At 38.0% G+C, this 72089-nt stretch overlaps 1 pseudogene; it reads right to left on the bottom strand.

Annotated features, from left to right (window-relative positions):
- Positions 1-29414: 29414 nt before the first annotated feature.
- Positions 29415-41644, bottom strand: LOC123330517 (annotated as a pseudogene).
- Positions 41645-72089: the final 30445 nt, after the last annotated feature.

The raw sequence follows: 72089 nt of genomic DNA, 5'->3' as shown, positions 1-72089 counted from the left end.
GTAGTATGTATATATGTAACACATATATGTTTTATAATTTATATAATATTATAAATTCATAATTTATATGATAATTATATGATGTTATAGATAGTGTAGAAAACAATAAGTTACAGGAAAAGATTGGGGAGTGATGAAACTTGGAATTATATGGAAAAAATTCAAAATTTTCCCTTTAGTTTTAAATAGCAAAAATTTTTTAAATTTGCAAAAGAAAGAGAGAGCAAAGCTAAGAGAAAAAAAGAGAAGAGGAAGAATGTTTCCCAAACTTATTGATTTGAATGTATTTATTGCTAGCATGGAGCTTATGGCTCATCTTCAAAAAGACGATACTTTTATCCTGATTTTTGGAGGGTTGTATTATTGATGAAACATGGCTTCAACTGGCTTAGTATTTAGATAAACTAGTTACGTAATGGAGCAACTTTTCTTTGAGTAAGTGAATATATATCTACAGTTGGCAATTAGATTAAGTCATAATTGAATATTCTGGATGAATCCAAATTCCTTCTCCTGCCATAGGTTATTATAGTTCAGTTCAGTTCAGTTGCTCAGTCGTGTCTGACTCTTTGAGATCCCATGAATGGCAGCACGGCAGGCCTCCCTGTCTGTCACCAACTCCTGGAGTTCTCTCAAACTTACATCCATCGAGTCAGTGATGCCATCTAGCCATCTCATCCTCTGTCATCCCCTTAGGTTATTATAAGATCACTGCAAATTTTAGCATCACATCAGTGGGCTCAGCAAAAAGTTCAAATGATTTTGCTTTTGATACATAGGCTGTGAGAGACAAAAGAAAAGTGAAGCTCGTTCAGTCAGATTTCTCAATTTACAGATGAAAAGCTGAGGCCAACCATGATTCGGAAATTTTCTAAGTGAGACATATTTTATTATAATAGCTAAGAATAGAACATACAGTTCCTGAATTCTCATCAAGTGTTTACCTCTTTTCCTATGTTTCCTATCTAAATACAATTAGAATTTCTAACAAAAAAACAAATTTTAAGATCTAGCAATGTCTAAACTTAGTTCTCTGGAAATATTTAATTCAGTTCTACTTTATTTAAATGACTATGTAAGCAACCATGAAAGAAAGACTAGAGCTCTCTTCAAGAAAATTGGAGATACCAAGGGAAAATTTCATGCAAAGATGGGCACAATAAAGGACAGAAAAGGTATGGACCTAACAGAAGCACAAGAGATTAAGAAGAGAGAAGGCAATGGCACCACACTCCCGAACTCTTGCCTGGAAAATCCCATGGACAGAGGAGCCTGGTAGGCTGCAGTCCATGGGGTCGCTAAGAGTCGGGCATGACTGAGCGACTTCACTTTCACTTTTCACTTTCATGCATTGGAGAAAGAAAAGGCAACCCACTCCAGTATTCTTGCCTGGAGAATCCCAGGGACAGAGGAGCCTAGTGGGCTGCTGTCTATGGGGTCGCACAGAGTCGGACATGACTGAAGCGACTTAGCAGCAGTAGCAGCAGCAGCAAGAATACACAGAAGAATTATACAAAAAAGATCTTAATGACCCAGATAACCAAGATGGTACTGTCATTCACCTCATTCCAGACATCCTGGAGTGTGAAGTGGGCTTTAGGAAGCATTACTACAAACAAAGCTAGTGGAGGTGATGGAATTTCAGCTGAGCTATTTTAAATCCTAAAAAAATGATTCTGTGAAAGTGCTGTGCTCAATATGTCAGCAAATTTGGAAAACTCGGCAATGGCCATAGCATTGGAAAACATCAGTTTTCATTCCAATCCCAGAAAAAGGCATTGTCAAAGAATGTTCAAACTACTGCACAACTGTACTCATTTCACATGCTAGCAAGGTAATGCTCAAAATCCTATAAGTTAGGCTTCAACAGCATGTGAACCAAGAACTTTCAGATGTACAAGCTGGATTTAGAAAAGGCAGAGGAACCAGAGATCAAATTGCCAACATCTGGTGGATCATAGAAAAAACAAGGGAATTATAAAAAAAACAAAAACAAAAACAAAAAAAAACCATCTAGTTCTGCTTCATTTACTATGCTAAAGCCTTTGACTGTGTGAATCACAACAAACTGGAAAATTCTTTAAGTAATGGGAATACCAGATCATCTTACCTGTCTCCAGAGAAACAGATCAAGAAGCAACAGTTAGAACCAGACATGGAACAACAGACTGGTTCAAAACTAGGAAAGGAGTATATCAAAACTGTATATTGTCACCCTGCTTATTTAACTTTCAGGAGTTGGTGATGGACAGGGAGGCCTGGCGTGCTGTGATTCATGGGGTTTCAAAGAGTCAGACACAACTGAGCAACTGAACTGAACTGAACTGGGAGATCGTGAAAGACAAGGAAGCCTGGTGTGCTGTAGTCCATGGGGTCTCAAAGAGTCAGATGGGACTCAACAACTGAACAACAACAACAAGCAACCATGAAAAAGTTAACTTTTCCTCTTCAAAAATAACTTATTTTGATACAGAAAAAATAATGTTAAGTGATGATCTAAGATTTACCATATTTCAAGTCCCAAATGAATCTCCATATAAAAATCTTTACATGTGGTTATATTTTAGAAAGTTAACATATTTTTAGAAGGGGATATATTTTAAAACAGGATATGAATTATTCCCGAATTCAAATTGCTTCTTAAAAAAGTTACTATAATTAAATTTATTGCAAAGATGTTTTTATACTGAGAAGAAACTGTTGCAAGGCAAAATGGAACCAGAGTTTATTTGTATTCAATTACAGGGCTTTAGTGAGAATATATAGACTTGGGATTGGGCCAGGGAAAAGTGCATAAAAGTTCAAGATAATAACTATCATGGACAAAAACAGGTTAATATTTGCAATATATTTTGAAAATACAGTTTGGTATAATACTATCTGGTTTAAGGGATGATATTCAACTCAGGTATATAACACAACTGTTTTATTATTTTCAAGAGGGCTTTCTATGTACTGAATTAACATTATTCCAAAAGGAAGGCGGGGCATACACACTGAGGAAACCAGAAGGGAAAGAGACACGTGTACCCCAATGTTCATCTCAGCACTGTTTATAATAGCCAGGACATGGAAGCAACCTAGATGTCCATCAGCAGATGAATGGATAAGAAAGCAGTGGTACATATACACAATGGAGTATTACTCAGCCATTAAAAAGAATACATTTGAATCAGTTCTAATGAGGTGGATGAACCTGGAGCCTATTATACAGAGTGAAGTAAGCCAGAAAGAAAAACACCAATACAGTATACTAACACATATATATGGAATTTAGAAAGATGGTAACAATAACCCTGTGTACGAGACAGCAAAAGAGACAGTGATGTGTAGAACAGTCTTATGGACTCTGTGGGAGAGGGAGAGGGTGGGAAGATTTGGGAGAATGGCATTGAAACATGTATAATATCATGTATGAAACGAGTCACCAGTCCAGGTTCGATGCATGATACTGGATGCTTGGGGCTGGTGCACTGGGACGACCCAGAGGGATGGTATGGGGAGGGAGGACAGAGGAGGGTTCAGGATGGGGAACACATGTATACCTGTGGCAGATTCATTTTGATATTTGGCAAAACTAATACAATATTGTAAAGTTTAAAAATAAAATAAAAAAAAAAGGCATGGAGGAAAACAACAGAATAATTATTTTCCACCATAACATTTACATGTTTCCACTTGGGCCTGGGCAATATGTGATGATCTCAATCATGTTAACTATACAGCTACAGTTATTTCCTATATCCTCCATGATATGTTGATATAAATCTTTATTTCTGTTTGTCCCCAATTTTAATCTAGCACAACCCAGTTTGTGTTGAATGGCCTCCTAATTTGTCTCCCTGCTGCTCTCCTACTCATACAATCCATTGTTCACAGTGAACCAGAATAATCTTTTAAAAACAACAACAACAACAAAATTGAATACATATTTGTGTATACTCCACTACAAGGCAACCTCTATTCTAAATGTTCTCCAAATATGAAACTGACTTGATTCTCACAAAAAACCCTATGAGGTTGACGCCAATGTCATCTATATTTTATAGTGAGGAAACTGAGACACAGAGACGTGAAATAACTTACCCATCACACACAGCGGGGAAGTAGCAGCATTGGGATCTGCTCCCCGGCAGGCTGGCTCCAGAGCCCATGCCTTTTATACCAGCTCTATGCTACCACATTCCTAGTGAAAGTCTTCAACTGTTTCCTGTCAGGCTCAGAATGATTTCCTTACTGTGACCCTACATAGTCAGACCCCCACTGATCTTTTCAAGCTCCTTTATTCTGCATCCCCCTTGCCTACCGTGTTGTAATCACATAGGTCTTTCTTTTTCTCTGATAAGCCAAGTATCCAATATCAGGGTCTTTGCATGACTGTTTCCTCTATCATAATATCCATTCTCTTGATCATCACGTGGCTGGCTTCTCCTTGGTCTTCAGACCCCATTTTCAATGTAACCTCCTAACAGAGATCTTTATGACCACAAATTGAAAGAAGCCACCCCATTTTATAAAATTTTCCTCACTGTGAAATGTAGATGTCAGTAGCATCAACCTCATCAGGTTGTTGTGAGAATCAAATGAGTCAGTATTTGTAGAGCATTAAGAACAGAGGTTGGCTTGTATGGGGTTACATACAAGTATGTATTCAATTCTTGTTGTTCAGTCAGTAAGTTGTGACTGGGTCTGTATGGAGTGCAGCACGCCAGGCCTCTCTATCCTTCACTATTACTGGAATTTGCTCAAATTCACGTCCATTGAGTCCATGATGCTATCTAATCATCTTATCCTCTGTCACCCCATTCTCTTCCTGCCTCCATTCAGTCTTTCTCAGCATCAGAGTCTTTTCCAACGAGTTGTCTCTTCAAATCAGGTAGCCAAAGTACTGGAGTTTCAGCATCAGTCCTTCCAATGAATATTCAGGGTTGATTTTCTGTAGGATTGATTGGTTTGATCTGCTTGCAATCCAAAGACTCTCAAGAGTTTTCTCCAGCACAATTCAAAAGCATCAATTCTTCAGTGCTCAATCTTCTTTATGGTCCAAATCTCATATCCTTACATGACTACTGGAAAAATAATAGCTTTGACTACACACACTTTTGTCAGCAAAGTGATGTCTCTACTTTTTAATACACTGTCTAGGTTGTCAAGGATGTATTCGATTAGGGAAATAAAAAGCCTTATTTTTGTTTTTAAGCCTATTTTATGTTTCTCTGTTTTGAGTACAACACTGATATTTTTCTTACTTAGAAAAATAGTCATTTGCTATTATTTTATTTTCTTCCCATAAGAATGAGAACTTCATGAGAATGGTGCTTTTCATTCTCATTCACTGCAATCATTCTCAAAACACTGCTTTTCAGCCTTTTGACATTATAGGACAGATAGAAATGACAAAATTTGCTTGCTACATTTGAGTAAATTAGAGGTGATTTGGTATATCTCCATGACGCCAAATGAAAAAATATATTTTTGTATAATTATGATAAGACCCACAGAATACAAATCCTAGGAATCACGTTAAATATTAAACATGTATAAAGTTTTCAAATAAAACCTTTATAAAAATTTTATATGGAATATGAGCTGGCTTTCATTAATATACTATCATATAGTAGGCTTTGTAACAGCAAAACTGATGACTTTTAGAGACTATAGTATCTTCAAATTCTTGACAGTATCAATGAAAAAATTTTTTCACAAAAGTAGGTAAAATATTTTTATTTTAAAAGATAAAAATTTGCAACAGAAGAAATATATTTATAACAACTAGCATATCTTTATCATTTTCAATAAGAGACAGACATGGTTTTTGAATCTTATTATAATGCAAATATTCAAACTTTTTCATATCCAGTATTTCATAATAACAAAGAAGCTCTGACGTGCAGAATGTATATTCTTCATCAGAAGAGGCAGCCTTCAACTAGCAGGCTGCTATTGCAAGGACATATCTGCCACAAGTAGGTGTAAGTGTCTGCCATATGTGAGGACAATATTCAACAATGCCACTTGGTGTTCTATGCATCTGGAAGCGTCACCTGGTTTATTTCCCTTTAGGTGATGGGATGCAGGCTGAGCTGCATATTTAATTGATCAGTATCAGGAATACATATTCTTCCTCAGCTCGACGGGTCCCATGTTCATGATAAGTAGAGAAGAGCTCTTAGCTAATTGTCCACATAGTAGACATTCTCTTTGGCCAGACTTAGTCAGTTGGTACAAATTTGTGTGCACTGGAAGTTTCTTATGCAAACTGCATGAAAGGACCACAGAGTGCTCCTCTGAGGAGCTCTTGATGAGGGCACTCAGGTAGTAAGTATTGGAGCCAGTGAGCTCTGACCTCTCAGAGGGCAAAGACAAGTAACACTTTGAGGCACAGCATTGTCGACTTACTTAGACACTTGCTTCTCAAAACATGGCTTATACCAGCTTCATTGACATCACTTTGGAATTTGTTAGAAATGCAGAATCTTAGTCCCTGCTCCATTGTATACTGAGTTCAGTTTAGTCACTCAGTCATGTCCAACTCTTTGCTAGCCCATGAACCACAGCATGCCAGGCCTCCCTGTCAATTACCAACTCCCAGAGTCCACCCAAACCCATGTCCATTGAGTTGGTGATGCCATCCAACCATCTCATCCTCTGTCGTCCCCTTCTCCTCCTGCCCTCAATCTTTCCCAGCATTAGGGTCTTTTCAAATGAGTCAGCTCTTTGCATCAGGTGGCCAAAGTATTGGAGTTTCAGCTTCAACATTAGTCCTTCCAATGAACACCCAGGACTAATCTCCTTTAGGATGGACTGGTTGGATCTCCTTGCAGTCTAAGGGACTCTCAAGAGTCTTCTCCAACCCCACAGTTCAAAAGCATCAATTCTTTGGCACTCAGCTTTCTTTATAGTCCAACTCTCACATCCATACATGACTACTGGAAAAACCATAGCTTTGACTAGATGGACCTTTGTTGACAAAGTAATGTCTCTGCTTTTTAATATGCTGTCTAGGTTGGTCATAACTTTCCTTCCAAGGAGTAAATGTCACCACCTCTTAATCCACCCTCCCACCTCCCTCTCCATCCCACCCCTCTAGTTTGTCACAGAGTACCAGTTTTGGATTCCCTACATCATAGAGCAAATTCCCACTATCTGCTTTACATATGGTAATGTATATGTTTCAATACAACTCTCAAGTCATCCCACCCTCTTACTCCCACACTGTGACCATAAGTTCATTCTTTATGTCTGCATCTCCTCTGCTGCTCTCCAAATAGGATTTATCAGTACGATCTTCTAGATTCCATGTGTGCTAAGTCGCTTTAGTCATGTCCAACTCTTTGAGACCCTATGAAGTGTAGCCCACCAGTCTCCTCTGTCCATGGGATTCTCCAGGCAAGAATACTGGAATGGGTTGCCATTTCCTTCTCCATCTAGATTCCACATATATGCATTAATATAAGGTATTTGTCTTTCTCTTTCTGACTTACTTCACTCTGTAAAATAGTCTCTAGTTTCATCCATCTCATTAGAACTGACTCAAATGTGATCCTTTTTATAGCTGGGTAATATTTGATCATATATATATATATATACTACCATTTTCATCCATTCATCTGTCAGTGGACATCTAGGTTGCTTTCATGTCCTAGCAATTATAAATAGTGTTGCAGTGAGCATTGGGGTACATATGTCTTTTTCAATTATGGTTTCCTGAGGGTAAATTCCAAGTAGGGGATTGTGGGTCATATGATAGTTTTATTCCTAGTTTTTTAAGGAATCTTCATACTGTTCTCCATAGTACCTATATCAACTTGCATTCCCACCAACAGTACAAGAGGGTTCCCTTTTCTCCACACCCTCTCCAGCACTTAATTGTTTATAGACTTGGTGATAATGGCCCTTCTGACCAGTGTGAGATGTTACCTCTTTGTAGTTTTGATTTGCATTTCTCTACTAATAAGAGATGTTGAGCATCTTTTTATCTGTTGATTAGCCATTTTTATGTCTTCTTTGGAGAAATGTCTGTTTACTTCTGCTTACTTTTTGATTGGGCTGTTTGTTTTTCTGATATTGAGCTGCATGATGCTTTTGTATTTTGGAGATTAATCTTTTGTCAGTTGTTTCATTTGCTATTTTTTTCTCCCATTCTGAGGGTTGTCTTTTCACCTGGCTTATAGTTTTGATCATTGTGAAAAGTCTTTTAAGTTGAATTAGGTCCCTTTTGTTTATTTTTGGTTTTATTTCCATTAATCTAGGAGGTTGGTTCACAGAGAATTTTGCTGTGATTTATATCAAAGAGTGTTCTGCCTATGTTTTCCTCCAAGAATTTTATAGTTTCTGGTCTTAAATTTAGGTCTTTAATCCATTTTGAGTTTATTTTTTTGTATGGAGCTAGGAAATATTATAATTTCATTCCTTTATATGTAGCTACCCAATTTTCCCACACTACTTATTGAAGAGATGGTCATTACTTTTTCTCCAGTCATCTTTCTGAAAGCACTTATTTTCATAAAAGACATCATCCTGCCTCCTTCATTTTTTTGGTTGTGTTTCTATATATTATATATATATATATTTTTTAATATATATATATGTGTGTGTGTGTGTGTGTGTGAAATGAATAAATACATATAAATATAATGTATTGGGTTGGCCAAAAAGTTCATTGTGGCTTTTCATAAGATGTTATGGAATTTTTTTGCCAACCCAGTATAAGCACATTTCAGACTGTCTCAAAGTATGATCTATCATTTTTTTCAAATCATAATTTAACTTGTTCAGTCACACAGCTTACTCTCTAAAACATCCAGCTTTCCAGTTTTTCCTTTCTTACCTCCTCCCTATTTCCTAACTGTCCTTTGAAATGAATATTCCAGGAATTGAGACACCAAGTATTTGCAACTCCAGGCTGTTCCAAACTCTTTCCGTATTTCTAAGGTCAATCAGAGTTAAGGACATTATTAAGCTTTATCTTGCATGTCAGCACAAAAATTATCTTTGTTTTTTCTGTTTTTACTTTCTCATTGATATTCCTGATTATACTTGCTAGTTATAACTGGGCCTTTTCCAAAATGAATTATAAGTTGTAATTTACAGTTAATTTTTAAAATTCTTCACTCTAAATATTTACTGAGTGTTCACTATAGGTATGACACTTATCTTGGTTGTTTAGTTAGATAGACTATCATAGGTTATGCTGCAGAAACCAAAAATGCCCAAATCTTAGAAGCATATCAAAGGAACTATTTATTTCTCACTCAAGAGTACATATCCATCACAGTTCAAAAGTAAGCTTTAAGTAAGCTTACTTAGAGTAAAGCTTACTTAGAGTAAGCTCACTGTAGTCATTCAAGGATCCAAGCTAATGAATATTCTGTCTTCACATCTGTTTCCATGGTATCATGGCAGGGAATGGGAATGAGGTAAACCACACACTGGCTCTTAAAGTGTATGCCTAAGGTGACATATCACTTATCTCACATTTCATTGCCAAAGCAAATCATAATGCTATACTTAACTTTAAAGGGATTGAAGAACTACAATCTGACCATGTGTGCAAAAGGAGAGGAACCATGGGTGAATAGTCCTAACACCACACACCTATCTTAGGGAAAACCAATAATACATAAGCACCAGCCTATTTTCAAAGACCCAAGAAACTAGTTGTATTGACAGGATAAGATACATATAGATTATGTAAACAGAGTTAAGTATCAGGCACAAGTATCAGGTTATCTCACTATAAGACAGAGTGCAGAGCTGAAAAAAACAAAAAAGTGTTGAAGAATTTCAAAGCTAGAAGAAATAAATGTGGATGAGTGAGTCAGGAAGTATATAGACAAGGTAAGACCATGGACAAACTGTTGGATTCCCAGTGTGAATAGAAACAGCAAAGATATTCATGGCTGTAACCATATTGAATTAAGTGAAGGGGGGGCGGGGGGAGCAGTCTACTGGAAAGTGGATATGAATTAACCTTAAAATGCATTTAAAATATGTTTCAATAGAGGCAGAAAGTTTCTTATATCTGATATAAGGTAAACTGGATAGGCCAAGTAGAAAAAAAGAGTTATTAAGAGCTTTGAATGCCAAAAGATTTGATGTTTGCACATCACTTTTTATGGTCTCCTTTGGAGTTGCTCACCTTTGTTCCTCTTTAGCACGTGAAGAAGGTCCACCACACTACAATGTACTGATGATGGACTACCACATTACAGACTGATTGAGAAAATAAAGAGCAGGGAAACATGTGGAACATTATTAGAGAAGAGGCTTACATCGACATTTGTGTCACTCTTCATGGAATGTAGGTACATTAAGAGAGAAATAGCCATGAAACCAATCTGACCCTGAGTACTTCCAGGTCATCAGAAACAATGCAAAGGCCAAGAAAGCAAACGCTCTAGTTTCAAAGCAACATAGCTGGTAATGTTTCATCAGAGCTGCAAGAAACAGCTTCTTGCATCAAATAAAGGGCAAGAACAGGAGGGAAGTAGGAAAAGCAGAGGTCTGGGCTCCAAGGGTCCTATAGCCTATAGCCCTCTTACTAGCAGTAGAATTTTGGATCTGTCATGTTTCTGGATATGTTTCCCCATTTGTGAAAAGAATGGTATTGAATTTATAATTCTCAAGGCTACAAGTTTAAATATTTTCCTTCTTGGTTCATCAATAAGTAAATACTAAGGACAAAACATAAGGCATTGAATCAACAGAGATACTGTAAAAGATTGACATATTTTTGACTGGGAAACATTTAGCAGATGAGAAAATATGTAAAATGATAACAATTTATGAAGCATAGTTAACAATGTCAAACTCTTACCAGTCAATTTTCAAAACAGTATTAATGATAGTTTAGTGGGTAGAACCTTATTGTGGGACTTAGAATAATCTGTTTCCATTAGCACCAGAAACTTGCTTTATGACTTATGCAAGTTGCCACAGGCAAACCATGGATCCCATATTAAACTGTATGGGAGTTAGCTTTTAATCAGCTGTCCAATAGAAAGATAACTTAAGTGCACACTTAAAGGAAATTTGAATTTTCTCTTCTGCTATGTTATCTTTGCCAACTTCACTTTGCTGCTGCTGCTAAGTCGCTTCAGTCGTGTCCAACTCTGTGCGACCCCATAGACGGCAGCCTACCAGGCTCCTCTGTCTTTGGGTTTCTCCAGGCAAGAATGCTGGAGTGGGTTGCCATTGCCTTCTCCAATGCATGAAAGTGAAAAGTGAAAGTGAAGTCGTTCAGTCGTGTCTGACTCTTCATGACCCCATGGACTGCAGCCTACCAGGCTCCTCTGTCCATGGGAGTTTCCAGGCAAGAGTATTGGAGTGGGTTGCCATTACTTTAGCATCACATATATCCTATGACTTTATATTAAGCTTCTTGTTAGATTTTTGTATAACTTGTACACTTCTGGGGCTTCCCCAGTGGCTCAGTGGTAAAGAATCTGTCTGCAATGCTGGAGAAAAGGGTTCGATCCCTGGGTTGGGAAGAAATCTTGGAGGAGGGCATGGCAGCCCATTCCAGTATTCTTGCCTGGAGATTCCCATGGACAGAGGAGCCTGGTGGGCTACAGTCCTCAGGGTCATGAAGAGTGGGACATGAATGAACTGACTGAGCATGCTCACACTTCTGATAAATTCTGACTAGAGCATAGTGTTTTGTAAATTTTGGTGGAGAACAGGATCAGTTCAGTTCAGTTCAGTCACTCAGTCATATCTGACTCTTTGAGACCCCGTGAACTGCAGCATGCCAGGCTTCCCTGTCCATCACCAACTCCCGGAGTTCACTCAGACTCACGTCCATTGACTCAGTGATGCCATCCAGCCATCTCATCCTCTGTCGTCCCCTTCTCCTCCTGCCCCCAATCTTTCCCAGCATCAGAGTCTTTTCCAATGAGTCAACCCTTCGCATGAGGTGGCCAAAGTACTGGAGTTTCAGCTTCAGCATCATCCCTTCCAAAGAAATCCCAGGGCTGATCTCCTTCAGAATGGACTGGTTGGATCTCCTTGCAGTCCAAGGGACTCTCAAGAGTCTTCTCCAACACCACAGTTCAAAAGCATCAATTCTTTGGTGCTCAGCTTTGTTCACAGTCCAACTCTCACATCCATACATGACCACTGGAAAAACCATAGCCTTGACTAGACGGACCTTTGTTGGCAAAGTAATGTCTCTGCTTTTGAATATGCTATCTAGGTTGGTCATAACTTTCCTTCCAAGGAGTAAGCGTCTTTTAATTTCATGGCTATAGTCACCATCTGCAGTGATTTTGGAGCCCAAAAAAGTAAAGTCTGACACTGTTTCCACTGTTTCCCCATCTATTTGCCATGAAGTGATGGGACCAGATGCCATGATCTTGGTTTTCTGAATATTGAGTTTTAAGCCAACTTTTTTACTCTCCTCTTTCACCTTCATCAAGAGGCTTTTGAGTTCCTCTTCACTTTCTGCCATAAGGATGGTGTCATCTGCATATCTGAGGTTATTGATATTTCTCCCGACAATCTTGATTCCAGCTTGTGCTTCTTCCAGCCCAGCGTTTCTCATGATGTACTCTGCATAGAAGTTAAATAAACAGGGTGACAATATACAGCCTTGACGTACTCCTTTTCCTATTTGGAACCAGTCTGTTGTTCCATGTCCAGTTCTAACTGTTGCTTCCTCACCTGCATACAAATTTCTCAAGAGTCAGGTCAGATGGCCTGGTATTCCCTTCTCTTTCAGAATTTTCCACAGTTCATTGTGATCCACACAGTCAAAGGCTTTGGCATAGTCAATAAAGCAGAAATAGATGTTTTTCTGGAACTCTCTTGCTTTTTCCAAGATCCAGTGGATGTTGGCAATTTGATCTCTGGTTCCTCTGCCTTTTCTAAAACCAGCTTGAACAGGATACTAATGTCCATTTTGGAGACAAAAGCAGATTCAACAAGATAAAAAATATGGGAGGCTTCCTCTGTCATTTAAAAATAAATTCAGTGATCTTTCATTTGTCCCACTGCTTTGATAAATAAAGAGGAAGAATATTATCAAGTGATGGATTAAAATCTGCCCAGAATAGACCAAAAAAATTCCCTAGCAAGATGCACTGATTATAGATCGTCTGTCAGTTGTTGCTGATTCAAACTTTGACCCTTTATTATCTCATGGAAAACTGAAGTTTCCTTTGTGAAGGTCCTTATGTTATGTTATTCTTTATACCTGGAGTTCTAGGTAAGCCCAGATAGAAAAGTTTTGCTAAGGATTTGGTCAATGTATTTTTTGGCACTAGAAATTCTGATCTTCAAAGTAAGGAAAGATGTTCTGCCACTTGACTTTTCATAATTAGCCAAAGATGATTTTTAAAGTAATTTAGTTATATCCTTTATTTAGCTTTGCTATCATCATATGATTCATCTTCCTGGGACTTTTATAAAGAGATACAAAATTGGATCAGTTTACAGAACTGAATTAGTTTAATTCATCTTAATTAGGACTCTATATGGTGGCCCACTCCAGTGTTCTTGCCTGGAGAATCCCAGGGATTGGGGAGCCTGGTGGGCTTCCGCCTATGGGGTCGCACAGAGTCAGACACGACTGAAGTGACTTAGCAGCAGTAACAGCAGCAAGGAACCAGAAGACATGACAAAGCTCAACATTCTTGGAGCCATCGTTGGAAGTCATGATGCATAAATCAGATGGATTTTGGAATCATGTTCTGTATGGCACTCTGAGAGAGACCTTGTTTCTCTCTAGTCTGCTTGTCAACTTCCCCACTCCATGCCCCAGTCCCAAGGACTTCCCAACAGAAAAGTCCTTTCCATTTTCTTTACTCACTCAGTCCCTATTCAGTTCTCTCCTTCATTATTATAGGAACATCCTAACTGTTCTCTCTCTCCCCCAATTTGCTTTTCTCCCCACTCATACACCTTCCACCACCATCCCTCCCAGCTTGCTTGAGGTTATTCTCACTTCCTCTAAAATGTCTTTGCTGGTTCCTCTGGTCTGAATTTTGTGTGAGCTCCTGGGTATAATCCCTGCTCACCCTTTTCACATGGTTCTAGCTCTTTTCACATGGTACAGTTACTGTGAATGTCTCTGCTCTCCATCAGACTAGAAGCTCTTAGGTCTCAAGGATGTTATCTTCCTTGAAGGCCTAGCACAATATTGGTACAAAACAGTCCCTAAATAGATATGTTGGGTGCCTATGTGACTAAACTAGTTACTGATAAGTTAATCATTAAACAAGTAAGAGAAATAGAAATACAAGAAATTAGTTATACAAGTTCCAAATCAATGAACTTTGATTTTTGTCTACAGTTTACCAAGGTTCCCAATAATTTAAGATGCAACTCAAAGTCATGGATGAATAACAGTAAATATACGATTATGAAGCATGCTAAGCAATTAATCTCATTTTATTTTGTACAATAGTTGTCAACAGTACATTAATCAATACAAAAACTTTGCAATAGGCATTGCTTGGAATTTGTTTCAACTGTGCAGAAGTTGGGAAATGGGAGCCATAAAGCTCCTGTACTCTATTATCAAACTATAAATCACTTCTGAGAATAGAAAAAAATCATATAAATTTCTTTCTTTTCTGCACCAAAATAGCAAGTTTCTCACTGTTTGTTCTTTTACTTAACCATGAAATTTTGATTGATCTGATAATGCTGAAATAGATTACCCAGGAATTTGATACAACTTTCCCATGATACCAGTCAGGTGAAATTTTTCTTCAGTTTTTCTCTTGGAAACAAAAGAAAAAATTTTTCTTCTTAAGTTGCAAATGCCTGATTCCAGCTTCGCCATTAGCAGATCTGTTTAATACACATACATATTGACAGGGCATAAAATAACAGTCATGTTTGTTACCCTCAAGTTTGGTACCTCACGGGTACCATAATAATTATGTGTATGACCTTGCATGTGAAAAAGGATGACATCGTTTACTGATATCATCATTCCAATATGTAAAACACCTTTATGTTTTCCTTATTTACGCTTGAATAGTACTCAGAATATATCTTAGCCCATTCCAGCTGCCATAACAGATCACCCCAGACTGGGAGACTTATAAATAACATAAATTTATTTCTTGCAGTTGTGGAGTCTGGAAGTCCAAAATCAAGATGTTTGCAGATACCACATTTGGTGAGAAACCATTTCTGGTTCATAGATGGCTATCTTCTATTTGGGTCTTCACATGGAAGAAGGGGCAAAATTGCTTTCTGGGGTCTGTTTCACAAGGGCACTAATCACATTCATAAGCGCTCTGCCCTTATGATCAAATTACCTCCCCAAAGCCCCACCTCCCCAAACCATCATATTGCAGGTTAAGAGGATTTCAACATACAAATTTTAGGTTGATGTGTTCAATCCATAATATACTACTTCAAGAAAAAGGGTTTAAACATAATATGATTTATGTACAAGATGATTCCTTTCTCATCTGTTTGGAGGGGTTTTGTTTGATGGGTTTTTGTTTTATTTTCTAATGTGTTAGATATTGGTGTAATGTAATGTTCAGCTCCATTTAAGACATTCTCATCATCCCCCTGAGAGTTTGTATATTGAAGATGGATTAGCTTAATGACCAAATCAGGTTCTCCTTATTCATACCTAGAATATGTGCATCTACATTGAGTAACTCAATTGTAATCCTTAAAGGCCACATCAAAATTACAGTGAAAACATCAGAATCTATCAAAAGATGCACACACCTCTACTATATTAAATGAATATTTGAGTGCTAGTGTATCTTTCTTGAAACTATTATTCCTGAACATAATGGCTGATTCAAATGATACTTCCTATGAATAACAAACAAGGATTTTTGCAAAAGAACATTATGATCAGTTAATTTTGAACAAATGAGCAGCAGGCAGTCTTCCCATGTGTTTGTATGGGTTCAAGTTCTCTTTCGTATTAAGGAGAACCACCTGGGTCCTTAGTGATAAGTACTGTAAATGTATAAATTCAGACAGTCAGTTACTCTGTGATGCCAAGGGAAACAAGATATCAACTCTCCAGTGTGATATTCCTACTCTGCTATTTGAACATTAGGCTTGGACTGGATCACTTCCATGTGACAGTTCAGAAAATACACCAGTAAAATGGTTTTTAAACAAATTGAGTTATACTAAGTGATGGATTCAGTTCAGTTCTTTGCGACCCCATGGACTGTAGCACACCAGCCTTCCCTGTCCATCACCAGCTCCCAGAGCTTGCTCAAATTTATGTCCATTGAGTCGGTGATGCCATCCAGCCCTCTCATCCTCTGTCATCCCCTTGTCCTCCCACCTTCAATCTTTCCCAGCATCAAGGTCTTTTTCAAGGAGTCAGTTCTTCGCATGAGGTGGCCAAAGTATTGGAGTTTCAGCTTCAGCATCAGTCCTTCCAATGAATATTCAGGACTCATTTCCTTTAGGATGGACTGGGTGGATCTCCTTGAAGTCAAAGGGACTCTCAAGAGTCTTCTTCCAAACCATAGTTCAAAAACATCAATTTTTCAGTGCTCAGCTTTCTTTATAGTCCAACTCTCACATCCATATATGACTACTGGAAAAACCATAGCTTTGACGAGATGGGCCTTTGTTGGCAATGTCTCTGCTTTTTAATATACTGTCTAGATTGGTCATAACTTTTCTTCCAAGGAGCAAGCGTCTTTTGATTTCATGGCTGCAATCACCATCTGCAGTGATTTTGGAGCTCCCAAAATAAAGTCTCTCACTGTTTCCCCATCTATTTGCCATGAAGTGATGGGACCAGATGTCATGATCTTAGTTTTCTGAATGTTGAGCTTTAAGCCAACTTTTTCACTCCCCTCTTTCACTTTTATCAAGAGGCTCTTTAGTTCTTCTTCACTTTCTGCTATTAGGGTGGTGTCATCTGCATGTCTGTGGTAATTGATATTTCTCCTGGCAATCTTGATCCCAGATTGAGCTTCATCCAGCCTGGTATTTCTCATGATGTACTCTGCATATAAGTTAAATAAGCAGGGTGACAATATACAGCCTTGAAGTACTTCTTTTCCAATTTGGAACCAGTCTGTTTTTCCATGTCAAGTTCTAACTGTTGCTTCTTGATCTACTTATAGATTTCTCAGGAGGCAAGTAAGGTGGTCTGGTATTCCCATCTCTTGAATAATTTTCCACAGTTTGTTGTGATCCACGCAGTCAAAAGCTTTGGCATAGTCAATAAAGCAGAAGTAGATATTTTACTGGAATTCTCTTGCTTTTTTGATGATCCAACGGATTTGGCAATTCAATCTCTAGTTCTTCTGCCTTTTCTAAATCCAGAGTGAACATCTGGAAGTTCATGGTTCACATACTGGTGAAGGCTGGCTTGGAGGATTTTGAGCATTACTTTGCTAGCCTGTGAGATAAGTGCAATTGTGCAGTAGTCTGAACATTCTTTGGCATTGCCTTTCTTGGGATTGGAATGAAAACTGACCTTTTCCAGTACTGGGACCACTGCTGAGTTTTCCAAATTTGCTGGCATATTGAGTGTAGCACTTTCACAGCATTGTCTTTTAAGATTTGAAATAGCTGAACTGGAATTCCAATACCTCCACTAGCTTTGTTCGTGGTAATGCTTCTTAAGGCCCACTTGACTTCACATTCCAGGATATCTGGCTCTAGGTGAGCGATGACACCATTGTGGTTATCTGAGTCATGAAGATCTTTTCTGTATAGTTCTTCTGTGTATTCTTGCCACCTCTTCTAAATATCTTCTGCTTCTGTTAAGTCCATACCAGCTCTGTCCTTTATTGTGCCCATCTTTGTATGAAATGTTCCCTTGGTATCTCCAATTTTCTTGAAGAGATCTCTAGTCTTTCCCATTCTGTTGTTTTCCTCTATTTCTTTGCATTGAACACTGAGAAAGGCTTTCGTATCTCTCCTTGCTATTCTTTGGAACTGCATTCAAAAGGGTATATCTTTCCTTTTCTCCTTTGAAACCAAGAACATATTGATTCTATTTCAACATGTAATCACTCACTGCAACAGCTGCTTCATTACCACATACTTCTCACATATGAGGACCCTAAGCCAACGGAGAATGAGTCTGCCAGTAATTTCCAGTTCACCACTTACACATATACTTCACTGTACAGAGCAGAGTGTCATCTGAAAGCTGTGTTCTGGGAAATGTTAACAGATGTAACTCACCCAAAAAAGAAAAACTGTATGTTTGTTGGATTAAATAAAGTTAAATGTGAAGAAGATCTTTAATACTTTTTTGAATATTAAAATGAACATATATAGAATATGTATTGTGACTCACACTTACTTGCTCACAGATCATTGTCTTTGAGGAAAACTTAAATACATTTCAGATAACACTGGAATGGGAATGGAATTAGAAAACACAGAAACACATGGAGCCATGAATCAAGAATAAGGATCCATGTTTTTCTTCCTGCCTCTGAAACCAATTTATCAAGTTGTCATAAGCTGGGTTCTGATTTCTCTTCATATTAACTTGAGATCTTAAAATGTTCTCACTTTTTTTCCAGAAGGAGAAAGAAAAACCTGAGTAAAGCAATCTAGGTATAATAATTAACATGGGCAATATAATCATGCTGCTGCTGCTAAGTCGCTTCAGTCGTGTCCGACTCTGTGTGACCCCATAGATGGCAGCCCACCAGGCTCCCCCGTGCCTGGGATTCTCCAGGCAAGAACACTGGAGTGGGTTGCCATTTCCTTCTCCAAAGCATGAAAGTGAAAAGTGAAAGTGAAGTCGCTCAGTCATGTCCGACTCTAGCAACCCCATGGACTGCAGCCTACCGGGCTCCCCCATCCATGGGATTTTCTAGGCATATAATCGTAGTTTTTTGTTTTTTTTTGTTTTGTTTTGTTTTTTTGTTTTAAGACAATTCTTCTCTTTAAGAGAGTATCATGTTAAATCTATATGTCTTTTCCAATTTTAGATTGCTGAAGACCTTTTGCTGGCGTGTTCCTCAGTTTCCCTCATAATTTGAAGTGGGTTATGAAAAATCGCTTTGTCTGGGAAACATGGCACACACACGATTGTTAGTACCACTAACCTCCACAGTATTAGTCTGTTTTTCTGCTAAGAATAGTTCGTTGACCTGTTACAGTGAAGACAGTAAGTTGACTCAATAAATTAAAGCTAATGTTTCCCAACTCCCTCTTTTATTTTAAATACTATCAATAGACAAATTTCTTTGAATTAAAACTAATGTAGGGCTAAGAAGTGAAAAGAACATTTATCTAAGTCTTTGACAACTGCTACATTAATCTACATCATGCTTTGAAACTTGGTACATTGTGCTGTTATTGACCAATAGATTAATCAGTAGGATGTGGGTGAAACTTAAACACAATGACTGCACCTGCTTAAGCTCCCAGGAATGGTTATATTTTAACAGGCAAGGAGTTAAATTTGTTTTATTTAAAATTAGTTTGGTAACCACAGAGCCCTGCTCCTCAAATATCTATAAAAGTAAACTACTGAATATATTATAAATTATAAGAGAGATGACCACTAGTCAGCAGTATATTTTGACAAAATACATCCCAAATTTGTAGGAAGTTGTTTCTGTTTGTATTAGCCTTTCACAGCATACTACAACTGAGAATTACAAGGTCACCTACTTTGAAAGAACACTAAGATTTTCATGTTGATGGATTAGATATACTTGGCACATACTTCATATTTTATCATGTAACAATATACAAATTGAACACACAAACTATAACCAGTAAACATAACTTGAATAAAAAGTAAATGATGTAGAACTGATTAAAATGCTGGCAGATTTTATTAATATAATCAGTTTTAGGTAAAGAAATAACCAAAGAGATTATTAATGACACTATTTTTACTTCTCTGACCATCCAACAGAGATGAAATAATTTAGAAGGGCTTCAGAGACAGTTATGACTCATTGGTTGCCAAATTTTCTAGTTACTGTTCCATGTATGTAAGCAATATAAGCAGTCAATCTCAGGAATTAAGGCTCCAAATCGATTTGTGGGCTCAAGTTGAGAGATTTTAAATGCCTTACAAAAGGTCCTGTGGCAGAGACATTTATGTACTCTTCAACAGATATCTATGTGCTTTCCAACACTCCTATCCTTGATTGGTTAGGGAGCATGTGTGACAAGCTCTGGTTTACAGATTACAAGAAAAGTGTCATGGGTGATGTCATACTAAAACATTCAAGAGGGACATTCGGTTCAACCTCGATGATTTAGGTTGATATGTCAGGGCATCTGTCATCTTGGATTTTGAGTGATGGCATTGGCAAAGAGATTAACCAACCTACATTATCTATGTAATATGAGTAGAAAAAAAATCTTTTACTGTAATAGACCATTGAGACTGGAAGTTACATAGTTACTTCAGCCTACCTAGACCAGTATTCCTTTGTTGTACATTCTCTAAGCATATAAGGATACAAGGCAAGATGACCCCATTAACTTTTTTTAAAAATTTCAAAAATATATATCAAAAAAATATATCAAAAACTTGATATATTGAACTAGTAGTTGTCAGGCTGTATGCTAGATGCTACTGATGTAAACATTTAATAAACAATCCCTGTCCCAGGGACAGGGGAGCCTGGTGGGCTGCCATCTTTGGGGTCGCACAGAGTTGGACATGACTGAAGCGATTTAGCAGAAGCAGAATGCCTGGAAGATCATCAGTTCAGTTCAGTTCAGTCACTCAGTCATGTCCGACTCTTTGCGACCCCATGAACCGCAGCACGCCAGGCCTCCCTGTCCATCACCAACTCCCGGAGTTTACTCAGACTCACATCCATCGAGTCAGTGATGCCATCCAGCCACCTCATCCTCTGTCGTCCCCTTCTCCACCTGCCCCCAATCCCTCCCAGCATCAGAGTCTTTTCCAATAAGTCAACTTTGGCATGAGGTGGCCAAAGTACTGGAGTTTAGAGACTAAAACAGATCCCATATTTTAAGATCAGTAGAAGTACACAATGGATGCAAGTGAAGGAAAGGTATCTAACCCAGACTAGAGAAAATCAGTAAAGACACCAGGGAGGGGTACCACTTGATTTGAGCCTTGAAGAAAGAGAAGGTGCTGGTCAAGTTAAGCGTATGTGAAATGAATAAGAAGCATGGTCTGAGATGAATGGATAAAGAGGATGCACTGGATATATATACAACAGAATGTTATTCAGCCATAAAAAAAGAATGAAATAATTTCATTTGCAGCAACATGGATGGACCTAGAGATTATCATAGTAAGTGCAGTAAGAAAGCAAAAGACAAATACCATATGATATTACATATATGTGGAATCTAAAATATGATACAAATGAACCTATCTACAAAATAGAAACAAACTCATAAAAAGTAGACTTGTGGCTTGCCAATGGGGAGGGAAGTGTAAAAGGAAAGGGAGTTTGAGATTAGAAGATGAAAAATATTATATATAGAATGGATAAACAATAATGTCTTATTCTGTGGTATAGCACAGGGAACTATACTCAATATGCTGTGAAAAACCATTCTGGAAAAGAATATTTATGTGTATATAACTGAATCACTTTGCTGTACAGCAAAAACTAACACAATATTGCAAATCAACTATACTTCAATAAAACAAAACAACAAAAAAGAAGTGTGGTCTGTATTGGGAAACCAGGGTGAATTACGGGCAAGGGTTGAAGCACAGACAGATTTGAATCCCACTGTGAGAAGATAGTTTTTATTCTGAATGCAATGAATTAAGTAAAAAGCATCAAACAAGTGATCTAGAAATAAAGTTCTAGTTATTCTAGACAAGGAATTTTTCAGTTTTTCACAAAGAATGGGTCAAAATTAACTGGGAAGCTTCTTAAAAGATGAGCATGACAACAGATTTCCAAATCACATTCGAAATAAACTGAATCACAGCCTAACTGGTACGCGAAACATAGAAATCCATGTTTTTATTTTTTATTTTCTTTTTTTAGGAGCTCTCTTTGAAAGGATAAATAAAATTGACAAACCATTAGCCAGACTCATCAAGAAACAAAGGGAAATTCATGTTTTTAAAAAGCATACCATGTGTTATTTGTACATAGTAAAGTGTGAAAACTATTAGAACAGAAGGTAATTGAGACTAGAATCCTCGAGTTCAACCAAGTATTAAGAGAAATGAGGGCCTACATGAAAGGAAGGTCAGCACAAATGAGAGGAAGGCATTGTGTTCTGGGGGGTTAGGAGAGAATGTTTAGATGGATAAACAGGGAATGTGAGCTGAGTTTTCTGATATGAAACCAGATTTCTGGATGCTACGCTGGTATGTTGTAGAACAGTGAGTAGGAATGTTTTGAAGGAGGAAGTTGAGAATGATTTGACTATTTTAGGTTTGAGCAAAGGTCATTTATCAATGTTAGTCTTATTTCTAGAAAACATATCCTACAATATAATAAAAAGTCTAAAATGTACTCCTTTCACATCAAACATGGTTCACCTAAAATGATATATTTAGCTTCTGGCTCTCAGATTAATTGAATATAATGGTATAAATTGTTTTTATATTGAAGTTCCTTTTTTGTACCTTGGTGACATTCTTTTTTTGTTTTTTTTTTTTTTTCAATTTCACACCTTCCCAAGATTCAGGAAGAGCTCTAAATTTCTAGCCTTATTCCTAATGGATAAAAGTGTATATTATACATTCAAGTGAAAATGTGTAGGTGAATGGAACAAATAGTGCAGAAAAAGGATGGCAGGCAGGCTAGATATCCAAAGTTGACAGTTCTCAGTATGCAGAACTTTCTCTTTCACTTTCTCAGTGAAAGGAGTCAGGAGAAGTTGAACTTGCCCCAAATGCGAGTGCTCTCATTTTTGTTGCTATCAAGTCTCTTTGCACAATAAAAAGTGCCCTAAATTTATGTAACACTAGATCTTTCTTTTTAATTGGTCGATAGTCTTATATAAATTTATCTACATTATTCTCACACTAGAATAAAGCTAGTGTTTTTATATGGGAGTAACTCATAAACAGACTAAAAACTCAGTATCTCATTACATTGATGTTTCTAATTCTGCAGAAAAATGGTTAACCACAATGTAACTGTAGCTTTCCCTAATCATTCATACTTCTGTCTACCACTTATATATTCCTTGTAGGTACATTTTAATTCATGTCTATGCACAATTAATATCAGTAGTCATTTCTAATGGCTAATTAAGGCTTTATATATATAAAGTAATAAAATGAAGGGAGCTTAAGTAAGTGACTTGCAAAAATTAACCAAGCACTTTTCAAACCCTCAACCAAATTTGGAATAAATTAGATAATTCTTTATATTATTTCTCTGCATTTTTCATAATAGCAAAGCTTAAATTGCTAATTCTGGGAGTATAATTTAATGAAGACTTTCTGTCCTCTAATTTAAATTTTAGCCTTGGAGAGAGATCCTATGAACTCATATAACCACTATCAAGATAGCAAAATGTTTTTCATGATGTTTCTAATTTGATTCTAACAACCAATTAGACAGCCTAGAACCTGAGAGCAAAACAAGAGGTGGGAAAATGTCAAATGACAATTTACAACTCCTGCTTAACTGAGCCATTTTTAGCTCAGAGAAGGCAATGGTACCCCACTCCAGTACTCTTGTCTGGTAGGCTCCTCCATCCATGGGATCACTAAGAGTGGCACACGACTGAGCAACTTCACTTTGACTTTTCATTTTCATGCATTGGAGAAGAAAATGGCAACCCACTCCAGTGTTCTTGCCTGGAGAATCCCAGGGACAAAGGAGCCTAGTGGGCTGCCGTCTATGGGGTCGCACAGAGTCGTACACGACTGAAGTGACTTAGCAGCAGCAGCATATATATATATACACATAAAGTTGAGAAAGACGTTATCATTAGATGAGTTAAAAATTAGTGGTTAAAATATTCAGTTGATTAGAAAAATTGTATTGAATATGATACAATAGAAAGATACAAAGAATCTGTAAAAGAATTTTCTATACCCAATCATACACAAAAATAAAAGCCTAACCCTGTACTACTATTTTAAAAAGCATTTAAATACAAGTGGAAAATATGGTACAGAAAATAGACAGTGGGATTCAGCCCTATCTGGGTATGGCATTAAAAAGAAAATAACAGATGAATTAAACTATGTGTATGTGAATTAAATGAAACAAGAGTATCTCTAATGTAGAGAGAATAGGCTAAAAAGAAAGAGGGTTCAATGAGAAAACAAAATGATTCTTTTCCAATACAAAAAAATAAATAAAGATTGAATGACTTTTCACAATTGGTTTTTTCATTTTCTCAGGAAAAAAAAAATGATACACAGTTATTTTGGCTTATATGCAATTGGCTTTTAGCCTACTTAGATTTCTGCCAGATTTATTCATTTAATCAATGCAATAATAAGTAATCACTAATTTTAGTAACAAACAGCATGTTTTATTTAAAAAAACAAAGCCAGATAGCTAAAAAGAGGGGAAAACCTGTGTTGGTTTTTTCCATGGAAAAGAAATGATTTGTACTTATTTTGATCCAAAGAGAGAGGGAGTACAATTCCTTCAGATTGCCAAGATAATTTCTTCTGAATTTAAAGGAAAATCAAAATCAGAAAAGGGTGTGGAAGGAGTGTTTTGTTTTCGTGACATGCCAGGATTTTTTAAAATGCTGGCACATTCAGATTATATGATAAAAAGTTCACCTGTGGAGATCCCTTTGTCTAGGTTATAGTTAAGAATTTAGAAGTCCATTGGCCACAAAAGGTAAACTGCAATTCAAAAAGAGTGCTATTGCCTTGGAAAGTAAAATGGGTCTCTATACTCCATTCCTATCTTCAAGAAAACATATGCAACAAGATATGCATTCTGAGTACAGTAATCATTGGGAAGGCCGTGTACACTCTGCTATATTTAAAATGGATAACCAACAAAACCCTATTGTGTACCACAAGGAACTCTGCTCAATGTTGTGTGCCAGCCTGGATGGGAGGGGGTGTTGGGGGACAGAATGGATACATGTATATGTATGGCTGAGTTCCTTCACTGTTCACCTGAAACTATCAAGACACTGTTAATTAGCTATACCTCAATACAAAATGTTTTGGGTGTTAAAAAATATAAATAAATAAAATTTTAAAAAAAATTAAAGTATAGGGTCTGATTTGAGAGACCATTTCCCTCCTTCAGTTTTGATGAATGAATAAATGAAAGTTGCTCAGTCATGTCTGACTCTTTGCAATCCCATGGTGTGCCCATGTAAATCTCTAGGCGAGTATACTGGAATGGGTCGCCATTCCCTTCTCTAGGGGATCTCCCCAACCGAGGGATTAAACCTGGGTCTCCTGCACTGGAGGCAGATTTTTTACCATCTGAACTACAGGGGATTTTGATGAGTTCTGATATTTCGACCTAAATTTTCTGATGATTTTACATATCTACTTTCTTCTATATTTTGATAACATTTCTTCTATCTTTTGATAAATCCAGAATATTTCAAACATACAGACAGGCAAGTCAGTTGATGCCAAATATTTCAGTTCTCTGGCTTTGGCCGCATTCTTTTCATGCTCATTCGGTTACATCATATTATGTTTCTTGCTTCAGAAAGAATGCATGACCATAAAAGAAGTAACTTATCTAGAATATTCCCCTCCAGGTAATTCCTTCTAATACAGCAGATACTTTTGTTCCTAACCTTAAAATATTAACACTCAATGTGACTACCAGAATTTCTTCATTCTTTCACTGCTGACATACTCTCTGGGATCCTTAGATTCCTTATTAATTTGTCCCAAATTCCATGTCCTGCCCTCAAAATAAAAAGATAAATATTTTCTATCCTCTTTCTCTTCCTGTTTCAGGTACTTCCTGTATTTCCCAAACAGGTACTGAATCTTTTCATAAAACAATACTGCTTATGTTTCCCTTAAAGTGTGTGCTACTTGATTTGTCTTTTCTTCTTCTCATACTTTCCAAGTTCTGTATGTTTTTAAAGACCAAGTTCAAATATAATCATCTCTCTGCAACCTTCCTTGGTTATCCCCAGCAAGAATTAACTCACACTGGTAGCACAGAACTAAGAGTCTTGTGGGTAGGAGACGGGGAGAATGGAAGACATGCAGTATTTTACTTTTTATGCTATTTAGCTCATGTCCAAAAATTTTAACTGTGATATCACAGTTTACTATGCTCAGAAACTAAAGTGATAGATCTTTCTCGTTGGCTTTTTAGTTTGGGTTTGCTCAAGTTTATAGGAACAATGTAACCATTATGGAAGATTTTAATGATCTCAGTGGCTGGTCCTCATTGATTTAAAGTATACAATGAGGTTCGTCTTATTTAACTGTACTTCTACTTCCTGACATTTCTTGCCACTGATCCGGGTCATGCTATTTTTTTATCCATTGCTCCTCACTTCATGTCACTATTTTTACAGTTCTGACTTTTAGGGCTTAAGTGTTTCCGAATACAATGTTTGGGAATTCAGAATCTTCTGTGTTCAGAAATCCCTCATCTTTAAAGATTCTCATGAACTTGGATAGAATTCCAGAACATCTTTACTAATACATCTCTTTGGAGATATGTTGTCACGCATGCTATTTTTAGATGATTCTGTGAAAAGAGTAGACAAGTAGGTTCCAGCTTCAGTAACTCCCATGCTTTTTATGCTTTCCCAAAACTTGCCCACAAATAGCACTTTGTCGTGATTTCCCCTATTCTCACTTACCCTGCAGAAATAGAAAGATATGTGAACATTTTTAAGGTTGGAAAACAGTAGCAGAAATTAAAATCACACTCTAGGATTAGTTTTAGAACTTGCCTCTGCCTTTGTGTGTAAGACCCTTACTACATACAGTAGGAAGGGGTTTGATGCCTACAAACTTAAGGGGAATTAGATTTTAAAAATAATCTAAAGTAGAGAGCCCTAGAATAGATTATACAAAAATAGGGACAATCATTTATTAATTTCATTCTTGATTGTCAATGTCTCCTAAAGGAGGTAATGTACACATCATTGATTCTTGTCTTGAAATAATGAATTTTATAGTCAAATTTTGAAATCTATTTTTCAATGCCCAATTCATTATAATGATCAGACTTTAGTTTACAAAATAATATTATTAAGCCTAGAGATGTAGCTTAGGAAGAGTTCAAAAGCCTTCTAATCATTTTAATCATCATTATGTTCAAAACCTCTGTTTATATGCCAGCAAATTTGGAAAACTCAGCAGTGGCCACAGGACTGGAAAAGGTCAGTTTTCATTCCAATCCCAAAGAAAGGCAATGCCAAAGAATGCTCAAACTACCCCACAATTGCACTCATCTCATATGCTAGTAAAGTAATGCTCAAAATTCTCCAACCAGGCTTCAGCAATATGTGAACCGTGAACTTCCTGATGTTCTAGCTGATTTTAGAAAAGGCAGAGGAACCAGAGATCAAATTGCCAACATCTGCTGGATCATCAAAAAAGCAAGAGAGTTCCAGAAAAACATCTACTTCTGCTTTATTGACTATGCCAAAGCCTTTGACTGTGTGGATCACAAGAAACTGTGGAAAATTCTGAAAGAGATGGGAATACCAGACCACCTGACCTGCCTCTTGAGAAACCTGTATGCAGGTCAGGAAGCAACAGTTAGAACTGGACATGGAACAACAGACTGGTTCCAAATAGGAAAAGGAGTATGTCAAGGCTGTATATTGTCACCCTGCTTATTTAACTTCTATGCAGAGTACATCATGAGAAACGCTGGGCTGGAAGAAGCACAAGCTGGAATCAAGATTGCTGGGAGAAATATCAATAACCTCAGATATGTAGATGACACCACCCTTATGGCAGAAAGTGAAGAGGAACTCAAAAGCCTCTTGATGAAAGTGAAAGTGGAGAGTGAAAAAGTTGGCTTAAAGCTCAACATTCAGAAGACGAAGATCATGGCATCTGGTCCCATCACTTCATGGCAAATAGATGGGGAAACAGTGGAAACAGTGTCAGACTTTATTTTTTTGGGCTCCAAAATCACTGCAGATGGTGACTATAGCCATGAAATTAAAAGACGCTTACTCCTTGGAAGAAAAGTTATGACCACCCTAGATAGCATATTGAAAAGCAGAGACATTACTTTGCCAACAAAGGTTCGTCTAGTCAGGGCTATGGTTTTTCCTGTGGTCATGTATGGATGTGAGAGTTGGACTGTGAAGAAGGCTGAGTGCCAAAGAATTGATGCTTTTGAAGTGTGGTGTTGGAGAAGACTCTTGAGAGTCCCTTGAACTGCAAGGAGATCCAATGAGTCCATTCTGAAGGAGATCAGTCCTGGGATTTCTTTGGAAGGAATGATACTGAAGCTGAAACTCCAGTATTTTGGCCACCTCATGTGAAGAGTTGACTCATTGGAAAAGACTCTGATGCTGGGAGGGATTGGGGGCAGGAGGAGAAGGGGACGACAGAGGATGAGATGGCTGGATGGCATCACTGACTCAATGGACGTGAATTGGTGATGGACAGGGAGGCCTGGCTTGCTGCGATTCATGGGGTCGCAAAGAGTCAGACACGACTGAACGACTGAACTGAACTGAACTGAACTGAAAAGATATTTCTTTGAATTAAAAAAAAAAATTCAACCTCATAGTGTAATAATTAACACCAATCTTATATCAAATATTTTGCTGCCATTTGTTTTGGGGGATACAGTCATAGTGTATATGGCTTCTTAGTTCCTAGAAATTCACAATATATAAAGAGATACTAAGAAGGACACATCCACAAAGAACTCTCCAGTTTCTAGTTTTTTGTTTTTTTTTACACCCAAATGCCTGTTCTCACTTGCAGGCAGATGCCTTCACTTCTCAGACCCAGGCAAAGTGGTGCTGCAAGAGCCTCAGCCCAACTGGAACAGAAAACATCAGTGACATCATCTGAGCCTGGTTAAGGGAAATGAAAACACACCAGGTACTTCTGTTAAGAACTTAGACGTGAGCAACTGAGGAGTGACCTAGCGGGAAAAGGATGCAAGCCGATCTCTAAACCTCACCCCAGACACACTCTCAATCTCCTGTAAGGCCCAGGAGAGCTCACGGATATGCTACAAAATAATCCAAGAGACTTATTCAACTACTGCCCATGTGCCCTAGGCATACAGTGGATACAACTAACCACAGGGCTTCTCCAGCTGGGCACTCATGCCCTTGATGCACAGCTGTGTCCTCAAGTGACCTTAGGCAGCCAGGAGCCCATTAAGGGTTCATAAATATTCTATACATACATACATCTGATTATAACAGACTACATTATGGGAAAGACAAGCACAATGGAGCCTGTTGTTACGTAACTTGTAACTGTCAATCAAAACTGTCAGTTCACGCCCACCTATATGAACATGTAAAAGCCCTGTGTTTAAAACCCCCTTACCTCCTACCTCATCATCCTTGTGCCAGTGCCTCTCTTGGCTGGGTCCACTTCTCCCTTGAGGTGCTCTTTTTGTTTTTTTCTGCTTTTTCTGTTATTTTTCAATAAACTTGTTTGTGCCACAGGTAAGACCTCAGATTCTTCTTTGTGTCCATACCAAGAGCCAAGGTCCACAAAAGAAGATCTTCGGCCTTCTCCCTACCCAGTAAGTTTCAAAACATGAATTTAACACAAGGAATTGGCTACATAGGTTTTGGAAGAGTAAGGAACAAAAAGAAGGAGGTGGGATCAATTCATAAACTTTCCTTTGAATGTGATTAGAGATTTCATGGGTTTGATCTTCATGATTAAAAGTGTTTGCTAACTTTCCCACCAAATAATCATCAACAGTAACTCTTGGAGATGCCTTTCTAATAAATACTGTTCATAAATTCCAACAGAAGCTGCACTTAAAATCTTTGGTGTGGTTGGTTTGATGTTTTCCATCTCTCTGACGACTTGATAAAACTTCTAGCCACTACTGGTCTATAACCTGGTATCCTTTCACTGTCATTCAGAAGAAGAGATGTACCTGATCTCCAGTTTGCTGCATGTAATCTTTAAAAAATTGGAGTTCACACTGCCTATAAGAATGTATGTTGATGTATGGCAAAACCAATACAATATTGTAAAGTAAAAAAAAATAAAAATAACAATAATAATAAAATAAAATAAAAAAGAATGCTGTCCCGGGGAACTATGCAAAGTTTCCCAAAATTTGCTGCCAGTTTCATTTATTTGTCTGACTGCAACCATTGTATTCTTGAACCACATACTTCTTTACAAATAATAAGCTATTTATTTGTTTTTTTTTAATTTTATTTTATTTTTAAACTTTACATAATTTTTCATGGTGTTGATATCATTACCAGCTGTATCTAGAGATCGAAGATACTGTAATTCTTCTGCTGCTTTACTTCTGACAGCTTCTAGCTCTCCAATATTGTCACTCAATTTAATGGTGTTCATAAAGTCCTCATACTTTCAATCAGAATCACAGATCATCCATAAGATATATTGATTAATATAATCAGGACATTGAGTTGATTTATTAATGGAAGAAGGATTTCCCATGCAAGGATTTTCCTGACAAAGATCACATGATCTTGTTCTGGAAATCTCCAGGAGGTAGCAATAAATACAAGAAGACCTCACACAAAGCCCTTAGGAATCCTTCTTCATCTTTGAGAGAAGTGCACAGCACAGTAGGTCATGACAAATGTCCTTTTCCGTTTCGGCTTCAAAGAAGGTTATCTACAAGATCTTCTGCTGTACCTTTCACTCGATAATCTTTTTCTGTTATCTTTTGTTGAGCCTTTCTGAGTACTTGAGATGAAAGATTTTATCCTTCCTTCAGTCAGACTGCATTTTATGTGCACATGTTAGCTGAGCTGGATATGTTAAAAGATGCTAGTTTCAGAGGACTGGATGAGGCTGATGGAGAATCTTTTAATGGATCTCCTAAAGGAAGCATAAATTTATCTTTAGATGACCTTTCAAAAGTATCCTCTGCTGATTCAGTACCACTTCATACTTACATTTCAGACACTGGTGTTTGTAATGATCACGACAAGACATGCCCATTATATAGCATCACTGTGCACGGGCACAACCTCAACACTGAGAAGATGTGGAAACCTCCTGCTGTCACCCTGACTTTCACAACTTCCACACGAGGAAGCTACGGAAGCAAAAGGAAGAAGGCATGACACATGACGTGAGGCTGCTAGAACTACTGGGCTAGAACCCTTTAGCCTGCCCCCGCGGCTGTGCTGTTACTAGAATCATTTGTCACGCTCACTCCTGGATTGCTGAAGAGGGGTCATATCCATCAAAGTGGGGATCTATCAAAGGTATGACCTCTACCAGATTCCTGTGGTCAAGAATCACACAACTCTCAACGTATCCACCACAATACTGTAATCCAATTCCCCTACCTTTTCTCACTAGTGCCTCTTATTTGCAGAACCTAATATGAATTGAGTTTTCATAGGAGGCTGGTAAATGCTATCTGCAGATTCCTGTTCTGCAAAAATACATAGCAGAGTCCAGAGGGAAATGGGACCTGAGAATATCCAGATACTTGTCCAGCACAGGAGGCAATCTGCTACTCCACCCACAATGAGTTGTTTTTCTATTAATAGTATTAGCAGTAGCTGCCTGCACATCCTCCACACTGTTTCAACCGGTGCTTTTTGTTTCCTGCGGCACATAGTGATGGGTCAAGTGAACAATCTAACCCTTTAAACTGACCTGATCTGATTGGCCCACAGGGAAGAGAAGGACATTTAGGGACTTACCACTTCAATCCTATTGTCAACTTGTGTAATGGAAAGGAAAAGCAAAGGATAATACTAAAGAGTAAGTGTGTGCTATTGGACCGTTCTTTGAAATCTATTAATAGAACACTGCCTCAGGAAACTAATCATCTCGGTAGAAGACAATCCAATCCCTGTTCTTTTGATCTCTGGTTGATGTTCCTGCAATAGCTGAACATCAGCCTAGAGGACAGAAAATAAGGAAGTATAGGAGATCAAATCATGCAGTAGGGAAGTGTTTCCTTATCCTTGAGAATATTTAGCTCAGATTGCAAACCTAAATAGAGAAACTTGCTTAATTTATTTTTCTTAAACACAAAATGTGCTGTGCTGTGTACTAAGTCACTTCATTTATGTCTGATTCTTTGTGACCCCATGGACTGCAGCCCTCCAGGCTCCTCTATCCAAGGGATTCTCAAGGCAAGAATACTGGAGTGGGTTGCTGTGCCCTTCTCCAGGGATTGAACCTGCATCTCTTACATCTCCTGCATTGGCAGGTGAGTTCTTTACCATCTTTACCCTAAATACAAAATAGCTACAAAGTAATATTTACAAATTATATACAAGGTATAAAGTAAAAACACAATAGACACCTGAATATTTTGTTTCACTCTCCCTCCCTTCTTCCACTATTCTCAATTCTGCATTTATAACAATTGCTCATTGTTAGAATATTATGAAGTATGTTTGTATCCCTGAATAAGGCACTTCTTTATTTTGCATATTTTAATATTCATGTAAATGAATTATAATCTATATAATCTTGTAAAATAAACACATTTACTTTAAAATATGTTCTACTATTAAATTTTAATCTTGCATGTAGCTATGTTTTATTCATATTCATTGCTGAGTAATATTTCTATTTCAATTTTAAATATAATGAGTCAAAATTTCATGCTTCATTTATTCTTTCAGCCCTTTGTGAATTTTGCTTTTTGTTTCAATTTCTTTTACTATTCAGACAGTTCTGCTACAGAATCTTTGTCTTCAAATCCTAATGCAAATAAGCAGTTGTGAGTGTATCCTCAGAGATAGACAGAATTTCTGAATAACAAGAAATACTGCATGCATTTAATTTTAAGAATTTAAAACTGTTTTCCAAAGTGGATGAACACACTTAAAATCCTTCCAGCTGCTTCTCCTTCTCATTAATACTTAATTTTTTCCCACTTAATTTTTTTTTCCAGTGTGGTTCTGTTATTTTCAGAACATTTATCAGAATATTGGCCAGTATAGATTTATGTCCAAATGACCTATTGAAAAATTCATGCTATGACTGTCATTAGTTTGCAACTGGAATATATGGCTTTCTGAGAGTGCTTTGGCATTCTGATAGAGTCAATACATACAAAATAAAATTTAAGATGTGTCTCAAAGAGAAATTTTTTAAAATTATAAATTATTGAAACAAATATTTTCATGTATTAAACATCTTCCAAGGCTGGATTTTTGTGCAAGGGTATTTTTACTTATAAAAGATGGCAACATGGTGATGTTTAATTCACTTTTAAAGGTTGATCTCAGATGTTGTGTACAGTTATCTGGTCAAGTAAGTCAACTGTCAAATAGATTACATGCAAAGAATAGGTCACAAACTCCACAGATGCTACCATCAGCTCTCAGTTTGCTAAGAGAAGCTGCATTTTTTGCTAGTTCAACGCCTTCCAGAATTACTAAAAAATTCATCAAACACAGTAAAGGGTCCCATTTTATCTGTGGATTGACAGACAGAGTTCTGAATAATATGTTAAAGTACACTGAAATGAAATATTACTTTGATAGGCTAATTATGAGGTATACTTTTATATTAGGCTTCTTGAGGAATTATAATATCAACAATACTCATAAGTACATTAGCATTCATGCTACAGGATGGAGGATGAATTATTCTTGCTCAAAAAATAATTTATAAATTTCTAAATCTACAGAGTTAGGGAATGTGTTGAAAAAATACAGATAAATATGAGCCTGAACATATATGGGTATGAATCTGTGCTATTATTTTCAGAAATATAGAGAAACAAATGTAGATAAATTCTGTTTACTTTGTTTATGGTCTTATTTCCTTCAAATATCACAATATAATCACAAATAGAATAAAATTTCAAGTAGATCAAGGCATTAAATGTGAATCCTTCCTAATTTTCATTTAATTCTTATTAAAAACTTTGTCAAGTTCAATTTAAGATCACAGAGCTTCTGTCATACTATGAGATAAACATTTTTTCATTGACCCTTTCAATACATTTAGAATATGAAGGAATAATCTTTTGGGGTGAGAAAGTACACTAGTAAAATTTTTATGGAGAGTATAAAGACACTTTTTTCCTGAGTCTCATCTTTATTTGGTCAAGTTCCTTCCTGATAATGCAGCCATGTGAACAGAGAAACCACAGGACATCACCCAGCCTCCCAAAGCACCCTTTCCAGTAAACAAGGAACCAAAAGTCCTCCTCCTCCCCTGTCATTTCATGTCACGATGGAGACAGCATGGATGCCAGGACAGTGGCCAAGCCCCTCCAAAATGCTCCTCCTCCCCAATCACAAAGCAGAGTGAGAACTTGACGCAGGGGCTGAGAACCTCATACTGATGTGTCACTGGGTTGTAGGGAGCTGGGTGGAAAGGAAAGACTGTCTTCAAAATTCAAAACTTATTAAAAGTTTAACATTTATGTAAGTTTACATAAGATTTAAATGTTTATATAAGACTCAGTCATTGCACTTCCAAATTGAAGCCATGCAAGGAAGAATGGAAGTAGGAAAATACAAAAGCTTCTGAAGATGACTCATCCAGGACATTTTCTGTTAAGGGCTGCATAGAAATTAGCTTTAGGTGGAGGCTGTGTGAGAACAAGAAAGAAGAAATTATTAAAAGCTTTGCCCACATGACTGATTTAGCATAAAAGGAGAAAGTGACTATGCAGAAGCCATTGGGGTGACTGGGAGACAATGGCCAGAACAATGCCAATGAGCAGGTGAGAGGGGTTAAGATCAGTGGATTAACTGAGTTGACAATGGGTGGATTGTCCATCATGTATATGTAGAGTGCAGAAGCAGTAGGCATGCAAGTGGAGACTAGATTTTGTGGAAGGAAGGGAGTAGTTTTCGTCTGTATGTCACAACAGGTTTGTGACCAAATGACCTACTGAAAAATTCATGCTATGACTGACTGTCATTAGTTTGCAACTAGAATGTATGATTTTCTAAGAGTGCTTTGGCATTCTGATAGAGTCAATGCATACAAAATAAAATTTACAATGTGTCTCAAAGAGAAGTTTTTAAAAAATTATGTTATTAAAACAAATATTTTCATTTATTAAACATCTTCCAAAGACTGAATGAGAAGAAAAAAGATGCTGAAGATTTAAGATAACAAAAGGATGAGAAGGATAAAAATAATGATGTAGGTGGGAAAAATAACTTGCAGTAGGCTTTCCAGAAATTGCTGAATGGTCACCCAATACTTAAGGTCATTAAACAATATTTAATGTGTTTAAAGAAGGGTCACTCACCACACTGGTGAGATTATGGCACCTGCTCAGGTGATGAGCTCAGGCATGGAACAGATGACTGTTGGATTGAACTAAGGTCAACATTTTGTTTTGATACATATCATGGAAGCAGGAGGGCAAGGGAGTAAAGATAATTTGAGAGGAGGAGATCTGGGGCTGTCCCATGAAATCTGATTTGGATAAGCAGGGGCATGAGGAGACAAGGTTCAGCTCAGTTCGGTTCAGTCGCTCAGTTGTGTCTGACTCTTTATGACCCCATGGACTGCAGTACGCCAGGCTTCCCTGTCCATCACCAACTCTCTGACCTTACTCAAACTCATGTCCATTGAATCAGTGATGCCATCCAATCATCTCATCCTCTATCCCCTTCTCCTGCCTTCAATCTTTCCCAGTACCAGGGTCTTTTCCAATGAGTCAGTTCTTCACATCAGGTGGCCAAAGTATTGGAGTTTCAGCTTCACTATCACTTCTTTCAAAAATGGAAGTATCAATGGACAGGAGATGCCTGTGTGGTGGGAGAATCATTTCCAAAGCGGTTTCGTAAGTGAACTCAGGGATGGAAACCATCTCTTATTTATGCCAATGAAACAGCAAATTATTGTGATGAAAGATGGTAAACATACAGAGAATTGTGGACTTTTTTAAAAAAACTCCTTGCTAAGATGCAAAGAAGTCAAAGTGACTTAATAGTACAGTTGGTGAAGGAAGGTGTTTTCCAAAAGAGTGTTGCTCATATGGTTAACTAGGGAAAACTAAGACAAACTGCTCTCCATTCAGGCAAATAGAGGAACAGGGAAGATCTGATGTTGTGTATCACTGTACATCTGCTGTGATAGCTGGAAACCTTTAGCTTTGAATCTAAGCAGTACTACATAGATTTCTCTTACACTGAATAACTCCAGAAATAAGAAGGTCAAGTTACTCAGCATGGCTCATTTTTCGTCTTGTTCTGAACTTGGCAAAACTTTGCAAAATTCAGAGCTCCTGTTGAATTCTTAAGGGCACTGGAGCCTTGGCTCAGATGCATGAGCAAAATAGGAAATGGCCCCTTTGTCCTTTGGTCAATAAATTCCAACCAAATAAGGGCCAAGCTGGAACAGACTGGATGTGCAAACTTCCAAACAGAGACCACAACATGCATAGAGCCACGCCACTTCAGCATTTCCCCCATTCCTCAAAAGTAGGAAGCCTGATGAATCGGTGGTAATTCTACTCAGCTCAAGTAATGTTCTTTCCATGCAACCATGATTACATTCTAATTAAAAAGGAAAGTTTTGGGAACTTAGCTTTTGGAGTAAAAAATTTTAGGAATGGTGAGGTCTTTATAAAGTATTAAATCAAAAAGGCAAGACTTTTTTTTCCTAATGAATTCTTTTTTTAATATTTTTATTTTATTTTTAAGTAATTAATTTATTTTAATTGGAGGCTAATTGCTTTACAGTATTATAGTGGCTAACGTGGAGCTATTTATCTCAGGGTGAGGACAGTTGAAACTCACCTTTATTTATCTAAAGTTGTATGAAATCACATCTAAGTAATTATTCCTCCCTCTAAAGGTCACTACCTCAACTTCCAACAATGTGTTTAATATGCTGTTAGCTTTCTATTCCTTGATTCTTATTTCACTACCACCACAATCTACCTCTCCTTGCAGTTAAAATCTTTCAATAGCTCTCATTGCTATAGAAAACAATACAAAATCTTTTTAGCCTGGTATTAAAGGATAACCCATTGACTCAAAATCTATAACAATATTTACGATGTGTATGCAATGTTCTAAGAAATGCTATGATGGGTGAGATAGGTAAAGTCTCTGTGTTTACATTATAAGAGGAACAGGAGGAATGGAGAACATTTCAATAACATTAAAGTCCTATTTGCTGTTGTTGTTTAATTGCTAAGTCGTGTCTGACTCTTTTGTGACCCCATGGACTGTAGCCCACCAGGCTCCTCTGTCCATGGAATTTCCCAGGCAAGAATACTGGAGCAGATTGCCATTTTCTTCTCCAAGGGATCTTCCTGTTCCAGGGATCAAACATGCATCTCCTGCACTGGCAGGTGGATTCCTTACCACTTGTACCACCAGGAAAGCCCTAGGGTTCTATAGCACCATTAGAAAGGGGTAATGTATGCCATCTCATTTAATCTTTAAGACAATCTCATAAAAAAGAGGCAATCTTATCTTCATTTTACAGTTAAGAAAATTGAGGCTCAGATTAAGTAACTTGCCAATTTTCACTCAACCAGCAAGAGATGTGGCCAGTGTGAATATATTGCAACTTGGCTTCACAGACCTTAACCACTAAGTCTATTCCTTCCAGTGCAAGTCTTCTAAGTCTATCCCTTCCTGAATACCTGATTGCATTCAGGTATGCGCAAAATTTCACCCTTACTATTTGCAACACCAAACACAAATGTGCCCAGAATAAAGAAATGTTAACGTTTTAAATGGGCCTGGCGTGCTGCGATTCACGGGGTTGCAGAGTCGGACACAACTGAGCAACTGAACTGAACTGAACTGAACTGAATGTTCTAAATGGCTTATTTTGGATAACTGGATATAAAGAGTCTCTGAGAAACATTTTTCTTGGTGATTTTCATATTCTTGTATAGATTGTGTATTCTTCATATAAGTGATTTTTCTTGCTTGTTTGTTTTGTTGATTCACTGACTTCTAAATCCTGGGAATCCTGAGAAACCAAGTACATTTTCCATTTTAAAATAAAAACCACAATATGTCAAACTTACTAAAATGGTAGAAATCTTATACTAAATATAACTTTTGAAATTCATAAATAATTCTGTCACTGTATTTGTTTACGACATTTATTCAAGAGTTAAATATCACATCAAAGTTGCAACTAACTTTAGATTTACAGAGATGAAAACTGTAGTCTACCAAAGAAATAACCAAATAAGAACTTGATATGGGTTGTTTAAAACTGATTCAATTTTGAAAACTCCCAAGTTGGAAAATGATTCATAGCGCTAAGCTTTGGAGAAAAAAAATAAATGCACATCGTTATTTTGTTATGCAGTAATGAAAACACAAGTGTAGATGTAGGGCATATTTTTAAATTCCTCCATCTTCTCTTCATAAAAACCATCTCAAAGTTCTCTAGCATTTCATTCTCAAAGCTATCGTTCCAATCTGACAGTTACAAACTAAATTTGTAACTAAAATAATAATGCATAATGACAGATTAATTAAGTCAGAAAACAAAATGTAAAAGCACCTTTCAATATCTTTCTTTACCCGTAAGCACACTTCTGGCCCACCCTATATCTTCACCAGTGTGACCTGCCACAAGGATTTCTGTGCCCATTGGTCAGGGATGTTATTAACATGCAGTTATAACATGCAGAATCAAGGGGAGAAACGTGCTCTTCTCTGGTTGGTAAGGAAAGAACTGTTTGGTTTGGTTTAATTAGGTTTTCATTTAGACACATGAAATAGATTTTACCTTAAGATGATAAGTTAAAAAAAAGAGGCACATTAAGCAACTGGCTGAGACACCAGTACTTAGGGTAACCTGACAGTACTCTTTGTATTAAAATTTATTGGATTAAATCAAGATGATAACGAGGAAGAAATAAAGACAGTGACGTAGGAAGATGCTGAACTCACCTCCTGCTACGAGCACTTCAAAGCTACATCGATATGTGGAGCAATTCTCACTGAAAGCAAACTGCAATCCAGTAGAAAATCTCTTAGACACCCAAGGCTGTTACAAAGATTCACACAAAGTCAGGTCAGAGGGGAAGGGAAGCAACTGGGTTAGGACCCATGCCCCTAGGAAGGACACAGAGCAGGAAGGAGATTACCTGGTCTGGGAGATCCTCCCTGGGGAGTGAGCAGTTCCATCCAGCCTTGGGATTGGAAACCAGGAGGATGAGTCCCCTTAGCTGGTTTGCAAACCCGTGGGATGGACTGATAGCAGGGCTGTAAGAAATACAGACTCTGCTCGTGAAGAGTACATGCATACTTGCTCACTCCAGAAACAAAGTGGAGGAAGCAAACAGAAAGTGCTTAGGACTCTGACTGATTTCTCATGAGAGCCCAGCACATGCCCCCAGACCATGTTCACTGCCCACTCTGGCCCCAGCTCCAGCACTCTCCCCCTAGGGCAGAGGAGCTAATGCTGGAAGTAGCCAGGACACACACCAACAGAGAACAGAACCAGCTTGGACTCAACCCTCAGGGCTTTTGCTCCAGCAGCTTGGTACCTGAACACATCTCTCCCTCCCCAGTAATGTGCTATTGGCCACTGAGCAGAGGAGAAGGCTTGGCTGTGGCTTTAGTCCCTCCATATCCATTTATATCTCCTAGCAATGTGATATCTGAAAACACACCTGTGGGAAGACAGACTAGAGCTCACTTAAGATCCAGCTCTCCCGCCAAAGCCACTGGGCACATGCAGACTGTACAGGAACACTGCCACACAAGGACACCCCTTCAAGACAAGATAGGTAACCGTTTCACCTAACATCACAGAAATGAAAGTTAAGCAAAATGAGAAGACAGAGGAATTTGTTTCAAACTAAAGAATAAATGAAAAAAAAAAACAACAAAAAAACAACTAATGAAACAGAGATAAACGACTTACCAGATAAAGAGTTCAAAACATTAATAATATTGGGCTGCCAAAAAGTTCTTTGAATTTTTCTGTCCCATTTTATGGAATAACCTGAATGAACTTTTTGCCAAATTCAATAAGAATGCTAGCCGAACCAGCGAAAAAAATAGATGAACACAGCAAGAATTTTAACAAGGAACTAGAAAATTCAAAAAAGAACCAGTCAGAACTGAAGAATACAATAATTGAAATAAAAGACACGCTAGAAGGTATTAATAGAAGATAAGGTGATACAGAAGAAAGCATAAGTGACCTGAAAGACAGAATAATGGAAATTATCCAATCAGAACAGCCCAAAGAAATACAAATTTTAAAATGAGAACAGTTCAAGGGACCTTGAGACATCAAGTGAACCAACATCAAAGTTATAGGGCTCCCAGAAGGAAAAGAGAGAGAGAAAAGAGTCAACAAAATATTTGCTGAAATTACAGCTGAAAATGTCCCAAACCGGAAGAAGGAAACATATAAGCAAGTACAGGAATCACAGACTCCTAAACAAAGAGACCCACACCAAGATGTATCATAATTAAAATGGCCAAAGTTCAAGAGAGAATTCTAAAGGCAGCAAAAGAAAAACAAAAAAAAATCATATCAAGGGAACTCTCATTAGGCCATTAGCCAATTTTTATGGAGAAATTTGGCCAACCAGAAGGGAGTGGCATTTTAATACATGAGCTGAATGGAATAAATCTGTAACGTCGGATACTCAGCAAGATTTCATTTAAAATTGAAAGAGAGATAAATAACTTCTCAGAAAAGCAAAAGCTAAGAGTTCACCAAGACTAAACCTGCCTTAAAGAAATGTTAAAGGATCTTTTCCAAGTGAAATAGAGAAAGGCCACAGCAAGAGGTCAGAATCTATAGGAAAGGAAAATCCCAGTAATAAATGCAAATATATAGTGAAGATAATAACAACAATCGATATGGCAATTATTGTAATGACGTGATAGGAATAGGACCATAGTTTCCTCTGCTCATTCTCTGACTCTCTCCTATTCCTTGGCTTCTTCTTCTTCATATACATATTCTACTTAGCACAGATTGCTAGGAAGACTTTCATAGACCATGTAACTCTGAGGCTTTTATTTCGAGATTCATAAACAGACGTTAAGAAAGATCCAGAGTCCTCTCTGAAACTGAATGGTATTTGTTTATATATAGGTATGTTCATTTTTCTGGAAATGGAAGCCCATTCTCTGTGTTCCAATAATTAAGAACAAAATTCTAAGCCAACATATACTTATTCTATAAATGAGGCAACTGAAGTCCAGAGAAATGGACTTCAGGTCCAGAAATGAGATTCAGGTCAGGTATTACAGTGTGTTGATCTGAAAGCGTTTACCTACATCCTTAAATTTAGGTTAAGAAGTATTTTTAAAAATGCATTTTTGCCTCAAACATCACACTGGTTTAAGTATATCTTACATAGAAAGAATGATGAAATTGAATTTTAATGTAGAGTGAAGAGGTACTAACATATCTGAGAGTGGATGGGTGAAATAAGATTTACTCAGATTTCTGAAACCGACACCTAATATTTTCTCAGAAATTGCTTTAAGATGTAATGCTTTTTTAAAGCTTTAGGAGATGATAGAAGAAAACAGAAAAATATTCTTGAAGGATGTTAAGGGACAGGGTGTGCTATTTTGTGCCCTGGGTTACCCAGCCCATAAATGTGTGAGCCACCTTCTATCCTGTACTCTTCCTCACATGCCAGTTGTTTCCACCACTTTAATCTCTCTCTCCTGGGTTTGTCTTCCCTTTGTCTGTCAATACCTTAATGCACGGCATCCTTATTTTCACCTAAACTATAGAAACAACATCCAGACTGAGTCTGTGTTTTGTTTTGTTGCTTTAAATCTGCCCATGCTCCCCTATCTCTCCATTCGTTCACTCTTATATTGTCAAAGGTCTGCTTTTAAGACTGAACTCACATCCTTTTACATAGCTCTTTCCTGGACAGTCCATTCTCTTACCACATTCCAAAACAATCCTTCCTACAGGGCATTCAGACACCTACTGATATTAATAAACTTGCCATACTTTTTCAGGTCTCTGCATCTTGTTTTATCCTATTTCTTTGCTAGAAATCATCACCCTAGTCCTCCCTCCCACAGAGACTCAGCTCAGGCATTTTCAAATTTAAGAAGTCTTTCTGGACACTTACCTCCTACTCTTGCCTCATGGTGCTGCTGATTCAGGTGTCTCTTCTCTGAAATTCAATGACCTCTCCAGCAGAGCATCACTTGTACAATGAAGACTCTGATTCTCACGCTGTGTCCCCAGTCACACTAAATTTCTTCATACAGTTATACCGTGCTTACCTTCATAATCCTGAAGCACACAATTAAACAAAACAGATGAACAAAATTGAAAAATGTTCAATTTAAATTTGTATCAGTTCTCTTTATCTTTGTACCAAAGCCATAAAGCTGACTATATATTTTATTCAGTTGGCCCCAATCAGTGTTTTTCTTGGAAGTTTAAGGGAACACAGTCTTTTAAATAATAGCCAGTGTTAATAGTTAGTATTTATAGTGTGCTTCCTAGGGACCCAGGAACAATACCAACTATTTTACAACCATTATGTGTTTTTAACCTTGAAACATAGCCCTACTTTATGGATATAAAGACTGAGGCCCAGGGTATTCAAATGAATTAATTTCTCAAGGTTTCCCAATCGAAAAATGCAGAATCAGAACTTAACCACAGCTTAGTTGATGTCCTCAAATGCTATACCGCATATGGAGTACCTAGTGTACCATTTTATGAAGAAGAATTTAACTACAAATATCTGATCTCTTTCCCTATGCAGTAAAATTCCACTCTAAGTGTCTATTCATTTCTTTTCACATTTTAAAAGCAAGCCCAGAGAATGCACCTATTCAGTTCACTGATGAGCTCATACATTATTTCATCTTGGCAACAATTTAAAATCAAAAGGTAGCAATATAAATAACACATCTAAAAGCATACATAACAATGGAAGCAAATAGATATTTATAGAGAATACCACGGCATCATAAGCTTTTCAGAGAACCGTCAGAGTGATAAAATCTTTGGCATTATCTGTTTAATCCTTAAGATTTTTGGACTATATGTAGATTAGGAAAATGTAGGTACTCATTTTGCATATGGGTACAAACACTAAGGCCCAGAAAGGCTGAGTGCCATTGTAAGAGTGACTGCATAATTTGTAAGAGTGAAGTTTACAACTAATGTCTCCTGGATTACAGTCCACTATTAGTTAGCTTTGAGAGAATAGGAAGATAAGCCCTCCTCACCCTTTAAAATAACAACCTTTAGAAAAAAAAAAAGAAACAAGAAAACACTCTTTGCATCCCATCCCCTTTGACTTGCAGAAACCAGGCCCATTCCTGTCAAACCACACCCCTCCAATACCCACCCCCAGCTCTCACTCCCTTCTCCCACCCTAGAATCTCAGTAATTCATTCCTTAAATCACATGTGTGAAGCTTTGGAAGCTAGATGGTTAGAACACAGAGTGTCCAGTGTGGCACATTAATATTTTCAAGTTCAACCAGATGTATTTGAAATGTTTATAAATCCAGCTGGCATCTGGCATTTGTTAGGAAAGTAACTCAGCTTTTAAAATGCCTGCCAGCCCTGTGGCAAGTCAAGTTGTACCCACTTAATGAGAAATGTAGCTGTTAGCTTCTCTCCAAGCTAGCCAGATGCCGCATGCTGTCACGCATCTACCAAAACAATATTAACAAAGTGCTGACACGTCCATGATTTGCGTTTAGATTCAGATTACGAAATAGAGCTGTGATACCAGAAAGCTGATTGATGACCCCTAAGTCAAAAACAGCTGTTTAGGTGGGTCCCCTGACATCTTAAGGAACTTTTTTTTTTTCTGTATTATATCCCATGCTTGTATTTTTATGATGTACATAGGATCATAGGATCCTGTTTCAATGCCCCATGGAGAACTGACTTGTAGGTCACACTATATGGGCTCCGAAATAAATCTCTACATGCTTGAATGCTAAAGCATAAGGCAAGAAATAAAATAGTGATGTAAATGAAAATTACATGTATTTTCTTCCTGCCACTATTGCTTTCTATGCTTTTAATTGTTTGGGGTTGTTGTTCAGTTGCTAAGTCATGTTAGACTTTTTGTGACTCCATGGACTGCAGCATACCAGGATTCCTTGTCCTTCACCATCTCCTGGAGTTTGCTCAAATTCACCTCCATTGAGTTGGTGATGCCATTCAACCCCTTCATCCTACATCACCCCCTTCTCCTCCTGCCTTAAACTTTCCCAGCATCAGGGTCTTTTCCAATGGCTCTTTGAGTCAGGTGGCCAATATAATGGAGCTTCAGCTTAAGCATCAGTCCTTCCAGTGAATATTTCCTTTAGGATTGTCTGCTTATTTATTCATTTATTGAAGGATAATTGCTTTACAGAATTTTGTTGTTTTCTGTCAAACCTCAACATGAATCAGGCACAGATATATACCCTTTTGAACCTCCCTCCCACCTCCCTCCCCAACACACCCCTCTAGGTTGATACAGAGTCCCTGTTTGAGTTTCCTGAGCCATATAGGAAATTCCTGTTGGCTAATTATTTTACATATGGTAATATAAGTTTCCGTGATACTCTTTCCATACATCTCACCCTCTCTTCCCCTCTCCCCAAGTCCATAAGTCTCTTCTCTATGTTTGTTTCTCCATTGCTGCCCTGTAAATAAATTCTTCAGTACCATTTTTCTAGTTTGATCTCCTTGCAGTCCAAGGGACTCTAAAGTACTACAATTCAAAAACATCAATTCTTTGCTGCTCAGCCTTCTTTATGGTCCAACTCTCACATCCATACATGACTACTGGAAAAACCATGACTTTGACTAGACAGACCTTTGTCAGCAAAGGAATGTCTCTGCCTTTTAATATGCTGTCTAGGCTTGTCATCATTTTCCTTCCAAGGAGTAATTTCATGGCTGCAGTCACTTTCCACGGTGACTCTGAAGCCCCAAAAAATAAAATCTGTCACTGTTTCCACCTTTTTCCCCATCTATTTGCCATTGTTTGGGAGTACAAAATGAATATTCAAAAAAACGAGTCCAGGTTGGCAGAGAACGTACATGTGCTACAGTTTTTCCCAATAATGGGATCTCAGTACATTTGGTGTCTGCTTATTTTGAGATTTCAAACTTCTACCAGGGTGTTTTCAGAACTGGTAAGTACCTTCATATCTCTTACTATCCCCCCAAGACATGAACTCTCCAGCAGTTGGCAGCTATAAATTTTCCTCAGAAGAAGCATGATTTGTCTTTGGGGTTGTACGTATGATGAAATAGTCAAGAATTTTTATAGCAAGGATAAGAAGCTAACAAAACACAGAAGTCACATTCTCATTTTCAATTATGTTTTTGACATAGCAGAAGCTGCCCAAGGGGCAGAAGTTTAATCTTAATCTGATATGTTTTGACTAATAGCATGAATTTTGGAGGAAAAACAGAGAAATGAATGTTGAAACTGAAGAAACTCTCTCTAGGATTATATTTGATTCGCTCTCTTCTCTATTGAGATATCTTAATTATGTGATATTTTGTAAATACCTTGTTCCCAAATTGAGTACGATCAAGAAAATTTAAAATTGAGCAAAAATTTATATTCTCAGAGAATTTCTTAAAAGTCTTTGAAAATGAATATGTCCTCTTCCAAAGTACCCAGCATTTACCTTAAAACAGTATTTTGTCTTATTCTAGTTATAAGTATGGTACACAGATGAGACTAGACATTTGTCTAATGCAGAGACAATATAAATAAGTTGCGTGAAAATGGCCTCTGTCATTCTTATGCAAAATCAGCAGGTTTTCCAAAAAGACTGCCTTTGTCTTGTAGTCCCAATTCTTTTAACTGCAACCTAGTAGGTAGGATCTGTTCTCATCCTTCCTCACCTGGCCACAGAAATTATTTTTATACTATAAGATGATTGTCTATATTTAATTTAGCATTTTGTCCTTTACCTGTGGTTCTTATGTTAAATACATAAATTTTGAATGCTCTAACTATTGTTAAATAACCACATACATACCGATTTGCTTCCCCCAAAAGGGAAACCCAAGGGAATATTAGAGATTGTGACATTTAATGAATTATGGTTAAATCAAAATTTCCCTTCAAGTTCACAGAGTATAAATGGTTCTTTTAAGTACAGAAAGGTTACTTCTTCCTACAGTAGGCAGGGAAAGAGGAGAGGAGAGAGAGGAGGAAAGAGAAAAAAACAGCAAAGGAAGGCGTGATGGAGAAAAGGAAAGATCATATGTGAAGCCACTGGGCCGGGAACTTACTAATTTAACTATCTTAACGAATCTTATTATTAGCATTTGTGCCTTAGAGATGAGGCAACTGAGCTTCTATGAGGTTAAATAACCAGCTGAGCCAGAATTTTATTTCAAAGGCCATAAATGCTCTTGTGAGTACATAAGAGTATGACCTTTCCTGAAATACCTGAAATCAAAAAAGTAATTCGATTTAAAATTGAAAAGCTTTGCCTTTTCATATTGGCAAAGAGTTCATGTAAAGAACAGAAAAATTTTGGTATGAAAAATGGATATCAATATTTTTTTAGATTTTACATATAAATGATACTATATATTTGTCTTTGTCTAATTTATTTCACTTAGTATGATAATCTCTGGGTCCCTCATGTTGCTGCAAATAGCATTATTTCATTTTTTATGGCTGAGTGATATTCCACTATATAAACATACCATTGTATAAACACTCAATTGTATAAATATACATCTCTATTCATTCGTCTGTCAATGAACACAGGCTGCTTCCATGTCATGGCTATTGTAAATAGTGACGCAATGCACATTGGGGTGCCTGTATCTTTTCAATTATGGTTTTCTCCAAATATATGCCCAGAAGTGGGATTTCAGGATCATATGGGAGCTCTAGTTTTAGTTTTTTAAGGAACCTCCATACTATTCACCATAGCAGCTGTACCAATTTACACTTCCACCAGCAGTATAAGAGGGCTCCCTTTTCTCCACATTCTCTCCAGCATTTATTGTTTGTAGACTTTTTGATACTGGACATTCTGACCAGTGTGAGGTGATACCTCTGAACTTACATATAGAACAGAAATAGACCCACAGACATAGAAAGCAAACTTGGCTGTCAAAAGTGGAAAGGGCATGGGAGGGATAAATTAGGAGTTGGGGATTTACACATATGTGATGCTGTGGATAAAATAGATAACCAATAAGGACATACTGTATAGTACAGAAAACTATATTCAATATTTTGTAATAGGCTGTAAAAGAAGAGAATCTGATAAAGAATAAACATAGGTATGGTTTTTCCTGTGGTCATGTATGGATGTGAGAGCTGGACTGTGAAGAAGGCTGAGCGCCGAAGAATTGATGCTTTTGAACTGTGGTGTTGGAGAAGACTCTTGAGAGTCCCTTGGACTGCAAGGAGATCCAACCAGTCCATTCTGAAGGAGATCAGCCCTGGGATTTCTTTGGAAGGAATGATGCTAAAGCTGAAACTCCAGTACTTTGGCCACCTCATGCAAAGAGTTGACTCCTTGGAAAAGACTCTGATGCTGGGAGGGATTGGGGGCAGGAGGAGAAGGGGACGACAGAGGATGAGATGGCTGGATGGCATCACTGACTCGATGGATGTGAGTCTCAGTGAATTCCGGAAGTTGGTGATGGACAGGGAGGCCTGGCATGCTGCGATTCATGGGGTCACAAAGAGTTGGACACGACTGAGTGACTGATCTGATATATAACTGAATCTCTTGGCTGAACAACTGAAAGTAATACAACATTTCAAATCAACTATACTTCACAGGGAGCTCAGCTTGGTGCTCTGTGATGACCTAGAGGTGTGGGATGAGGGTTGGTGGGAGGATGGTCTATGAGGGAGGAGATACATGTATGCACATAGCTGATGCACTTCATTGTGTAGAAGAAACTAACACAACACTATAAAGCAATTTAAAAAAAAATAGAAAAGGATAAAACAGTTTTGAAAAAAATGGGGGAAACTCTTCCTTTTTAGGACCTGCCCATGTGCCTCTCTAGGTCTTCTTCATATTGTTTGTCCTTATGCTTTCTTTGTTTAGACATCTTGGCTCAGAAATAGATCTCCTGTAATTTTTCTTATTACTGACCAATTTTAATATTCTGTCCCCATATATTCTACTTTCTGTAGCACTCCAGAATCCTTTGTGATCTAAGTTTAACAGAGTAAAGTTTTGCTCCTTTACTCTACAAAACTTCAATTCTCATTGCTCCATTTCTCTCCCCTCTCCATTTACCACCTGCCTAGACAAAAACAAAGGAAACCACAAGGAAGATTTTTTTTCCTACATATCTCATGGTATCATTTCTAAAACTATTGACACACAATACATTTTAATCTATCAACCATATGCTTTCCAACTATACATAAGTGATTTTTAGTAGTAGTAACTTATTTGGGTTCCCCTTGTAAAAGCCAGACTTCGTTTATTCAGCAATATCTACCTATTATATGGTAGGTTGTATTTTAAGTACTGTAGATTTAAGTAAAGGAATTAAGAGAGATCCTCCTCTATTAAACAAAGCAAACAACAACAAAAGCTCTAAATATTACAACAAGTCATAGTAATGGAATCTCTTACAGTTTACCAAGATGACATGATTTTGCTATACTCATGAATCCTGGGGAATTAATAGTTTATGCCTATAACTGAAAAATCATATATGTCCCTTAAAGTTCATTCCTCTTATAGCTGCAAGTAAAAAACTAGAAGCAGTGAAATACATATTTAACCACAGTAAAAATGATAGATCTTTGACTTACTTTTAACATAAACAGAGGTGCTTGATGTAGGGGATAGAATGCACAGTCTAGAGTGGAGAGTATTCAGAAGGCTTGGTAGGATGCTTCTGAAATATTATACTAAAACTGTCTACTTATAAGAGTTATTTATTTGAACTTGGGTGAACAATAAAGCAAGAGTTTGCTTTCCTCATCTGTAAAAGGACAACTTTGGAGTAGATTATAATAATTTAAAATTATAAATTGTTTCACTAATTACAGAGCATCTTCACATTCATTCAGTTCAGTTCAGTTGCTCAGTCAAGTGTGACTCTTTGAGACCCCATGGACTACAGCACTCCAGGCCTCCCTGTCCATCACCAACTCCCAGAGTTTACACCAACTCATGTCCATTGAGTTGGTGATGCTCTCCAACCATCTCATCCTCTGTCGTTCCCTTCTCCTCCTACCTTCAATCTTTCCCAGCATCAGGGTCTTTTCAAATGAGTCAGTTCTTCACATCAGGTGACCAAAGTACTGGAGTTTCAGCTTCAACATCAGTCCTTCCAATGAATATTCAGGACTGATTTCCTTTAGGACGGACTGGTTGGATCTTGCAATCCGAGGGATTCTCAAGAGACTTTTCCAATGCCACAGTTCAAAAGCATCAATTCTTCGGTGCTCAGCTTTCTTTATAGTCCAACTCTCACATCCATGCATGACTGCTGGAAAAACCATAGCCTTGACTAGACAGACCTTTGTGGGCAAAGTAATGTCTCTGCTTTTAATATGCCATCTAGGTTGGTCATAACTTTTCTTCCAAGCATGACATTCATTACCTTCTCACATTTCCACAATAAAGTGTGATGTTAGAAAAACAGAAAACTGAATTTCCATTGTATATATGCAGAAAATGAAACTCAGAAAATACACTAAAGGTCACATTGGGAGGAACTGGTGAAACCAGAACCCAAATCCAGGTTTTCTGACTCCTCATCCACTACTTTCATTTTCACTACTAAATTATCTACAAGCTACAAAACATGTGAATTTTTTAGGTTTTACACCATCAGCATATTCTAGAAACACACTTTTTTTAAACTTTAAAATCAAGTAAACATTTATCAAACAAAAGACTCTTACATAATCATCCTAATTGTCACATTTTTTTCACACTTGTATGAGGACCATTGAAGATTACAATCGGAGGAACCCCAGTCTAGAAAGACTTCAAGGAGTACTTTGGGAAGTAATTTATGTGAAGAGGTGAAGGGGCGGGGAATGATGGAGGTCAAAAGCAACCTTTCCTACTCACAAACATTGCAGATAACACAGTGAAAGACAGAAAGGGAAATCATCAAATACATGTCAAAATTTGGACTTCATTCTATAACAAATTTCCTAATGGCTTTGAAACCTAAACTATTGATATAGTTTTCCCTTTTCATAAGAGAGCATTTAATTCCCACTTGCAAATGCTAATTCTACTCCCAGTGGCTCAGCTGGTAAAGAATCCACGTGCAATGCAGGACTCATTCCTGGGTCGGGAAGATCCCTGGAGAAGAGATAGGCTACCCACTCCAGTATTCTTGGGCTTCCCTGGTGGCTCAGATGGTAAAGAATCTGCCTGCAATGTGGGAGACCTGGGTTTGAGCCCTGGGTTGGGAAGATCTCCTGGAGAAGGGATAGGCTACCCATGCCATATTTCTTGCCTGGAGAATTCCATGGACAGAGGTGCCTGAAGGGCTACAGTACATGGAGTCACAAAGAGTCAGACATGACTGAGTGATTTTCACCTCATTACACTATTGTTCTAGCAAGGTAGCAAGATACATATAGGAGTTAGAAGCTTTAGGGAAAACACTGTCTGAGGCATTCCTTTGAGAATTCTACAGTTGTTTGCTGCTGCTGCTGCTAAGTTGCTTCAGTTGTGTCCGACTCTGTTCGACCCCATAGATGGCAGCCCACCAGGCTCTCCCGTCCCTGGGATTCTCCAGGCAAGAACACTGGAGTGGGTTGCCATTTCCTTCTCCAATGCATAAAAGTGAAAAGTGAAAGTGAAGTTGCTCAGTCGTGTCCGATTCTTCGCGACCCCATGGACTGCAGCCTACCAGGCTCCTCCGTCCATGGGATTTTCCAGGCAAGAATACTGGAGTGGGGTGCCATCGCCTTCTCCGCTACAGTTGTTTAGTTAGCTCTTTTTGCTGTCTGACAAGATCTTTCAAAATCAAGAAAGGAGCATCTCAAAATAGTAACAAATAGTAACTCTCTGTTGATTAGCAGACTTGGCTTCTGTGGAGGTTAAGTTCTGGACTGAGTATCTCCTGCCTACACCATATATTCCTTTTACCAAAAAGGAAAAAAAAAAGTAGTATTTCCAACTACCTGTCACTTGAACCAGAGGTTTTCCTACTTGCAAAGGAAGTGATACCTATTTTAACAGGAAACTCTATGCATCACCAAAACTGGATCTCAGTTTGTAGAGTTCTGAGCAAACGGTCTCACCTTGCAACATCCTACCATTCATCACTACCACTGCTGATGGTCACACATTAATTCTTGGACTTGCATTCATTGGATATATAATCTCTTTATTTTGGTGGCATCAAAGATTTCTTTTATTGTTTTGTCATTTCTGTAGAACTGTAAGACTTTCACTCAAAATAGACATTGACCACTTACTTATTGGTCAGTCCAACTACATGAAGCAATTCTGGCTGCTGTCCTCTTCATATTGATCCAAGCCCACATAGCCCATCTAAACCAATGACTGCTGCTCCATGTCACACTAAGAGAGTGTGGGATGGAATATTTTCTAATGTTGGCAATAAGACTAAGTTTCAGAGTCTCCAGGTGAACTTCAAAGTCAAAGACCTTATAATCAGTAGCTCTCTTTCAACCCCTGCCAGCCTCCAGACAATTCCCCCCTCTAAGACCCAATCACTCTCTTCAACATGGCTCAGGCTTTCACAAAACATGAGGAAGTAGTATGATTTCCAACATCTATTGCTTTCCACCCTGAAATATTACTGAGAATATTTATTTTGTTTATTCCAGAAAATAAAAACCAGAGGATGGAGAAAGAAATTAGAGACAACAAGACAAATACAAATGTATAACGTTATGTAATATCCTACCACACAAGCAAAGAGAAGACAATGAAATCAATCACAAATTATACTTTTTTATTTTGATCACCTCCTCTTTACCCCATTAGTGAGGGAAGGGTTACTGCCCTAGGGTTATGAAAGGACTAAACACAACATCTGACATGAGACCAGTGGGACAGACAGCAGTTCATACACTTAAAGCACAAGAGAAGACATAATGTTCCAAGCAGGATGACATGAAGGGTTGCACTCAGGAACTGAGTGAACAAGCAAGATCTGTGGGAGGCAAACTTTGTAGTAATGAAAGAATGGAGTAAACTCTGCTCATCATGGAAAGATGTGACTGGCTTGTTTGAATAATTTGATACCCTGGCAGGGAGAGGCTTAATGCAATAGAACTGGTGTCTTAGAAGAGGAAGAGAAAATGGAGCACTCTCTCTCCCTCACCATCTCTTTTCCTTTCTCCTAGTTTTCCCTTCCCCCAAACATTTGCACAAAGGAAAGGCCATTACGAGGATACAGTAGGAAGCTAACTAGCTGCAAACCAAGAAGAGAGGTAACTTATTTACAAAACAGAAACAGATTCACAGACTTAGAGAACATGAACTGTGGTTACCAGGGGGGAAAGGCGGGGTGGGGGGGGGTTGTTGATTGGTAATTTGGGATTGACATGTACACATTGCTATATGTAAAATAGATAACCAGCAAGGTCCAACAAGGGGATGCTGCTCATATTCCTAAATAACCTAAATGGGAAAAGAATTCGAAAAAGAACAGATGTATGTATATGCATAACTGAATCACTTTGCTGTACACCTAAAACTAAGGCAACATTGTTAATCAACTATACTCAGGATAAAATGTAAAAAAAACACTTTCCATTAGGTTTAGAAGAGGAATCTGTTTATAAGGAGATATGACCACTGGAAACAAAGCTTTTATCTCTTTCAGATATAGTGCAATGTAGGAGAGACAACAAAGCTATTTGCTTCAATAAGAAGCCTCTTGGTTACGCCATCACTTTGCCTAATCTACCCAGAAGGTACTATTTTTGATTCATTTTGATATTTGGCAAAACTAATACAGTTATGTAAAGTTTAAAAATAAAATAAAATTAAAAAAAATAAATAAATAAAAAAAATAAAGTATTACTCAGTCAAAACAAAACAAAACAAAACAAAAAAAACAGTGGCTCCTCTTCCTGCTTCTGTGTTATGTGAAGAAACAAGACTATGTCAGCAAGTTCAAACACTACATAAAAAAGGGTCAAAACCATAGGTTTTTGTTAAAGCTAAGGACACGATCCACTAAAGCTTATCTAAGTGTGGTAACCATTTGGACTCAAAGTAGGGAGTCAGAAAGATTTCTCAATTTTACCTAGTTATAAGTCTGAAGCTGATCAGTTCTATGAAGACCTAGAAGACCTCCTTAGAAATAACACCAAAAAAGATGTTCTATTCATCATTGGGGATTGGAAAGTGAAAGTAGGAAGACAAGAGATCCCTGGAGTAACAGGCAAGTTTGGCCTTGGAGAACAAAATGAAGCAGGGCAAAAGCTAACTGAATTCTGCCAAGAGAACACACTGGTCATAGCAAATACTCTTTTTCAATAACACAAGAGACGACTTTACACATGAACATCACCAGATGGACGATACCGAAATCAAAAAGATTACAGTCTTTGCAGCCAAAGATGGAGAGACTGTATACTGTCAGCAAAAACAAGACCTGGAGCTGACTGTGGCTCAGATCTTCAGCTTCTCATAGCAAAATTCAGGCTTAAACTAAGAAAGCGGAGAGAACCACTAGGTCAGCCAGGTCTGACTTACACCAAATCCCCTATGAATATGCAGTGGAAGTAATAAATAGAGTCAAGAGATTAGATCTAGTAACAGTGTGCCTGAGGAACTATGGATGGAGGTTCATAATATTGTACAGGAGGCATCAAAAAAACCGTCCCAAAGAAAAAGAAAAGCAAGAAGGCAAAGTGGTTATCTGAGGAGGCTTTACAAATAGCTAAAGAAAGAATAGAAATGAAAAGCAAGGGAGAAAGGAAAAGGTGTATCCAACTAAACACAGATTTCCAAAACACAGCACAGAGAGACAAAAAGGCCTTCTTCAATGAACAGTGCATAAAACTAGAAGAAAACAACAGAAGGGGAAAGACTAGAGATCTCTTCAGGAAAATTGGAAATATCAAGGGAATATTTTGCCCAAAGATAGGCACAATAAAGGACAGAAACAGTTGAGACCTAGTAGGCACTAAAGAGATCAAGGAGAGATGGAAAGAATACATGGAAGAACTGTACAAAAAAGATCTTAATGAACCAGATTTCTACCTCGGTGTGGTCAGTCACCCAGAGCCAGACATTCTGGAGTGTGAAGTCAAGTGGGCCTTAGGAAGCACTGCTGTTAGTACAGCTAGTGGCTGTGATGGAATTCCAGTACAGCTATTCAAAACCCTAAAGAATGATGCCATCAAGGTGTTTCAGTCAATATGTCAGCAAATCTGGAAGACTTGGTGGCCACAGGACTGGGAAAGATCTATCCTCATCCCAGTTCCCAAGAAGGATAGTACTAAAGAATGTTCTAACCATCCAACAATTGCATTAATCTCCCAAGCTAGTAAGGTCGTGCTTAAAATCTTGCATGCCAGGCTTCAGCATTATGCAATCCAAGAATTTCCAGATGTACAAGCCGGGCTTAGAAAAGACAGAGGAACCAGAGATCAAATTGCCAACATTTTCTGGATCATAGAGAAAGCAAGGGAATTCCAGAAAGTCATCGAACTGTGTTTCATCAATTACGCTAAAGCCTTTGACTGTGTGGCTCATGACAAACTATAGAAAGCTCTCAAAGAGATGGGAATACCAGAACGTCTTACCTGTCTCCTGACAAACCTGTATGCAGGTCAATAAGCAACAGTTAGAACCCGTATAGAACGACTGATGGTTCAAGATTGGAAAAGGAGTATGACAAGGCTGTCTGCTGTCACTCTGTTTGTTTAACCTATATGCTGAGCACATCATGAGAAATGCAGGGCTGGATGAGTTACAAGCTGGAATCAAGACAGGTGGGAGAAACATCAACAACCTCAGATATGCCGATGAAATCACTCTAATGGTAGAAAGTGAAGAGGAACTAAAGAGCCTCTTGATGAGGCCGAAGGAGGAGAGTGAAAGTGTCAGCTTAAAACTAAATATTAAAAAAAACAACTAAGATCATGGCATCCAGCCCCATTGCTTCATGGCAAATAGAGGGGGAAAAGGTGGAAGGAATGACAGATTTCTTCTTCTTGGGCTCTAAAATCACTGGGGATGGTGACTGCAGCCATGAAATCAGATGAATGCTTCTTGGCAGGAAAGCTATGACAAACCTAGATAGTGTGTTGAAAAGCAGAGACATTACTCTGCCAACAAAGGCCCATATAGTCAAAGGAGGCTATGGTCTTCCCAGTGGTCACATAAGATTGTGAGAGCTAGACTGTAAAGAAGGCAGAGTGCCAAAGAACTGATGCCTTCAAACTGTGGTGCTGGAGAAGACTCCTGAAAGTCTCTTGGACAGCAAGGAGATCAAACCAATCAATCTTAAGGGAAATCAACTCTGAATACTCATTGAAAAGACTGATGCTGAAGCTGAAACTGCAGTGTTTTGGTTCTGATGTGAACAGCCGACTCATTGGAAAAGTCTCTGATGATGGCAAAGGTTGAGGGCAGAAGAAGAAGAGTGTGTCAGAGGATAAAATGGCTGGATGGCATCACTGATGCAATGGACATGAACTTGGGAAAACTTTGTGAGATGGTGAGGGACAGGGAGGCCTGGCATGCTGCAGTCCATGGGGATGTAAGGAGTCGGATGTGACTGGGTCCCTGAACTGCAACAACAATGAATCCCTGGAGAAGGGAATGACTACCCACTCCAATATTCTTGTCTGGAGAATTCCACGGACAGAGGAGCCTGGCGGGCTACAGTCCATGAGGTCCCAAAGAGTTGGACAGGACTGTGTGACTAACACACATGAATTACAGGAATGTTTGCCCTCATTGAAGAATAGAAATTCACTGCTACATCTTGACTGGAGAAGAGGTAGATATAAGGCATATCCCAGGCAGGATTTAGAATCAGGCAGACAACAAATATTTATTAAGTGCTTATTAGATTCTTGGTAACCCATGGGCAGTATATATCCTTGGCATCCTTCCATTTTTTAAAAATGTTCCCATTCTCTATAACTTGAAATGCCCAGTGCTCCCTTGCTCACCCAAGGATCCCCTGAGTCTCCTATTATTTCACTTCTTTGATGATTATTTTAATTGTAACAAAGAATTCCATAAAATCAGCATATTGAAACATGACCCTCTTAAACAATAAACTTGGGGAAATGGATTTGCAAAAATATTAAGTAAAAGTAGAAAGAATTGATACATGTAAAACACAATTGATTAAAAAATATTGAGTCTTAGTAGTCAAAATAAAGTTTTTACACAAACCCATGTGTGCACATAAACAGACATACACATACACACCATGTTAAAAGTCTAGACTATTTGAATAGATACTAAAGTTAAAAAAAAAAAAAAAACAAGGCAACAATATGATGCTGGTATTTCATTCTTCACCCTATTAGCAAAGTTTTATTTTCTTGCTTTTGTCTGTTTTTATAGAGTATTCAATGTAGAAGTTACAATAAACATGAATTCTGACACATTGCTTGAGAATGTACATATTGACATAATTCTTTTGAGAAATAGAAGCCACATGACAGTTGGCTTAAAACAAACGTAACTGTTGCAATAATAACATTTTTGAGACTGTGTTTTAGGTAATAATCAGAAATTTAAAGATTATATACAAAAATATTTCAGATTACACTGATTAAAAAAAAAAACAATAATAGCAAATTGAAATGAATGACATCATCCAAAAGTGAGGAAATGGCATGTGCAAGTAAGACTATTCTGCACATATTTTAATAACTATTAATTTAAAAGTTTATTAAGTTTATCATACATCAACATGTAAAAACCAATACAATATTGTAATTAGCCTCTAATTAAAATAAATAAATTTAAATTAAAAAAATAAAATAAAAAAATAAAAGTTTATTAACAGTTTAAAAACTGTACTTAAAATACTACCTCAACTCTTAAAATAATATCTCAAGATCTTGAGTGGTCTAAAAAAATAAACTTTAAAATCTTGTTATCAGTTGCCCTCTAGGGTTATGGAAATTTTTTCTGCTTCTTAATACTTTTTAAATCTCCCATGTCGACAATTCCCTCCAAAAAAATCTGTTCTTTGTACCAACTCCCATTTTTCTACTTGACAGTACCTGCCTCCAAGGCAATAGACAATAATTTATAGTCAACATTGCCAGCACCACCTCTTATGGGCAATAAATTAACTACCCAACTTAAATTTTTGGAAAACACTCAGTTGAAGCTTCTAGTGTCTCCTCTTTTCTCTTTTACATTACACTAACTTTTCTTATAGACTAATGCAAAAACTTACTAAATTATCTCAACACCGTTTTACTTTTCTTTCAACTGACTTCAAAATGGCTTTATTATTAGTACTCTTCAATTATAGATACTGTCATTGTGGTTATTATAAAATTAAGAAGTATACATATACATACAAACACTTTATATATATATATACACACACATAATACATACACACACATATACATAAAGAGCTCTTAAAATATAAAAATATAAGCAGACATATAAGGAGAGAGGCAAAGAATTTTCTAGGAAATTTATAATTAAACAAATACACATATATACAGATATATCTGTACATCCATACAGAGGTCCATGAACATTTATAAAGTAAAATGTTTTTCCTTATAAGTTCTACAAGAAATCCAGGTTAAAGGAATATGGTATTTTTCCTACCTACTGACAAAACTGTAAGAAAAAATACTAATAGTAAAATAGGTTGTGATCATGAAATCAGTGTTTCCCCGTCAGACTTGAGTAAATTCCTCTATTTAGATTGGTTCATCTGTGACTTCACCTGGACTCAGAGAAGATATCAGATGATCTTGGTAAAAAGGAAAATATAGAAAAAATCCAATTTTCTGAAATAAGTGAGTTGTTTTTCATGGAAAAATTATGGTTGAAAAGTTTGTTGACACTAAACAAAAATATGTAACGTCTCAGCACTAACTTTTAGGTCTTCATGAAATTAAAAGACACTTACTCCTTGGAAGGAAAGTTATGACCAACCTAGATAGCATATTCAAAAGCAGAGACATTACTTTGCCAACAAAGGTTCGTCCAGTCAAGGCTATGGTTTTTCCTGTGGTCATGTATGGATGTGAGAGTTGGACTGTGAAGAAGGCTGAGCACCGAAGAATTGATGCTTTTGAACTGTGGTGTTGGAGAAGACTCTTGAGAGTCCCTTGGACTGCAAGGAGATCCAACCAGTCCATTCTGAAGGAGATCAGCCCTGGGATTTCTTTGGAAGGAATGATGCGAAAGCTGAAACTCCAGTACTTTGGCCACCTCATGCGAAGTAGTTGACTCATTGGAAAAGACTCTGATCCTGGGAGGGATTGGGGGCAAGAGGAAGGGGACAACAGAGGATGAGATGGCTGGATGGCATCACTGACTCTATGGACATGAGTCTGGGTGAACTCCAGGAGTTGGTGATGGACAGGGAGGCCTGGCGTGCTGTGATTCATGGGGTCGCAAAGAGTCCGACACAACTGAGCGACTGATCTGATCTGATCTGATTCTAGAATTAGTATTAAAGTTTACACAGTTTGGAAACAATAGAAATTGAAAACTCTAAGTTGATGTCTTTAAAGACTGAATAAGTATTTCTTGGTGAAAATTTTCTACCAGTTCTAAGTATTTATGTGAGTATATGCTTATATTTGGAGATGATATAAAATACACTTTTTATACTGTTTTAAAACAGTGCAAAAGACTGTATAAGAGAAATCCATGCACATGAACATTAAGAGACAAAAAAGAGCAACTCAGTTGTAATAAAGGAAAACAATTTCAATGTTAATCAAAACATTAACATTGATTAATGTTAATCAATGATGGCTAGATGGTAAAGAATCTGCTTGCCATGTAGGAGACCTGGTTCAACCCCTGAATTAGGAAGATCCCTTGGAGAAGGGAATGGCAACCCACTCCAGTATTCTTGCCTGGAGAATTCCATGGACAGGTACAACAGAGAGTATGTCATGTGTTTCCCAAAGAACTTTATTTTCATTCTGGGCACATAAAAATACTATATTTTTCAGTCTTTATGCCATTTAGGAGGGACATGTAATTAAGTTCTGTCTAAAATGTGGGGAAAATTGTGTACATTCATTTCAGTAATGGTCCTAAATGCTTCCTTTCTGTTCTTGGAGTCATCTTTTCTTTCCCTCTCCTTTTCTCTCTCTCCCTCTTCTCTGTCTTTGCCTTTCTATTTTCTTTCTCTGGCTCTCTCTCAAGCACATGCACACACACTTACAATGGTGACTACCATTCAGTGGTAGTAATGGAATAAGATAGGATACCAAAGCATAAATTTTGATTTAATAAAAATGTTTTTTCAAAAATGAGTAATGGATATGTGGGCATTTTTATCTCTCTCATCTTATATGCATTTTATTTAAAAATTTATTTACTTAGCATTTCATACTTTTAGGAAGAATAATTTAAAAACTATCCAATTATTGCAAAATGGGAAAAAAAGAGTTTCCAGTTAGTAATTTCTCCAAAAGAATTTGGCAATAAGAAAGATCACCAGGCAGACATTCTGAAGAACTCTACTATGAAGCCAATAGAAATTGCAACAGAATTAGTTTGGAAAAACAAAAACATATTAGTCAAAAGTCAATTGAAATAATTAATTTCATTTATCATTTGTCCCAAATTGAAGAATCTGCTTAACTGAGATATAGTTCTCAAATGGAGAAATGTAAGCAGGAGTTCAATGAGTTTGAAGTTTCTTATAAAACTTATTTGGCAGAAGATGATAGGATTATACTTTTCCTTAGAAGTTTTAAGAATAAAAAAAATAAAAATAAGTTTTAAGAATAAAAGAATAATAAAATAGTAGCAGACAGAATAATAAAATAATAAAATGAGCCCCTAGAATTTCTATATGAAGATTTTCAATATTGTCTACCTACTGGAATCACCTAGGCAGTTATATAAAAAATTCCAATGCTTAAGCTGCATCAAAAACATTAAATCAGAATATCTGAGGCTGGGACCTAGGCATTAGTGCTTTTAAAGATCACCAGATGATTCCACTGTTCAACAAACATTAACTCCCATCTTTTCACAGCTGAAGAGCCTGAGGTTGCAAGAAACGAACTGCATTGTATAAGGTCACATTTCTTATTTGTTCTCTGTCTCATTCAGTCTTATCTCTTCCTTTTTAAAAAAATGTTGTTGCTTTCTTATGTTTTAAACAGTTATAATTATACCACTTCAGGTTCTCTTGGCCTCACCTGTCTCTTATTCTGGCCACCTGGCATCATGCCAGTACAATCTGATGCTACCCCGCCTCAGATCATTGACCTTCTGCCTAATGGCATGTTAATAACACAGTAGTAGACAACTTACAAAAGCTCTTGATGTTCAAATATATGCAGTCTTAAAATGATGAAAAGTTATTATCCCATGGGATAAACCTATGACTACTGGGGAATGTGAACTGATGGATTTGCTTTCCATTTTTATTCCCTTGAGATAACCTTGAGATGCATTTGCAATGTGCCCTTAAGCAAATGTGGGAGTTCCAACAACTAGTCACTTGTGGCAGTGGTCAACTTCATAATGAACCTTTGCTCTGCTCCTCCTCCTTCTCTGGTGACCCAGCCTTTTCTTCATCTCCTTGAGTCTCACTCCTTAATAAAACATTAGGTCTTAAGCCTTTGGTTGAAGTTCTACTTTATAAAGAATCTATGTGAAGACATTACCTTTCTTCTGCTATCTAATCTTAATGTCATGGTCAATGCCTAATTTTCATGGTCTAGAGGCTTTAATGCTTTAATGATCTCATTGCTGTTATCATTAAAACATCAGTATCACCACACCATCAATCTATGCTCTTCAAGTATTTGTTCTTCTCAAAAGTCTCAGCAGAGCCAGTGAGTGCAATGTATTTGGTGCTCTGACATCCTTCCACACTCCTTCTCTCAAGAAGGTAGAAGTAGACAAATGTCAATGGAAAGTAAAAAGTACCCAGAAAAAATAGGCCATCACAGAGAAAAACAAACTGATCAAAAGATGAAAGGAGACTGAGATGGAGAACAGGATGAAGAAAAACTTGGAATGAGAGAAAGAGTGGTTCTCTCACTATCTAGTTCAGTTCAGTTCAGTTGCTCAGTCATGTCCAATTCTTTGTGACCCCATGAATTGCAGCACGCCAGGCCTCCCTGTCCATCACCAACTCCCAGAGTTCATTCAAACTCATGTCCATTGAGTCGGTGATGCCATCCAGCCATCTCATCCTCTGTCGTCCCCTTCTGCCCCCAATCCCTCCCAGGATCAGAGTCTTTTCCAATGAGTCAACTCTTCGCATGAGGTGGCCAAAGTACTGGAGTTTCAGCTTTAGCTTCATTCCTTCCAAAGAAATCCCAGGGCTGATCTCCTTCAGAATGGACTGGTTGGATCTCCTTGCAGTCCAAGGGACTCTCAAGAGTCTTCTCCAACACCACAGTTCAAAAGCATCAATTCTTTGGCGCTCAGCTTTCTTCACAGTCCAACTCTCACATCCATACATGACCACGGGAAAAACCATAGCCTTGACTAGATGGACATTTGTTGGCAAAGTAATGTCTCTGCTTTTGAATATGCTATCTACTATCTGAACTACTTTCAAAACATTTATTTTCCCCATGTTAGTTCTAATGTCATCAGTGTATCAAGTCATTGTCTTTATCTCTCTTTCTAGTAACTATATTGACATACAAGTTACTTACTCATTCTATACCAGCCCAGCATTAATTACATACATATGATATTCTAAAAACCCACAAAGTCACTATATTGATGAAATTAGAAATAAGTATTAAATTTCTACCTAATTCTCAAGAGTCTGGAAACTATGATTAACTACATCTGACTGACAAGTGGATAAAAATGGGGGCTTCCTGGCAGTCTAGGGACTTCCCTGGTGGTCAAGTGGTTAAAACTTTGCCTTCCAACACAGGAGGTGTGGTTGGAGAGCTAAGAGCCCACGTATATCACCACCAAAACAAAGAAACAAACAAACAAAGAACTCAACCAAACAGCAGATGCAATATTGTAACAAACTCAATGAAGCCTTTTAAAATGATCGTAATTTTTTAAAAAAATCTTGAACAAGGGATAGAGTGGTTTACTCTTCCAGAGTGTCATAAAAATATCAGCACTATATCCTTACAGGCTCCTACTCCTGGATATATCCACACCTCCACCTGACTCACTGGTCATCATGAAACATACCATATTTTTAATTGACTTTTTCTAGAACTTGATAGAGCCTCTATTTTCTCAATCATCTTGTCCCCAGATTCCTATTTCATGTATACAGCATATTAAAAGTAAGTCTTGAATTCCAAAAAAAAAGACACATGTATAAGCACTCCAAAGTACAGAAATGAATTTCAAATAATGCAGATGCAAAACTGGCCCATAACCACAGGGCAATAATCAATTTTATTTATATGAATAAGATCATTTATATTACGATCAGTGGGATTTTAAAAAACTTGTAAAATAGCTTAAAGACTATAAAAGTCACAGATAACCAGAAAAATTAAATTACTCTCAAAAGACATCTGGTTTTTTTTTTTTTTTTTTTTTTTTTGCTTTTGTTCATTTCTAAGTATTTCACAATTTTTCCCGTCAGGAGCTTGGACAAGGACAGTGATAGTAAGTACAGAAAACTGTGCTAAATTATAGAGATGTTTTGAAATCTTAACTGATTGGTCTTGCTGGTGGATCAGGGGTAGGCTTGTGTGGATTAGTACAGGTGTGGGTGTGCATGTGTGTGCGCTTGTGAGTGTGAAAGGGTGCACGTGAGGTTAGCAGATGAGATAAAGAGAGGAATCAAGGATGACTCCAAGTTTGTTCATTAAACTTTGTTCTTGTGGAATAGTCTCACTTGATGCATGATCCCAGCTAAATTCCTTCACTGGAATAGGGCATATAGAGACCCAGCTAGAAGATAAGATAATATTTTTTTGGAAAAGAAACAAGGAAAACAGGTAGATTCTCAGATAGGAGTAAAAGGGCTTCATAAACAAGTTATACATTTAAGGCTAAAGCAGAAAGAGAAAGGCAGGGGGTGGGGGTGGGTGGCGATGGGAACCTCTCTGAAGCACCAATATGTGAACATTTTCTAATCCGCCCTTATGTGGCTTCAACTAAGGACTCTAAGTACAACATGGTTGGGATAATGGGGAGCTTTCATTCTACCTCAGTCATCGGTAGATCACACATACGAGTTTTGTCATCAGTGGGTTCTGGGTATTTGAGAAATCCCTATTTGAATATGTACATGTTACTGAATTTGGCACAGGAGTACAGGATCGGGATGAATGAACAGCTACAAGAGAAGACAGAGAGGGGCAGTAGCTGATGAGATGAAATTGGGTGGTTGGTCTGAGGCAATCCCAAGTGAGGCACTTGGAGTGGACAAGTGGGCAAAGCTGAGAATCTTAGAGACAGCAGACACAAGTTTGGTCTATTGAAAACATTGCTGAGAATCAGTGCTGGATTATTACAGCCCTCTTTATTAAGAGGAAATAAGAATCATGCCTGGTTTTTAAATTAAAAAAAAATTTTTGCTAATAATATAATTTACAGAGCCAAGGAAAACAACCACAGAAAAGTGTTTCCAAATGTTAATAGTGATGGCCTCTGCTGGTGAAACTATTGGTAATATTTTATATTATGTTCTGTACTTTTCAAGAGCTCTATAATGAGCATGGTTACAAGAAAAACAAATAATTACAAAATATGATTATGGATAACATGGCAAAATAATTCAAGAATATGCCTACTCAGTTTACTTTTGTGTCTCCTCGCTAAACTGCATGATACAAGACTGAACATATAAACCAAATCCTTGGTTTGTCCTTGAAATAATGGTTACTCCCCAAGCAATCCCAGGTTAAAATCATATATTGTTCCTTGGTAGAATTAAGATAAAGAGATGGCAGAAAAATAATATTATGCATATTTTTACTCTCTTTGTAGTTTTCCATGAAAGGAGTTTAGCCAGTAGACATGACCTAATCCAGCATTTATGAAGACACAACATAATGTGTCACATCAAAGGAACTCATGACATCTTACTATAGTGAAATGCAGTGTAAATCTCCCAGATGTCTGTTCTAAGCAATTCAGTATACAGTAAGTCCTCTACATATGGACCTTCAAGTTGCCAACTTTCAAAGATGTGAACATGCGTTCACATGTTCAATCATATAAGTTAGTTCATGTGTCTGGTGTACATTGTCACACGTGCATCCTCTATAAGTGCTTGTGCTTTTGTGTACTTTACTGTCCAGCACTCTATGGAGTGGGACTTCCCTGTAGCTCAGCTGCTAAAAAATCCACCTGCAATGCAGGAGACCCCTGTTCGATTCCTGGGTCGGGAAGATCCCCTGGAGAAGAGACAAGCCACCTACTCCAGTATCCATGGGTTTCTCTTGTGGCTCAGATCTGCCTGCAGTGTCAGAGACCTGGGATCAATGTCTGGGATGGGAAGATCCCCTGGAGGAGGGCATGGCAACCCACTCCAGTGTTCTTGCCTGGAGAACTCCCATGGACAGAAGAGCCTGGTGGGGCTACAGTTCATAGGGTCGCCAAGAGTCAGACACAACTGAGTGGCTAAGCACAGCACAGCACTGAATAGAGTACAGTAGCATGGTATTTTACTTTCAAGCCCAGGATTAAAAAGCAAGCATAAAAGCAATGGTAATGTAACTGGTACCTATACTTTCCAAGGTACTATACTGTAAGATTAAAAATATTTTATTATTTTATTTTTTTATGAATTACTTGTGTGAGAAGTATTATAAACCCATTACAGTTCAGTGCTAGTTGCTCAGTCATGTCTGACTCTTTGTGACCTCAGGGACTATAGCCCACCAGGCTCCTCTGTCCTTGGAATTTTCTAGGAAAGAATTCTGGAGTGGGTAGCCATTTCCTACTCCAGGGAATCTTCCCAACCCAGGGATGGAATCTGGGTATCCTGAAATGAAGGCAAATTCTTTGCTGTCTGAGCCCCCTGATTGTGTTAGTTGGGTACCGAGGCTAACATTGTTGGACTTACAGACAAATTGAACTTAAGAATGCACTCTTGGAACAGAACTTGTTCTTATGTAAGGGACTTACTGTATAACATCAGTTTGCACTGAGAGCTCCTTTCCTGGAGTCCTTAACTGAAAAAGAATGTAATTCTGATAGTATCTTCATCCTTTTGGCCCTACCAGGCTTCTGGACCTAGCCCACCAGCAAGTAAGGCAATCTGTCTCTGGACAGGGTCTTCAGATTCCCAGGCTTCACATGACCTAACTTTTACACATTCTTGCAAGGACAGTCTATAGGTATCTCCCACTTTGTCACTACATACCCTGACCCCAGACACTTTCCAGGCAGGACAGAGAAGCCATCATTTTCCATCTCATCTCTGCATCACAGCTTTTGCACACCCTACATTTTCCACACCCTTTCAAATCCATCTCCTTACTCGTATTGACAAGCTGTGCTGTGCTTAGTCCGTCAGTTATGTCCAATTCTTTGCGGCCCCATGGACTGTAGCCCACCAAGCTGCTCTGTCCATGGAGATCCTCCAGGCAAGTATACTGGAGTGGGTTGCCATGCCCTCTGCCAGGGAATCTTCCCAACCCAGGGATCGAACCCAGGTCTCCCACGTGTCTGGTGGACTCCTTACCGTTGAGCCAGGGACAAGCTGTGCACTGATACCATTTAGTGACCTATTGTAAGAGACACTCCCAAATTCTCCATATTTGAATAAAACTTCATCTTCATGTTTTGAAAGCTTCCAAAACTTTGGGCCAATCTGCTAATAATTTAGAGACAAGAAACATATGCTTATGACAAGAAGCAAATCTGTGGGTTCTTACAGAAGGCATTTAAGTTGTTTCCATCACACATTATCAAAACTCAAGCAGACTTGGAAACAATCCAACAAGATCACCTCCCATTGAAAATTAGAAAATACAAGACCAGTTATGATGCCTCTATTAAGGGGCAGTCAGGTCTGAAAGCATGTGGTTTTTCTTTTCTTTTTTCTTGCATCAGGGAGAGCCACGCTATAGAGAAGATCACAGCAAATCTGAAAAGTCTCACGAAGCCTACTGTTCTGAACACTCCAATTCTGCTTATCAAGGATGCCTGAAAAGATATGCTGGAGAGGGCAGCAGTGAGAAGAGAAAGAGAAGAAAAAGCAACTTTGCTTCTAAGATCAAAATCATCTTAGTTTGGATGTAGCCACCATAAACTAGGTGGGAAAAAAGGCATTTAATCAACATGAGAGCAATGTCTCAGGAACTAAGTGGCATCAATCCTTCAAGAGCACAGGTGGTTGGTCTTTCTCCCTCTTGGTATCAGCTTTCTGGGATAGGGTAGCGAGACCCATAGAACTGTTTTTCTCAGACTTGACAAGTCAGTCCGTCCTGAGTCCTATGACACAGTCCTGGCTGTGTCAGCGAGGTCAGGTTGGACTCTTAGTTGGCCATCAGATCCTGAGTGCTGAATGAGGTGACAGCATGAGGGCTGTTCAGCCGTGCTTGCCCAGAGCCAAAGAGCTGAATGAAATTCACGTGGGCCTTCAGGGTTCCAAATCCTTCAAGGCTTGAAGTTTTTTTTAGGCCCCAGTTCATACGGACTACTAAGTAAAAGCAGCCTGCAGAGCTGTCCTTTGCTGACATCTTGGCACTAATTTCTTCCAAATGTGCTTAACTAACTTTGGAGTCTAGACCGTAACACACTGGCACTCTCCAATCTGCTGTATCTCCTTTCAAGATGCCGAAAGGCACTTACAGAAAACAATAGTCATTATTTGAATAGACGAGTGATAATGTTCCAGGTTTTTTCAGTTAACTTGCATGCTTTACAATGGTAACTTTTTTCACTAGTCCCCACCCACAGGCACTTTTTCCCCTATATGCTGCTGCTAAGTCACTTCAGTCGTGTCCAATTCTGTGCGACCCCATAGAGGGCAGCCCCCCAGGCTCCTCCATCCCTGGGATTCTCCAGGCAAGAGCACTGGAGTGGGTTGCCATTTCCTTCTCCAATGCATGAAAGTGAAAAGTGAAAGTGAAGTCGCTCAGTCGTGTCCAACTCTTTGCAACCCCGTGGATATTCTCTATTCTTTCTTATTCACTCTCTCCACAGCTCTTCCTGATTGTCATCACCGACTCTTACTTTCTTCATTCTGAGAGACCACGTATGCGAAAACATTCTGTAAAATCTAAAATTCTATAGCAATGTCAGATATCAATGTTATTGCTGTCATTCAACCTTTTCCAATTGTGAGTAGGTATGGGTGTGCAGTGTGGGAGTTTATGTGCCCATGAGAGAAAGGGTTAGCTCTCGTGAATGGTTCTCCATCCTGAACATTACCCCTTCCTGCCCAGAGACAGCCTGAACCCACATAGAGAGCAAGGTATCTCGAACTCATGACAAACTCAGATGTGAGATTTTTTTGGAAGATATGCAGCAGCAGAAGGTCTGTCCCAGTTAAGCCAAGAAGCAGAGAAAATATGTTTGGGCTCTCCCATCTTGCCTGTCTCCTAACATTTCTTTTTCTCCACTCAAGTATCCCACTGTTCCCTGCTGTTCTCCAAGTCCAAATCTTCCCTATTACTTAATGCCTCCAACATCACTGGAGATGTTAGGTTTCCAAATTACCCTCCTTCCAAACCCAAATTGCCATGCCTTTAGGCTACAGAAGAAAAATGTCTTGTTAATCTAGTCCACAGGGGAGTGAGACAAAGAATAAGAAAATCCACATGGGAAATATTATGTTTGATAATTTGTTTAGTCATAGAAATAGAGATGGTTTTAAAAGATCCCTAGAAAACACTTTGGAAAAGAAAATCTTTCAAGAGATCCCTTAATTTTAGAGGTGGCTATCTGCTCTGACATGCATGAGGCAATCTTTAACCTGGAAAATGAAAAACAGTGAAATGAAGTGATAGATATTCTTTAAAAACCAGCTGGAGTACTGGTCAAACACGGCATGGTGGCAGAGGTGATGCCAGACCGCAGTCAGAGCTGCTTGAAGGCATCCATTAAAGCTTGGAATCAATTACTTTTAATATTGATTAGACTATTTCTCCAGGCTATTTACCTATAGAAAAGATTAATCTGGGCCCTTTCATCTTTTGTTTTAAAGTTTGTTAATTTTTTTCTAGAAGGAAGTCCAAATTGCCCTGCAGTCTATTTGAACATTAGGAATAGAGATCACAAAAATATCTTCACTAAATGGACTAAAAAATTGCTAAAAGAAATTTAGTCTCTTGGTCATAAAACAGGAAGAGAATGAAGAAGACAGGCAAGAGACCAAGTGATGAGGACATAGGAAGAGAAAGACAGGAAGTCAGAGAAAGAAATGGGCCCCAAAGAAACAGCAACAGAGATACCCCAAGAAGACAAATGCACATGTGTTCAACACCTGCACAAAGAGAAGAGAAAGACAAGACAGGATATGCCTATATCCTTGATGACACTATACACAGAGGATGGATCATAAGCATTGTTTAAAAGACACACACGAAGAGACACTGCAGGGCTTTATATTGTATCCACTTGGCTACGATGATTTCCTATCCCTTTATGTATCCACAGGTGGTGAGCCACAGACAAACTCAGATTTGGAGGATGGAAGTAAAGCAGCAACCATTTTCCCAGGTCATACAAATCATCACTTATCCTCTGGCTCATCTTATTGTTGTGAAACAGGGGCTAAGTCTGAAACAACTACTCTTCCATTGATTTCTCTGCTTTTCCAAAGAGTGTGTGTGTGTGTGTGTGTGTGCATGTGTAGCTACAGGATGAAAAAGGGCCCCAGTTTCTCCAGGAAACCCAGGCCATGGAGGTGAAAGAATAAGAACAGATGCTTACGGCTTCCAGCTTCTCCCTGCTCACCTCCACTTGCCACACAGCTCCCTTATCCTTGTGGACTTCCAGCTTTAGGATCAGATACAAGACAACAGCCTCACTGTGCCTGCTCATCAACTCTCACCACTGTGGAAGGTCAAACCCCTGTAATAAAACCCTTAATATAAATACGTGAATGAATGAATGAATATAGCTCCTAATGGTTCTGCTTTTCTGATTATATTTTGTCTAATGTGGACATATAAATCAACTTTATTGGGACCTAGACAGAGTTGAAATTTATATTCCCACATGGCTTGAGCCCATAGAAACTGTTGCAGTCTGTCCAATGGAAATATGAGTCTCATATGTAATTTTAAATTTCCTAGTAACTGCATTTAAGAAAAGCAAATGAAATTAATTTTAACAATGCATTTTATTTAATTCAATATTTCCAAAATACTTTGACATCAATATAAAAATTATTTAGTGATATTTAATTTTTTTCATATTAAGCATATCTTTTGAGACTTGGTATACATTTAAAATTTCAGTATATCTCCATTAAGATTAGCCACATTTAAAGATCTCAGTAGCCACAGATAGTCCAATATCATATTGCGCAGTGCAGTTCTAGTGAGTGTGTTGGGTGAAGGTGACAGGTTTGAATATGCTTACTACACTCAGGCAGCAAAAATACAAGGTAATCTCCACCCACCAGAGACCATGAGGTCATACAGGCCAGGAAATCTTCATGGAAAATTTTGGGATCTTCACTGAGGATGGCAGTTCCATGAGCAACCAAGATGAAATCCATTCTACTGCCTTAGAGTAGGGTATGCCTTAGGGAGTGGGGTATGCCTTAGGGAGTAGGCAAGACAGAGTATGTTTGGAGCCAAATTGGGTTTGTTAGCCCCTATCTAGGCTTATTGTAAAGCTGTCCTCAGGCCTGCTTTGTGATGTCTCAGACCACAGAACTCTATGGAGTGGTCAGGGGCTGACTAAGCTGAGCTCTTAAGGCTCTGCAGGAATAGATCCTCTTCTTTCATGAACAATCTCAAATGACTACTTGGTGGAGAATTATATGGCTTGCACTGTGCATCTCTATTACCACTAGAGGCGGTGGGGTCGGGGGTAGGGGTGGAGTGGGGAGAAGGGTGGAGCAACACTGGTAGAAATCAGGCTGTGAGAACAAGTGAGGGTCCAAGGAGGCTCCAGTTGACCAAATCCAATATGGCAGGAGTTCCCAAACTCCAAGATCTAACATCTGATGATTTGAGACAGAACTAATGTAATAATAAAGTACACAAATGCAATGTGCTTGAATCAACCTGAAACCATCCCACCCTCTCCATAGAAGAACTGTCTTCCACGAAATTGGTCCCTGGTGTCAAAAAGTTTGGGGACTGCTGCAATATGGGACACAGCATATGTGCTTGGACCACACCAGGGCATGGTGTGAGGAGAGTCATGTAGAGGTGTGAAAAAGTGAAAGTTCCTTCTGAGGATCTTATTCAAGTGGAAATCTAGATCTCAAGTTCATTTCAAAAATAACAACAGCCTGAATAGTACCTACAGATCAATGCTGATCCCCTGCCATTATGATACAGAGCCTCTATGGTGACTATAATTGCAACAGGATACGCTGACTAGATGCTCAGCATGTGCCAGCCAGTGTTTCAAGTATTTAAACAAATATCCCATTATATTTTATAACTCTCCAAGATGAGTATTTTAGTTCTCATTTTAAAGATAAAGCAACTGACACTCCAGAGTATCTTGTCTGATGTCACTCTGCTAGAAAGTGGAGCCTGTCACTGACTTTGTTTTAACCTTATGACAGAATAAAGGTGTTCTATTTGATAGCAGAGTTATATCATAGAATAAACTTGATTACACCAGTAACCTTGAGGATCAGAGTTGTTGTCCCTTCCAAGATGAGTCACTTTAAAACTATTACTACTATTAAACTATGAGACAGAAATAAGCATCTCTGTTCTTTCATCTTCTATTCTGGGACCTTTTTTTCTTTTTTGTACTTCAGCATATCTCTACCCTACATACTCAGAGAAAGCTGAAGCTGTCCAGTTAAGGCTATGAATGTAAACACTGCAGAAAATGGAGAGCTCCCCCCATCATTTTATCCCCATATTTCAGCAACATAATTAAACCAATACTCTAGATCTCTTCCAATGAAGACAGACCTAAAGGACTTGGAAGTTTCAGAATTTTCTGAGACTGTTTTACTATCTGATGTCAGCAGATGTGACTCAAGAGGAGGACTATGCCTGTTAGAAGTAAATTTCATAAATGCTATCACAGAGATAAAGTATATATAAACCAGTCTATTCATATTCCATATTTTAAAATAAATACAATGAAATATACAGCAAGCTTTATGAATAATATATAAAATTATGTTAAGATACCAGATTTAATGCTAAAAGATATTTTGCTTCTTAGTCCACAAATTTCCATAAATGTACAGAGAGACTATCATATTCATGACCCTACAGACATGTTAAGAGATTAAATGGTAAATCATCTGAACAGCTTTGGGAAAAAAGCAATTCTGCATTCAAGATAATTGAGTGGGACCATATAGTAGTCAGTGGTCAGTAGGTGCCCAATATGCTACTGGAGATCAGTGGAGAAATAACTCCAGAAAGAATGAAGGGATGGAGCCAAAGCAAAAAGAATACCCAGCTGTGGATGTGACTGGTGATAGAAGCAAGGCCCGATGCTGTAAAGAGCAATATTGCATGAACCTGGAATGTCAGGTCCATGAATTGAGGCAAATTGGAAGTGGTCAAACACGAGATGGCAAGAGTGAATGTCGACATTCTAGGAATCAGTGAACTAAAATGGACTGGAATGGGTGAATTTAACTCAGATGACCATTATATCTACTACTGCAGGCAGGAATCCCTCAGAAGAAATGGAGTAGCCATCATGGTCAACAAAAGAGTCTGAAATGCAGTACTTGGATGCAATCTCAAAAATGACAGAATGATTTCTGTTCATTTCCAAGGCAAACCATTCAGTATCTCGGTAATCCAAGTCTATGCCCCAACCAGTAACGCTGAAGAAGCTGAAGTTGAACGGTTCTATGAAGACCTACGAGACCTTTTAGAACTAACACACAAAAAAGATGTCCTTTTCATTATAGGGGACTGGAATGCAAAAGTAGGAAGTCAAGAAACACCTGGAGTAACAGGCAAATGTGGCCTTGGAATAAGGAATGAAGCAGGG

The sequence above is a fragment of the Bubalus bubalis genome, chromosome 19 (genome assembly GCF_019923935.1).
Source record: "Bubalus bubalis isolate 160015118507 breed Murrah chromosome 19, NDDB_SH_1, whole genome shotgun sequence".
Lineage (NCBI taxonomy): Eukaryota > Metazoa > Chordata > Mammalia > Artiodactyla > Bovidae > Bubalus > Bubalus bubalis.
This window is presented reverse-complemented; position numbering and strand designations above follow the sequence as displayed.